The 72,089-nt window shown below is 37.5% G+C and overlaps 2 protein-coding genes across 2 annotated transcripts; one reads left to right on the top strand and one right to left on the bottom strand.

The window, feature by feature from the left end:
* Positions 1-39,438: 39,438 nt before the first annotated feature.
* NMBR (neuromedin B receptor) lies at positions 39,439-59,343 on the bottom strand (the record flags this gene model as incomplete). Its single annotated transcript, XM_082757319.1, has 3 exons — positions 39,439-39,840; positions 42,115-42,463; positions 58,928-59,343. 3 exons carry the CDS (start codon positions 59,341-59,343, stop codon positions 39,439-39,441), a joined length of 1,167 nt encoding a protein of 388 aa, XP_082613445.1.
* A 2,032-nt stretch (positions 59,344-61,375) lies between these two features.
* Positions 61,376-67,212, top strand: GJE1 (gap junction protein epsilon 1; the record flags this gene model as incomplete). Its single annotated transcript, XM_082756168.1, is given in 5 exon segments — positions 61,376-61,410; positions 66,225-66,243; positions 66,247-66,402; positions 66,817-66,951; positions 66,955-67,212. Coding segments are annotated over 5 exon segments (603 nt in total).
* Between the last annotated feature and the right edge of the window lie 4,877 nt (positions 67,213-72,089).

The following is a 72,089-nucleotide window of genomic DNA, read 5'->3' as shown; positions in this document are numbered from 1 at the left end:
CCAGAGAGACATCTGTACCATCATTCCACACGAGGATGAGAGACTATGGCTGCAGAAATCCAAACGATAGCTTTTTCATGCTCTGTTGATGTACCCTGTTTATAAACTTTATAAATAATGCCAATAAAAAATGAATCGGGTTTCTTCTGGTTTTGAATATGCACTTTGAAGAAAACAGGCTTATTTTCTGTCCTATTAATCAAACACACAAACATAATGTAGCATCCCCATCTTCCTCAGATATGTTTCTCCACAAATCAAATTACATTCATTTTTGACTAATTAGAGTTTTAGGCTTGGCACCCTGATAAGACCATTATGTTTTATTCTATTGGCTGTTAACTCTGTCAAGAGCAACAAGTATCAGTTCCTGTAATGGGTGACAAGGACTATAATTAGACCCAGATGCTCAGCTTTAGTTTTCCATCCTGAAGCTATTAGAAACATGCTAATTGTAACACAGCAGGTAAATAATAATCTGAAACTCTATTTCATAGCAATTACAAGGAAGCTGAGAGAAATGTGTGAGTTTCAAATGGATCTAGAAAACATAGTGTTTTTATTAACTGCTAATGCATAATAAAAATCTTGGCTTCATAATAGTCAAACACATTAATCTCAGTCTAAGTTGTACAAAAAAAAAAAAAAAAAAAAAAGCACATTCTGATGAGAAGACAGGAAGATCTATAATGTCTCTGCATCTTTGAGATCCACATATACAAAACTGTATAAGAAATTTTCAAATTTCCATCCTCGGTATTACAAGGATGAAGTGTCTCACTCCTGATATTAGCAGTTCTCTGATTCCAGGCAAGAACAGGCCTCCTCCATTGCAGACAGTCTTTCAGCACAGCAGCAGCTTTAATTCTTTTTCAACAGTGGAGATGTCAAAAAGCCTACCTCATTAAATTTGTAAAGGCGTATAGGAGAGTGTCTGCTATTTTAAGAATATCTGGTCAAGAACCTTTTCCAGTGGAACAAAGGATTAATAAGAAGAGGAGGAAGTGATGGGAACCAAGTCTGATCAGTCACACTAATTGATGAGGGCATGTGAGAATGTGAGAGTGTTTATTCATAGAATCATAGAATGACTTAGTTTGGAAGGCACCTCAAAGATCATCTAGTTCCACCCCCCTGCCATAGGCAGGGATGCCAGGTTGCTCAGGGCCTCATCTAACCCAGTCTTTCCAGCTGGGTTATCTGTTTGAGGACTTCTAATTTGGAAGACAATGGCAGAAAAGCCCAGTGAGTTGTACTAATTGATAGGGAAAGATGGAATATGGGATTGTTAATTCAAGCAAGTGAGAATTCTGAGTGAGAATCCATGGATCAGGATGATAAGAAGTAAAGAAGGGGAAAGAATAACCAAAATGCTGAGACACAGACCTGACAAAGCAAAAATGGAGACAATAACAAGAAACAAACCTCCCAGTCACACTTGGTTAAGGAGCTATCAAGCTATAGGCATCACTTCTAGGAAGATCAGCAGCTGATAATAACAGCTTCACAGTTGATAAGACTTTGAGCCAGGGAGGGGCAGGGCTGAGAGGGTGCAGAGTCCTCCAGACCCCAGGTGGGCACGTAGAAGGGGGCGCAAGAGCAACAAAGAGGGCTGCTAGGTAGAAGAGTGTATAAAAGGGCCAGTCACATGTAAAGCACAACTGGTCAGTATGCTTGTTTGCCTAATCACCACAGTCTGTCCTGTATTCTGTTTTTCTCTCATTAAATATTTTCTTAGCTATCTCTTTGCATATCTGCCCTTTCTCTCCTATGTGTACTTGAGCTGCAAGGATTAAGTGCCAGCTATTGGTGAAATCTGGATGTGGGTGAGTGAACTTTGGTGCCAGCAACTGGAATTGGGTCAGGAAAGGGCCTGAGTTGCCAGCTTCAGGAGCAAGTGTGGGGGTCTCAATCAGTCACTGGTGTGAATGGTGTGAACCTGTGTGAATGGAGTTGCTGCTAACTACGGGGGTAAAGCCAGGGGTGTAGGTGCCTGTGGACTATAACGCCAGCTACTAGAGCAAGTGAGGATCTTAGTGTCAGTAGTGAGGGGGGGAGCCTAGCTCTCTGAATCTAGTAAACATCCTACATATTTTGTGCATGGAAAAACAGCTGCTGGTAAATTGTTGTGTGAACTTGTTGCCAGCTACTGAGTCAGGCTGAGGGTGTAGGCCCCACGGGCTGTGGTGCTAGCTACTGGAGCAAGTGGGAGTCCTAGCATCAGTAGCTGGAGGGAATGTAGCAGTCTGGATCTAAGAAGAGACCTACAGACTTTGAGCCCAGAAAATTAGCTTCTGGAGGTACTGGTGTGAGGGGAATTCTAGTGCAAGCTACTGGAATCGAACAAGGGGTGTAGGCACCCATGCCTGTGGTGTCTGCTGTTGGAGCAAGTGAGGGTCCTAGCATTGGTATCTGAAGGTTCTTCTCTAGACCTACACAGGTTTCCAAAGACTTTATGCCCAGAATGCCAGCTACTGGGTGACAACCAGTGGAGTTAGACCAGGAGGTGTAGGCCCACAGACTGTGGTGTCGCATACTAGAGTGAGTGGGGTCCTAGCATCAGCTCCTTGAGTGAGCAGTGTCTTCTACTTCCATCCACCTGGGATGGGAGCAGTTCAGCTACTTCTGTAGGGGTGAGGCAAGTGACCAGCTCTGAACCAGCAGCTGGAGCAGGGCCATGTGTCATAGCTGATGTGCCTGGCTGAGGAGGGGTGAGTGTATCTTCCTCAACATGGTGTGCACGGGGTGTGTATGTGTATTCACTAGCAAACATTAAGCTGGACTTGCCAGCAAGTAGCAGGGGTTATGGCTCCTGGCCAGAGTATCAGGTGGGTGGTAGGTCTGTGATGGTATGCCCAAGGGGACTTATAAATGTGGTGTGCATGAGGGTCAAGTGTGTGAGTGTGTGCACATTGCAGCAAACTTCAAGCTGGAACGGCCAGGGACTGGGCAGGGGTGCTGGGCTGACAAAGTGGTCACATTGGTACTTTAAAATCCAGGTGAGGGCTGCTGGACAGGCAGAGGGGCCATGCCACGTACTTGAATGATCCGTGGGTATGTGCATGCTTTTGAGCCTAGAGATTGGTGTCTGTGTGTCAGCCAGAGAGGAGGAAGGAGGGTCAACTATCTTTCTATGTTTTATGTGAATCCTGTTGAAGGCAGCCTTTGGCTAGAGCTGCCTGTCTCTAGGACACATGCTCAGCTTTGCTACTGGTTGAGCCTACAAAGGGAAAAGCAGAAGCTGTATCCCCCAGCCTGGTCAGAGACCCACAGTTTGCAGGTACTTGGCTGGGCACCAGCAGCTGAACAGGAGTGGTCTTGGACTAGAGAAGCTGGAGGAGGCAGCTCAAGTCATTGTCCTTTGCCTCACTAAACAAACTTCCTTGTAAAATGCAGGATCAAAAGACAACTCTATCGTAAGTCCTCACTACATATTTTACGAACAAGATGACAAGGAGGCTGGTTGTTCAGGCCCTACACCTTTCTCATACACAATGTTCTTATGCTTAGCCCATACAACCACACACCTTCAGCTGCAAGGATGCCCAGCAAACCCTCAGTGGTGGTCTGCTGCATGTATGCAGTGCACTGCTTCTTCTAGCAGTGGGGGCTCTCTGGGTGCTGGGATGGCCAGGTGGGAAATGAGCTTCAGAAAGATGTTACCCAGAAGTTCTTTGTGGAGGTAGACCTCAGTATATACAAAATAAGAGCCACAACTCTGATGTTGTATGTGTCCAAGAGTGAATCACCCAATGTGTTGAACACTTACAAGAATTAGTTTGTGTTTGTGATGCAAGTTGCACATGTATTTATCATTTCTTCTTTAACAGTTACAAACTGGAACATTTGCCTTACGAGTCAAATTCTGTAAAGCTCATTTCTTTTGGCTTCTTGAAAAAGTGTCTTGATAAATAAAATGTTCGCATAACAACAATGTAAAACATTATACAAACTACTTGCAGTTACATAGGATTGTCAGCATTATAAAACATTGTTACAATGGTTGTACTAAAACTAAATATGATCTCATCCTTGATGGCTCAACACATTTTTCCATGTGTGAGCAGTTAAAATGCAACTGGAGTTCTGGCGTTAAGACTTCTATGGCTGCTCAGTTTCAATCAGCTGTCTGCACACTGGTACATTCAGTCAGGGTGCCTGACTTAATATATCCTTCATCACCATCACTTTTGTCAGGGTCAGCTCCAAAGCACCGCTGTAGCAGAAATTGGGAATGGGTAAGGGGAAATACATTAAACTCTCCCCCTACTCATTCTTCTGCAGTAGTGTTTTTAGTGAGAAACAAGTACAGGTCATTGTTACAGATTTTATTGTGAGGATGTTGCCCTCAATCTGACCCTTTTGTTAGAAAGTACGTTTGAAGACCAGATCCTGGTTGTTAAGCCTGTTACTTCACTAGTAAAAGGATTACATTGCAATAAATCTGTTCTTTTAAGAAAAAAATATTGAAATGACACTTATAACATTTATATCAATTAAATTCTGATAGAAATATCATGAACCTCTGATGAGGCAGGAGATGCACAAAGGTAACAGGACAGAGATAATGAAATAAAAGTATATAAGAACAAGAGAGCTTTTTTTTTTTTTTTCCCCTTCTTCCCCTGCAAATGACAAAGAAACTAGAAGGAAGAAACAGAGCCTGAAAATGACAGAACAAGCATATAAAAAATTGAAACAGACAAAGGAAATTAATAATTTCCTGTACAATCAAGACAATGTTTTCAAGATACACAATATGTTTACAAATGAAAACAGTAAAGAAATATAAAGTTTTTAAAAATCATTGTTACCCTTTGAAATACCGAACATCACAAATTTGTTGTATATTCTAAAATCATCTTGAGAAAAATCTGTGTGATTGATCTAAATTTAGGAAATATATTTCATTGCCCTTTTTTTTACAAGTGGCTCTGAAATATATAACAAAATTTAGCCTGAAATACTTATCGTAGTAACAGCTTTTCATGTGGATACTAATAGCCAGCTAGAGTGTTCTTTGCATAAAATTATGTCTGCTGCTTTATGATGGTTACATTATTTGCATTAAATAGCCAGTGCTGCAAGTTAAGGATCCATTATATTAAATTATCTAGGACAATATTATCATATAAATAAAACATGCCTTTAGTAATGTAGAGTATAACAACACTACTTGGGGGTGAGACTCCCTAAAAATTAATGTAGAGAAAAATACACTCTAAGGAGCAGAACACAGCATGGGCCAGCACATACTGGTGCAGCTCTATTCATATCGGTGACACTGATTTCCATCAAGTGAGGATTAGGAATTAAACACTCCTTTTTCCCGTTAGCAGTCACCAAGGAAAGTAGATGAAGATATGAGTTAGGGCAACCGATTGATACGGTGCAGTACAGCTGCTCTGTGGCCCTTTAATATCCTGTGGCTCACGAATAGCTCACGAGCAGCTCCCAGCCCAGGGCAAAGTCACGCAACTAGCAATGAGATCTGTTGACAGCAGGTTGCCAAGTTGTTCATATCAGCAGCTGTGGTAGCTGTTGAACCAGGCACAGGCTAATGAGTCTGATATCAGTGACTGTCTTGACGTCCAAAGGGACCTCCAGGCATGCTCTGCAGAATCCATGAAAACCCATGCAAAACAGATGTCACAGTTCTCAGTTACAAATTGTAGATAGACATAATACTGAATTTTCATTTATCATAGATTTTCTTTTTAAAAAGAAATTGAAAATATTTTCCATTTAAAAGCCAATATAGAGCATATTAAAAAAATAAATAAAAATAATAATTTAACAAAAAAAAAAGATGAAAAGAACACATGGATGACACTTTTCTGTTTGCTTGGGACGTAGAGGATATCATATAGAGCTGCATTGTATCCTTTGGGCCTCACACCTCCATAGCAAGAAACAATACACTTTTGTGGTGTAATAGGGGCCTTTCTATTTTCAGTGGCTTGTAATATAAGTCAACAGTCATTTACTAGTCTTGACAGGTAGGCCGAAGTCTAAGATTTTATACAAGTCATGATTTTCCTTTCCCTACTCATATATTGAATAACCAATATAAGTACGAGATATATAGAAGTGCTCTAGCATCATCCATGTGGCATGGTTTTATAATTCTATTTTGCTCTACAAATTTGAAAAATGACCTAGTATTGTTACAAGTATGTTTCATGTGGATTATGTTATATACTATCTTATGCAATAAAATTAAAAATAAAATTTAAATGAGCAATCTATGGCTTCGTTGTATTATCTGCATTCATCTTGCAGAAAAGTCCTAACTACTGAATTATAACTTGTGAGCAGTAATTTATACACAGTTGCTTTATATTTAAAAAGCAAAATTGAACCTCTTGTTACTTCGATCACATAAATTGTCTGAAAGCACAGAATTTAACACTCTAAGAGACAATTTGTTCAGCAGTATTAACACTCAATAAGAGCTCTGTGGTACTGTCCTGGAAGATAAATCTTTCATCTACAAAGTGTTTTAAATCACAGCTCTGCCTTACCTGCAATGCTGCAGTCAGAAAATAAAAGCAAGAGATGTCAGAATAGTATTAATTACAAAAAAGTCTTCATAACATGATAAACTAATTTTAGTTTGGAAAATGTTTAATAAAACCATTTCTTATTCTGAATAACTTTTAATATTCTTTGAGAATGTAAAAAAAATAATCTGTCTCTTTTTACTCTTTTCATAGATGCAATAAGAATCTTAAGCAACAAAACAGAGTTCACATTGTTTTGCCTACAGAAAGTACATACATGTATACACTGCTCTAATAGAAACCTGACAGAAACAGAATATGCCACAAGGGGGGCTCATGTTTCACGTGTATATTATTACTTCATATTAACAGCTGCCAAGGATGAATGACTCTTTGCATGTATCAAATGGATAATTCCTTTTTGCTTTCATTTTCAGATTTTGGTTTAATTTTGTTTTCATTTTCACTCATAGTATCTCTATTTTCGGAACAAGTAAGATGAATCCACAAAAAGCAGTTTCCTGAAGTAAGGAAGCTGTAGGACACTACAGCTATTTCACACTATAAATAAAGATATGAGACATTAGAAGGGAAAGCATACAAGTAGTAAGAGGAAAATTAACACCACAAAAGTTGTGTCAACAAATAAGGTGTAAAAGCATAAACAGGAGAAGATGAGTGTAAGCTTAATACAAATATTTTTTCCATGCATAAATTTGCACCCCACAATCAGCATTTGAAAAGGACAAGGTCATGACTTTAGAAGGTCATGTAGTGGTCCATAGTAATGAGAATAAAATATATTTTCATTAGGATTGGTAGAAAAATTAGCTTCATAGGTGATTTTGAATAAAGTTCAAAAGGAAATGATACAAAAATGGAAACAGTCAAGAAATTTAGGAAACCTTAAAGATATTCAGAGTTTAATGTTTTGTTCATAATATTATAAGTAGGTATATATAGTATATATTATTCATCCTATATTTTTACATACAAAGTGCACACATAATATACACATGCATGCACATATGTTTGTATGCACGTATATATATAATTTAATTATGTTATATGCTATATAACATTGCAAACAAATAATATACAATAACATAATATATGTGATATACAAATGGGGAGGAGGGAAGAGAGGAGAGAGTCATGTATATACTCATATGTATAGGTAACACATTTCTAATATTTTACTTCTTGACTATTTTTGTTTTGAGCATCTATGAAATTCTTTTTAAAAAACTTTTGTTTGGAAAAGACTTGACTCTGTTTAGAATCCCATATCCTAGGGATTTTGTAATGTTGGTTCAGACCTTTATAATTTTATAACTTGTATGCACATTGTCTTTGACCAATAACGATTATTTTTGGCATAGTTTTTAAGAATAATCATAATTCACATTATCACTGGTGATAATCTTTAGTTACTTGGCACACCGGCAAGGACTAAATTGGCATATACTTTGCCAAGGCAGAAGTGAGAGACACCAGGCAGACTATCAGTCTCAAAAGCTTTCCAAATGAAGAGCAGTTACAGTAATTTTAACTGTTTCCAAGAGGCTAAAATTAGAGTCACTGAATCCAAAATAATGAGCTTCCTGCTAAGCCCTAATGGTTTGGATTTTGAGACATTTGATTTATTAAAATGAACATAAAGTAAGAAAAAAAAAGGGGGGGGGCAGGGGGATGGAAGGGTGTTGCTATAATTCAAATGCTTTCTGTGAATGAAGCATACAAATGCTTCATTCCTGAATTTCCATGCCAATTGTTGCCAGTACCAGCTTGTTGCCATTGACAGAACACAGTAAAGGACAAGATGGTGAACCAGGTGACAGAGTGAGCTCTGTACATCTGTTCATCTCTGGAGACTGGGTTGCTTGTATCAGCTAGGGACAAATGAAAGTGAATATACTTATCCAATGCTAGTGTCTGCCAAAACCCAACACAATTTGGCTAATTCTTTCCTCCTGATATAATTATCTGTTTAGCTCAAGAGTTACCATATTCATTATAATTCTGGACATCTCCTCAATCTATATTAATTATACGGATAATATCATTTAAAACACAGAGCTCATGGAGTCACATAGCCAGTCAGGGAAACACATTATCCTTATGCTAATTGTTCAAGCAAGTTGTGCTTCTGTTTGTTTCATTTAGATACTAATTCTGTTCACAACATAAATACTCACTAACTTTGCCTAAGACATCCTTTCTGTAGAAGTTCCAATGCATTCTTAGAAGAGGGACGATTCTCCGTGTGCATAAAGAAAAAGGTTTTATTTACCTTCAGGTACATGTATGTATAGTTTACACAGTAGTCCTCCCAGCACTGTCTGTGCCCTTTTGTTATGAGATGGAGACGTGATGAGAAAGAAAGGAAATCAGTATGCACATACTCTTAGTGGGATCTTGCTTCATAAATCGTTTGTAGATCTAAGTTGAGACTGCATAAGACAGGATGAATGGCAAATGATAAAGAAAGTACAAGGCAAAATGTGCAAAGCTACTTATATCAATCATAAAAGATAAATCAATAATCAAAAGAGAAATGTGGATAAATCTAGCTGGTTTTGTTGACAATCAACAAAAGCCCCTATTTTCATGAATTTTAGCCTTGCAGAGAGGATTGATCTGGATGTATTTTGCAGAGCACAGTGAGAGAGCATCTTCCCTTGCATGAGAAAAAACGTGTTATATCTGGATATTCCAACAATGCATAAAGCAGGTAGACATAAACAGCCATCATTCTTTGCATAGTAAAATAAAAAATAATAGTAGTAATAATAAATTAAGCCTGTTTTGTCAATGTTTCCTTCAATTCCAGATATGACAGTCAGAACCTCTACCAGCAAAGCATTATTTAAGACATCATTTCTGTCTCACACTGATTTATAAAATAGGTCATTGGTAAACAGAAGTGTTTAGTGTCTGCTTTGGAAATCAGTCAGGCTGTATGTGGGAAAGTGTGGGACTCTGGAACAAACAAATTAACACTAGCAGATTCACTTAAATCAAATCAAATCAGACTTAATTCAGGATATGGTATCAGTGCAAACAGGTGCTGGGAACAAAATGTATAGCCATTTCCACCAGCAGGTTTTTAATTGTATAAACTGGTCTTGGCTTGTCACCAGTCAAGAAAATGTCTTCTATGTTCTCAAGACTACTCAATGCCATACTAAGCATGCCTCCCCAAACATGACGGGTGATCTGAACTAATGAGATACTCTGTTCAGAAGAGCTGTCCTTTTCTGTGGAGTATGACAGAGCCTGGAGCTGTCAGCTTGTATTTCCTATGCTACTGATTAAATGATCCTTCAACACAGGAGAGGGCTCATGTTAAAATGTTCTTAAAAACACATTCAGGTTCCTTTGAAGTTTACAGTAGTCTTTCTACTGACTTCATACAGCTTAGAATTGGCTCTGCTATGGAAAAACAGAGAGGAAAAAAAGAAAGAAAGGAAGGAAAACACACTTAAAAAATAATGTTGGTACTGATCTGAAAAGAAACAACATTTATATTATAAAGCATGCGATAAAGGCAAGGAGCTTTCATGTAAAAGCCGCATTATAAATAACACATTTTATGTACATGCACATTTAGGAAGTTAATTTCACCATAATTATCAAGATTGTAGGTGGTATAGCACTGATTCTGATGCTTCAATATAGTATACTGTTGAGGTAAAATTTTCCAGAAAACTTTCATGTCAACAGAACCACCAGACTATTGCTACCATACTCCAGTCCACCAAAGCTATTCCTAAAAGACGTATTCACCTAAGCCTGCCTTGCCCTGCCTAAGAGACATCACCTCATGACTATTTCTGGATCTGAACTGCTATACCACAAAGAATTTCTGTTGTAACTTGTTAGCTTGGTATCCATTGTTAAATTAGGGACTCTCTGCCTTGGTCTACATTTGTAGTGCAAGCATGTTCTCAGGCATCTTAAGCATTAATTTTCCATGATATCCACTGATAATAATGATATTAAGATAATCAAGTGTTTCATCACAATCATAGAAACATGTGAGGTATCCATGGTTGAGGTATCCCAGTATGAGTCTGGGATGAGACATTGCAAAATGATTGCCCTCCTTCATGTACAAAACTTTCAGAAACTAAAGGAATTCATAAATGATTAGAATACTGAAACTTTGTCTGGAAAAAAAAAAAAAAAAAAAAAGAGAGAGAGAGAATAAATAAAAGCCCAAGGTTGCTCTAAAAGTATTTTCTGGGGGGAATAAATACTAACTGCATTGCACACATTCTACTTAGCAAGCCACGGTCACACAATTTCCCATGGCTTGATCTTTACATCATCTACAGTGTTGTTCTGAACTGTTGCTCAGTTCTTCTGAAGCTCATCTGTTTATTTCATCTCTCTGAACTGTTTTTCAGGTCATTTTTTGGTTCTGAAAGTTACATTTTACTACGTGTTGGAACAGAAATTAGGAAAGGTAGGTTTTACTACCAATCTCCAGATTTTATTAGATATCACAGCCAGTTTTGAACGATTATGTGGAACAACCTCCCCCCTGCCTCCTCCAATGCACTCTGTGGATTTATCAGTTGAACTGGAAAGTGCAATTGAGACATAAAAGCATTTTGCTAAGTATTATCTCTATAGAGCTTTCTTATCCTTCTAAGATAAATCCTTCTTTATACAACCTCAGTATCAGGAAACAACCCTGATAGTTTTAAAGAAAGGGAGAAAAGGAAAGAAAAAGGCATTGCAGGAGATGTACAGAAACAGATTTCCTATTCCATTACTACTTCTTTATACACATCCCTTATGCTTGTTTCATGCATTGTTACTACATATACAGTATTTTTTTTAAAAAGAAGATAGACATAGAAATGTTGATAGAAAACCTGCAAAACCTGAAGGCCAGGAAGAACTGTTATATTATTTGATTGAGAGTACATCTTGAATTTCTCATAGTTATTCTAATATTAAGCCAAATGTTTTCATATAAAGTATTTAATTCCAATCAAAAGACCTTAATCAATAATAGTTCTGATTATAAAAATACTGTTCTTGCTTATATTTCTTTGTTTCTTGTTAATGTTTATATTTAATGTATCTTGGTAATTTGTATAATTGATTATGTCTTTCATCAAAATGTATTTATTTTCTCATCTAAATTATTCAGCTTTGATTCCAGATCATTGACTTTCTTCACATTTTCTGTTTTACTGAGCTGGAAATAATTTTAATAATCCCAGTCCTTTCACCTTCTGAAGGATAAAAACTTCCAGCTGAATCATGCCAGTTCTCACTCTTCCTTTTGATATACTACACTTCCTTTTGATATACTAAACAAAGTGAACTCCTCCATTCTTTAAAAGAAAGCCATATGTTACAGACCGTTCATCACTTCTAGTCTTGTGCAATTTTTCAACATCCTTCTGAAAGCGTGGATAACCACAGCATAAAGTACACCCATACTGTAGGAACAAAGCCCTTTATAGAGGTGAAGCCATGCTTCTACTCAATAATTCCATTTTCATGGCACTAAGGGTGACACTAGACTTTCTGTTACACCATAACATTGTAATTTTATCCTCAGTTATTTATCTTTTTAGAAAATACATTTTGCCATGAAAGAATCACGGTGGTAACTTCTGTATTTGCAATTGGTATTGCTTATGCATCTTTTTCTTTGGATGGCTACTATTTAACAAAACTTGTAAGTATGACTGTCTAGCTATCATTATTTACCACTCAGAATCAGCCTTGTGTAATATGTACATTGTTTTTTCTTTTCTGTTTTGTTGTTGTATTTTAAATCTGGTTCTTGATTACTGATGAAAATACTGTGTCGTACTATGCTAAAAAGTGCTCCTTGAAAATCCTCAGTGGAAATTCCAGCACTACAAACTCCATTTGCTTATTTCTTATTAATGACAGGGTTTGAGAACTGCATGTCAGCTCTCATCTAATTATCACAAACATAAGTGTCACTTTTCAATCTGAAGGTCATAAATACAATTGAAACTGATTACCTAAGGCTTTATGTTTTACAGATTATTTTTTCCTTAATCAGACAAAATTATTATCTCAAGTTAAGAAGATGATATATATCATATATATATATATTGCAAAAATTGATATACTCCAGTACTCTGTTTTGTTTGTTTGTTTGTTTTGTTTATTTTTTCCAACTTCTTTGTTTGTTTTGTGTGTGTTTGTTGGTTGTGTTTTCTTTGTTTCCTCACCACTACCACCCTACTGGAAGCTACAATGGCTGCCATTGATAATATTCTCTCCCATTAAGTCTTTATGGATTGAATCTAGGCCAAATTTTTCTCTTATTATCCGCAGGCAGACCATGCCTGCGGATAATAAAATATCCAAATAAAGTGTCATCTGGTCTGCAGGAGGTGTAAAACAGTAGTTTTACACTGATGCTGGTGCTGGTGTCATGACACCCTGTCTATAGGAAAAAAACAGGATTGTTAGTTAGAAATGTAATATAAGCAATAATAGCCAGCATGGGAGATTTTCTTTCTAATTCATTGAACCTCCAGAAGTTAGGAAAGTTATCACCAAATATCCTGCACTCTGCAAGAAGTCTTGTATTTCACAACACACCCTTCTAGTTGTTAAGTCTGCTGTAAAGTAGACATAAATCCCAGGGATTTCGAATGTACTTATCTGTGATCCTTATCCCTGAATTTTTGTGAAGTCTGAATCCAAACCTTGACGTAACATCACATTTTTTGCTTGCAAACTTTGAACACTAGTGATTTTGGTCTTTAATTTTGTCTCAACCCTACTGGTCAATTACAGCTTTTGAAACAACAAGAATGTCTATGCTTACTTATGTTGCTATGGCTTCCTTTGTTATGCTAAGCACAACCCCATGAAAAGAATTTACCTTTTGCAAAGAGAAATCGGTCTTTTGCTTTTGCTTATCAGGAGATTATTCTTTGTGATATTTCGGTCTCTTGCTGAGAACATTGTCTTAAAATCACAGAGGATTATGGCATTACATGAGAGGACAATAACAAAGAAAAAAAAATAAAAGGTTGTTCTTCAAACAAGTACAATTCTTTATAAAAGTGTTGTAGTGAAATGTAATAAATATATCACCAAATTAACAAAATCAAGAAGAATCAAACAAAGCACAGCATACTATTTAACAGTTTATAAAGGTGTATTAAAACCTTAAATATAGTTTTCTCTCCACCATGTTTTAACTTCTACAGAAACAAGAAGGAAAGAACTAAGGCATTAGAGTAGGTGTGATGTAATACATGAGCTTTCCAATTGTTTTTGTTTCCACATTTCACTATTTGAAAAAAATCACCCAGATGTCAAGGAAAAACCTTCAAATATTTCAGGTTCTCACCTGAAATTGACCATTTCAAAGCTTCAAAATGCAAAAATAGGCTATTGTTGCTATGCAATATTTTGTAGATCAACACTTTACATCAACATCTGATATACTTAACATTAATAAGATCAGATATAACTAAAGTGTTTAATTTGTGGACTAAAGAATAACATTTGTGAAATGTCTACATGTCTACATCTCATGAACTGACCGAATTTATGATCAAACAACAATAAAAACAACAAAACAACAATAAAAACAACAAAACAACAACAAGAAACAGAACAATGTTGCAATTGCAAAAAAAATGTGGTGCTTGTTACTCTGTTGAAATTACTGGGGTATGATTTTGCTATAGAGAAGTTCTTCAACCTAGAATTAAAAGGCTGCAACCCAGAAATCTAAATTATGTTCATTCCAGGATCCAGGTGAGGATGCAAAGTCATCTACATGTATATATATATATATGTAGACATATAAGTAGTATATGTAGACAGAGAGATGACCTCAACAAATGATGACCAGATTTGGAACTGGAGCTCATAGGACACTGGATTTTCTGTGCATACTGCCACACATACTGGGATGCTGTTGCTGGCATAACTTAAGGCATTTTACAAACACAGATTAACAGCAAATGTCATCTTGATAAGCTAATAATTCTGGTAGTGCAAACAATGCAAAAGGCACTAAAACTATGTCCTTGAGCTGCATCAAGGTTGAGCTTCACATTGCTCATTCCAGGTAATCAATGGGCATCCTTCTAGTTATCTGCAGTAATGATTGTATAGTTCTATTTTCACTTCAAGTTGTTGTTGTTGGTGGTGGTTTGTTTGTGTTTGTTTGTTTGTTACAACAAATAAGAACTTAGTCATAAATAGGAAATAACAAGGTGTGTATATATTTTGAACAGAAGGACAGCTTCTCCTTTTTATGTCATCTACAGCAGGAGGCAGCAACAGATGTCCAGGTATACAGAAAAGGAAGGGAAATAATTGAATGATACTCTAAGGAATTTCATTCACTTTTTGATGCTTAATACTTGCAAATTAATGCTACTGCACTCTAGCAAGTATTAGGTTCAGTTTGTAATAAGTTACTTTTGGTGAAGGAATTGCTCATGTTGAAAACCATATTGTAGAGAAAATGTTACTGCTGCATTAGCTGAGAATATTGACCCCACAAATTAATCACATTTTTACAACCACATATTTCAAGCCACACCCACCTATTCCATTCACACATTAATATCTCAAACATGCTAGCACTTATTGTAGTTGCACCTAAAAATGGTCAGAATAACAGTATGAGGAAGAAAACACAAGGTAACCATTTTCTTCTGCTTTTTCAAAGCATAAAGCCCTTTTCTTCTGCTTTTTTCAAAGCATAAAGGAGCATTTTGAGTCCCGTGCCTTAACAAAAAAAAAAACTTTTGAGTGACTGGGTCCCACTTCCGCTGCCCTTGTCTTCCCTCTGCCTTTCTCCTTTGGAGATGGGGAAGCAAGGACCGGCTGATCACAGGGTAAAATGCAAGCACTGCTCCTGATTTTAATAGGTCCTAATGCTAGTATGTGGAGTTGCAACCTTTATCTAGAGGTGAGATAAATGTTGTTTCGAATAGACAGTCATGCAAAAGAAGTTAGACAGGATGAAGGTAGAAGGTATCTCCAGAAAAGGAAAAGCTGTATTACTGACTGGCATTTTGATTGTTAAGTAGAAAAGCAAAAAATCTAAATGTAATTTGGGAGGTATTACTGCATTCCAAAATGTTTAAAATCATTCTTCATAGTGTCTTCTTAGTAGCTTATGAATCTTCTTATTATTCCATGCTATCAGAAAGAGATGCTGTCTTCAGAGTCATAACAAGAAAAGCTGATAACTAAATTGTCCATGTGAGTTATTGAAATTAATTTCCAGTGCTAGACTTAGACTCATAACACCTGCAAGCCCCACAGTATTAGAAAGCATTGCTAGAGCATTTGTTCCTAAGACCAGTTCCTTTGTCAGAAAGCAAATCAGAGAGCACTTGTTCATGAGCTGAACTTTGCATGATCATCAATAAGAGCCAACATCCACCTGAGCTTCATGTACAAGAGTATTCTTCTTTAAAAGCTCAGTCAAATGCTTGATCACAACCAGCAATTATTATTATAGATAAGTCAAGATTTTATCATTTTTGTAGAGAGTAATGAAACAGCAGTGATTAATGTAATTAAGTGTAATCCAGAATTCAGACTTGTAGTCTGATTTGGCATTAGGTATTATTCACAGTTTAATTTTGTAAGAAAAATCTCCACTTACTCAGTTCCTCAAACTCCACACAAACGTGTTCAGAAAAAAAGATTAAAAGGTATTTTGCTGCTGGAGATACCGCCTCCTATGGGGATTATAATAATAATAATAATAATAATAATTTCTTTATCAAGACAAATACAAATGCTGAGTCTATTGGAGTGAGGAAAGCTAGAGATGAGTCTATTTTCTTTGGCATCCCTGTCATATTTCAACATAAGTATCTCTGGAAGTCACAGGTTTTATGATCAGAGCAGAAAGAGCACCCACATGATTTGTTTTGTCTTTGTATTTAACATAATCATATGAGTAAAGCTTTCCTAAAAAAAAAAAAAAAAAAAAAAAAAAAAAATAGAAAAGTACTAAATAACAAGAGAAGATAAGACATATCCTTTAAAATCATGGTTAAAACTTTACATCTTTCCTGTTACTGTGTGTTGTGGTTTTACTTGGGTGGGCAGCCAAGCTGCTCTCTCATTCCCCCTCCTCAGAAGGGAAGGGAGAGAAAATACAATGAAAAGAACTCAAGGTTAAACACAAGCAAAGGCTGCACAGAAGCAAAGAGAAATAAAATTACTCTACTTCCCATCAACAAGCGATGTTCAGCCATGTCCTGGGAAGCAGGGCCTCAATACATGTAGTGGTTGTTTGGGAGGACAAACATTTTCATAATGAGATCCCAACCTTCTCTTTCCCCTTTTCCACATTTTATTGCTGAGTGTGACATAATATGGTATGGAATATCCCTTTAGTCGGTTTAGGTCAGCTGCCCTGGTGATGTCCCCTCCCCATCTCTTGCTCACACTCAGCCTGCTGGCTCTTGGCAGGGTTGGAGGGAGTCCTGATGTGGTGTCAATATTGTGCAGCAGCAGACACAACACTGCTGTGATACCAGTGCTGTTCTAGGTACAAGTGCGGAGCACAGCACTATATGGGCTGCTACAGGGAAAATTAACTCTGTCCCAGCCAGACCCAGCACACTGGATGGGAATACTCATATATTACTTAAATATAATCTAATCTCTTGAATAAGAGTACAGCGACCTTCATTTCTCACCTTACTTAGGTGGTGGTAGATGCATGGAAATGCATCCATCATGGAAACCAGGCTGGCCTGTGTCACAATACAGCATGCTTCCCTCTGCAGTTACTGTTTTGGATCCTCACAAATGCTTTTTAGCTCTAACATGAGATGCCAAATGCATGTTAAGTCCATGCTGACTTCCATTTCACTGTCTGAGAAACAGAAAATAATGATTAATTCAGATAATCTCTCATGCCTTAATATTCTTTTCTTCCATACATGCAGTTCCTTGGAATTCCATTTTCATGTATTCATGATGCAAAAAGCTATCAGCAGATTTGTACAAGGAAATACATAGTTGTAGGAGCTGTGAGCATATCTGCAACTACAGTGAAAGAAACCCTTAAGAATTGAAGGGCATTTAATAGGACAGTCCTTTTTCAGCAGTGTTTCCAGTTTTTGGTTTTTTTTTCTTTCTTAAGGTACATCTCCTTTGAGAAGGCTATGTGAGGCTGTGGGATGGGGTGACATTGTAGAAATGCTTAATGGCACTTAGACTGCGTCCTAATCCTTGGCTACTCATAAAAGGGACTTCTAGAAAAACAACATGAAAACCACTTTTGGATCTTCCAGCATGAAAACTAAGCTAAATCATGATAAGATTTTTTGTTTTGTTTTGTTTTGCTTTGTTTTAATTTCCTCTAAATCATCTCCTTTTTTCAATTAAATTCAAGAATATAGAAGAGGAATGTAAGCTGATGTTTTAATGAATATAATTCAGAAAGCTAACAATGTCTTCCTAAGGAGTGATAAATAAATCAAAGAGTTTTACAGTGACACTTCTTTGATTTATTTCTTTATTCAGAGACAAAAGAATGGAGACTAATCTGACAAAGGTCATGTGATTCAGTGCTTGAGATAGAACAGACACCAGTTTTTCTATTTACTTTAGAGACTAAAATAAGTTACTTTCCTCTTCATACAAGGAAGAAATAGGCTAAATATCAAAAGAAAAGTTCAATAATGGCAGTGTATCAACCATCAGGTCAATGGTGCTCATTGGCAAAGCAGATCATGAAATCATAGTGAGTGGATTCATCCTTTTATTTCAAGCTAGACTTCGTATCTCCTTATCAGAGATAAAATATCAGTGGTTAAACTTGCTGCTAGAGATAATAGACTAAGAAGTCCTTTAAAGTTCGTTTTAATTTTTGTTATTTCAGATTTCTCCTATATGTCTCTCTTCTCACCCCAAGACATAAACAGTATTATTTCAGCCTCTGCATTAGAGATTTCCTGACTACACAAATCATTCAGGAAGTTAAAAGGTTCATTAAATGTATTTAAGCAAATCATTCTTGCTCATGATTTACCCTTATGCCCAAATTCTCATAAGATGATATAGCTCAATTGTTTCTGAAGTAGCTACGATGATTACCTCCAGCCAAAGAACAGAGAAAAGAGATAAAACAGATTTTTAAAATCAATTTTATTTTCATTCCCTTAGGATGATTCTCTAATTCATTCTCTTCCCTTTTTCTGATAATTCTTCCCCTTTCCTTCATCTTTTTCTATTCACTATTGGCTACAATAACTGTAGTGAGTAATAGAAACTCATGCTCTCTGAAAAAAAACCATGTGGTATCCTTGTGGTTAATAATGTAATTAAGAAAATGATTGCTGCAGCCATTTTAGGGCCTGTATAGAATAAAATAATATTCATTGTAGAGGACATTGTGCTGGATTAACAATACATATAAATGACTAGACAGTGCAGAAATGTTGTTATATAAATATCTGAGAGAGGAAAAAAAAAAAAAAAAAAAGAAAAAAAAAAAGCAGAGAAAGGGATTAGAGCAAATTTATTGTGCCTGTGATTAGGATTGGCTTTCTTCCCAGTCAAAGAAATCAAATCCCTTTAATATTATTATGAACAAATATTGTGCTGAAAAGGCAATACATTTTGTTAACTCATCAAAGCAGATCTACATATTCAGATCTAAATTAAAGATATTTCGTTTATAATCATCTCCTCTTTTCTCTAATTGTATATCCATTAATTTAGTTCTTTCTTATCACATTACTGAAAATGAGTTTTCCCATCTTTCTGTCATCATTTGCAAGCAATCTGGTGAGGAATGAACACCTAAGTTCTCATTTGAGTTAGTAGTTCCTTGAGCCTTGCTTTGATCAGGAGAAAAAGGCATTTTCACGGTTTTCACAGCTGAAACATGACTAATCCTTGTGAAGGAAAAGTGGTTTTGTAGCTGTCATATGAATCATCAGTAAAGAATGATAGGAAACCAAGCATATACCTTGTGCAGATATGCTGACAGGAGCTTGTTACTATGTAACTAAGTATGTTACTACTTGCTTCATGGGTTGTTGTCAGAATATGCCATGTATTTTAGTAAAAATTACATGGCTTTCTTTAACATTTAGAGGTTTTGTCCTTGGCCCCAACTCAGTGTCCACAACAGAAAATAAATAAATAAATAAAGTAGCTAGAGTGAAATAGAGCAAGGAAATGTATTTCCTGTTATTAAGAGATGAAGTTTGTCTTCCATGAAGGCAGAAAGACTTCCCTGCAAAATCATTAATTCATTTCTAAGTAAATAATTGGCCTGATTTAGTTCTGTCAAACAACTACCTGTCTTCATTTCCAGTCATTTCTCTAAGGTTTGATAACATGACTTTTTTTTTCATTGAAACCTCTGTCTGAGGTGTTAAAACGTCAAAACTGGAATAATGAAGACTGAAATATCAGCATCGATGCACGGAATTAAAATAACTTGTTAGATAATTTTTATCCACTTATTATTTTATGAGTCTCATGGTCACAGATGACAGCACCAGCTTTGGAGTGAATGAATTCAACACAGCAGATACACAGAAAATAATTTTTTAACGGCACTCCCAAACGCTCATTTCAAATGAATTGTTCTATTAAATAATTGAGCCAGTCCACTGATGACACCACATCCTTTGTTTTGCATACTTTTTTCTGCTAAAAGCTCACTTTTCTCTGTTCAACAATGTTTATATTTTTTTCACACTGACATTAGATTGATAACTAGAAAATTTCATTACTACAGTATTAATACCATAATTATCATAGCCTGGTATTTAATTAGTCAAATGAATTTTGCTGAACCTTAAAAATAATTTATATAAGCTGGTATTTAATTAGTGTGCTGATTTTTGCTGAACCTTAGAAATAATTCTGTGTTTATAATACTCTTTTCTTAAGTAAAAGGAAACAACTGTTGCTGGGTTGCTGCCAGAATATACTATGTATTATTTTAGTAAAAATAATCTCCTGACACTTATGCTTAGAAGAATTTTTTCCTCTTGCACAGAGAAGTGTTTACTCAGGGATTGATGACTAGAAGCTATAAGGTGTCATTTATGGTTCCTGGCTGCTGTGAGCTGATGTCAGTTGGCCTTAAGGCTGTATCAGGTAGGAACTCCTAGGGCACAACACACTTGTCTCCTGTGCTGGAACCTTCTTTCAATGCAGTGGCAGAGATGTTACATAGACTGGGTTTAAACTAATTTTCATTTGAAGCTTCTTTCTTCTAATTTGTACTGCTTCAACAAATGAGCTGAAATGGAAAAGAGATCCTGCAAAGCATCCAAAGATTATGAGCTAGCTATTAGCTAGATGCTTGGCAGGCCTTTTTTAGACAGATGAGTACAAGGCCAACCAATTTATGCTATTTAAATGACTTTGCAACTTGCTAGTACAGGAACAAAAGGCAATGTGAAACTTCAAGGTTAAGTCCTAGACGGGACATGGGAACCCAAATTTGCCACTTAAATTACCTACAGTTTTGGTCCCAGGATCACAAAGTTCAGATCACCATTCAACTCCAAAGTATCTACACTTCTTCTGTGAAGTGTGTCTGGGACCTTCCAACAGTAAATGCCTTGGCAACAATAAAATGATCAGGATCTAAACATCTGAAAGGTTTGCCAGTTGGCTATTTTTGTTCTTCTCAATGGAGCCTCATCCAAGAGACTTTCTCTGAACACATCCTTCCTCTTGCAGGGGAAATGAGTAGGAGGCACTAATAGTGAGAAGTTGCCAGTGAGTCAGGATTTAAAGCATATACCAAAGGCATACAAGATTTCTGTCCAATTTGTTATTTGAACCTTCTTCTCTGAGGATTATTGTCTGACACACTTTCCTCTGTCTCCACCATGGAAGCTGCTGTGGAAAATACCTGGATGCTACCTGGAGCATGGATCCCAGAGCGTTTGGACTTGCTGATTAATGTATATATATAACATAAATATATATTTTTATATGTTTCTATATTAGTGTTTCCCACTTATACTTAAGTTTTATTAGAGCAGGAAACATTAGCGCTGCAAAAAAAAATACTTCTTCATACAGAGAAAATCTCAGATCAAAGGTCAGGTGAAGCAAATTAAAACTAGTTGCGTGAAAGCAAACGTCTTCTGTTCCCACAGAACAGAAAGGACAGGATATTTTAAAGGACAGGATATTTTCATCAGAAGCTGCCATTATTTCATTCTGTTCCCTTGAATTTCCTTCTCTCTGTCACTTATATGTCTGCCCTCTGCTGTAAGAGCTCCTCTCACTCCTTATTTTCTAGCTGCAGTCTGCTTTTCTGACCCACACAGATTTTCTTTCCTGGCATTGCCCAGTTTCTTTCAAGAGAGTTTGAAAGAAAAGTTTCTTTCTACACCATAGAGTGGTGTAGGAGTCAGACAGCATCACCTAGAAATAAGCAACCTTGCTCCTTGTTTCCCAGCTAGACCTTTTTCACAGAACGCAATATACAGTAAATTGAAAACAAATCAAGCTGTTACAGCAGCTGCCAGAAGTCCCACAGGTGCTACACAGTTTAGCACTGAGCCATGATCTCTTAGTAGAGCTGTCTTCCTTGAAGAGAGCTTCTGCATGGCCAAAAGACACGAGACTGCAGCCTACTGACAAATATACTGAGTAGCTTCAGCATTCCTTAGCCTGTTTCCCAGCTCACTGCTGCCTCTTCCCTCTGAGGTACCTTATTTCCAAGCCAACAGATGATAAGTCACTGCTTGGTTTGTCTGTCCAGCCCAGGGTTTCCTGTGTGCTTTTTCCTCATTACTGTATGACAGACTCCTGGCATCTCCTCAATCTCCGCAGTTTTCCTGTCTTCTAAACCCTACTCTACTCCATTTTAGGTAGCTGCTGGCAAACAGATTAATCAATTGCTCACTCTCCTTCTCATCCCATTTTCTCTTGTCATTTTCTCAAAGGTCAAGATGATCATGAACACACTGTTGGCTTTATTCTAGCAGATGTCTTGTTTCCAATTTTGGATACACTGTTTAGTACATTGCATGGAAACTGCTGGTGGTCCACACTCTGCTTGGATTACTGACTTCTCTGGCAGACTTTGTGAAACACACACTTTTAAAAAGCTAAATTAAATTCAGCAGATGGAAGATAAAATGAGAGCATACGCTATGCACATTAAGCAGGAATATAACAGCAGAATTACCATACTTAAATTCATTGTGAATCCCAGAGAAAGTGGTGGGTTGGTAGGGTATATCAGTGAGTAAGATTTAGATGTTGAAACTCAGCTCATAGGTTTCAACTTCTTGTCTACTTACCTAATTGATACTTGTTCTTATGTTTTCCTGATTTTCAAAATGCCAAATATGTCATTCAGAGAATACTTTCTTTCAAGTGAGACAGTCCTTTTGTGTGTGGCTTGAAGAATTGCAGCCACTTCATTTCACGAGTGCTGCATTGAGCCATTGCTACTTTAAGTCAATCACATTGTTGTAGACATACCTAAAGAGCACATATTTATCCAAGAAGGATAATTTTTCTCTTTTAGCAAGGGTTATCATTCAACCATTCAACCTCACTTTTTTTTTTTTCTCCCAATAAGCTTAAGCCTTCTCTGCGTTTATATTAAAGTGACATCATTTGCATAACAAGATAGCTGGTCTTAGACAAACAGCTAGAGGAAGAACTACTTGCGAGAGAAATACATATTTGGATACCTATTTGGTCAGTTTCTAGTGTAAGAATCCTTTGGACATCCTGTATCTCAGGAGATTCTGCAGAACAGGAATATCTGCTAAGAACCAGTTCAAAGTAACAACCCTGCCTAAAAGTACTTCTATGTTGAAAATACCTGGAAAAAGTGAGGTTTGAAATTGTGTATCATGAAATATTATTCTAGGGAAGTTAACTGGCAAAAGTTTGAGAGGCCAGTCATTAGGGGATTTAAAGTAACCTCACATTCTGTTCAGCTGTGTCACCAAAGAGCCCAATCCATTATGGTTTACAACCAAAATATGAAATTCAAAATCTTGGCGAGAAAAGCCTTCATTAGAACAGCTACTACAGTATGTACTACTTAATCCTCTTCTTGGCAGTCATTACAGATAAGTCAACAGCTGAATGAACATGAAGTCTGAGAACCAGGCAGCTGCTAACAATTTGGGGATATGCATATTGTAAAGTACACCAGAGACAAATGCTTTTCTATATGTATTAGGTATTGAATATTGTCATTAGGGGAGAAGTATAGTATTCGCCTAAGGCTAATAAAACAAAACTAGTGATTAGGCTTCTGATTTATCCCCTTCTTTTTCCCATAATAATCATCTTTGTACACACTGTTCTTACCCTTTTTTAACAGACATATTAAATGGTTTTAGAGAGAATTGGGGAATCAAGCACCACATATTGTGTCAGCTTTATCAAAAATATTTTCAAAAGATAGCTAAGCTGCATAGTTTGGCCAACATTATTTCTTCCAATTAAGATTGTATTTATCATGATAAGGTAGGGGAAAAAAAATGAAATGTCCCAGAAAAGAAATGTAAACCAATGTCTATACAACTTAATGATACATCTACTTGTCTGTTTAGTACAAGAGACAGTAAGTCTGAGTTTATTAAATGTTCTTTCAGAAATAAACCACAAGACAAGAAAAATTCAGCCTCTCAATCCTCAATGTTATTGGCCCAAATGGGGCCACTGTGTCACAGACAAGAAACACAGTTCTCAGAAGAGAGAAACAGCAATATGGTTTATTTATTTGAAGTATTGATTTAGTAAAGCTTACATGAGTTCACAAAGATTCAATGATGGGAAGGTGCACATTTGATAATTTACTGCATAGAGGATAGGGATAGATAAGATTGTTAGGGAAGCCCTCCCATTAAGCCACAAGGTTCAGAATGTCTGTGTGTGTTGTTCGTCCCCCACCCCCTGCTCCTCTCCTCCCCCCGTTGGCCCTTGATTCCTAAACTCCTTGAGACAAGGAGGTAAGGAGCATAAGTGTGGCTGAATCCAGTCTCAGTCCCAGACTTGGTCAACAGTTTATGTCTAAAGGATTCTATATATGCAGTCCTCTATGTTGCTTAGCTAAGATCTCCCTATAAAGCATGCACAGGAAATTACTCTCTGTATGAGCAAGGCCTCAAGCATAACTAGTACTCTATCTACTAGTCACTATCTGCTTGAGCAAGGCCAGTATTTGAGCAAAGCAATGGCCAGATCAATGTCAGGGAGGAGCACATCATCACACATCAAGGGTCACAGAGTACACAAAAAGCAGCCATTTTATACATCAGCATTTGCAGATATGAAAAGAGTTGTGAAGAGGTATTTTAAGTAGGATGTAACAAAAACATTCCTCTAGCATTATACCCAGAGTTCAGAAATAGATAACACAGCATTATTTTTATTAACAGAGGTTTCATAGTGCTACTTAAAATGCCAACAAAGAGTGGGCACCTTCAAAAACACTATTTATACACACATATTTGCAGGATAAATATGAAAGCCAATGAAAGAAGAGGAAATGAAATGGAGGACCACTTAAAACACGTCAAGGCCAGGAAAAAACTGCACTGCTGTGATTGTCATGTCCATGTTCGTGCTGGAACACGGACATGGGGGGGGGGGAGCCTGAGGATCTTTAACTTTTTGTGGTGCCTCAAGTACCAGTCAGTTTTCAGATGTAAAGACTGGAGAAAAAAAAAAAAAAAAAAAAAAAAAAAAAAAAAAAAGAGAGAGAGAGAGAGAGAAAGAGAGAGAGAGAGAAAAGAGATAGCTTTTTTTTCTCAGCAATAGTTTCAGAGTTATTCCAGACATGCAATCTGCCCTTGAAATTTTCTTTATCTGCTCAGGCTGAGATTGCTTTGTCTTATTTCAGCAAGGTTTTAAAACAAATATAAGATCTCTTCTGTTGATACAAGATGCTAGGATTTACTTTCAAAACTAAGTAAGAGTATTTTATGATTCTTTTACCATGACTCTATTTTATGATTCCTTTCAGCTACTTTTCTCTCCTTCTGTCATACTTACAATAAAGTTCTCATCCAAATTACAGTAAGGGTCCTACCACAAATACCTACCATTCCTTTCTAACATGATCACAAAACAAGAGAATTTCCCTCTTTATATATATATAAATATATATATATATATTATATATATATAATATATATAATATATATATTATATATATATATATATATATATATATATATATATATATATATAAGTCTTAGTGTTTTAGAGACCAGCCTCAATGGCATTGTATTATTTCTTCCTGAAATAATAAATACCAAAATACCAGTGCTGTAAGAGTATGTTTGTATTACCTGACATATTCCAGCTTCCAGGTCAGGGTGAATGCCCTACACTTATCCCAACTTTATAACAGCACAAGACCCTGGCATATATTACACTCTCCGGTCGCCACATAGGGCATATCACAGAGGGTTGTAAGCACAGATGTATGTAAGCACCAGCTTAAGTTGCCTTCCTAAGCACCATAAACTTTCTGTAGGTAAAGTTAGTACTGCATAGCCTGTGAAGTCTCATATATTACTTCTTAAGACTTGAGGCTGGTCTCAAAAGTCTCCTTTCCCCATCCCAGAAAACTATAATCTTATGAGGACCATTGATTTTTCAAGTTAATGTTCTATGTTCAGCTCACAACATGGAGAAAGTGGTTTTATCTTGTTATTTGTACCATGGAGTTTTTCCAGAAGGAACAACGCTAGCACTGCCACAGTAATGGGGAAGAGAAGAAAAGCAAAATGTTATTTATCACCATACCCTGCGGCTGTAACAACAGACTGAGAAAATCATATTCCTCATTTTTTCTTTTAAGGCATTTCTATCACACTACTATATGAAATATTAATTTCTGGTGGTTTTTTTTTTTTTTTTTCCTTCTTTCTTGGAACTGAAAAACTCACTGAATTTAAATAGGAAGAAAAAAAAAAATCTCTCAACCGCTATAGAACATACTGCGGTATACAAAATTGTCTAGATATTTCTTACGGTATGGAATATCAGAATATCCAATAAAATGAAAAAATCCATCTGTGGAGCATGACATTGAAGTGATCACTGAAAGAGAGCACTTCAATACACCTACCAGGAAGATGTATGCCTACCTTCATAGCATTAACCTTTTATAGTCCACCATACCCCAAAAAATACACTGAGGTACACTGAGGTCCTTGATGAGGTACATGACAACTTCCTTCTGAACTGTAACTTCAAGGATGAAACCAAGTCAGGTTTCCAGAGTATTATTTACTGTTTTGGGAATCCTTAGGAGTTTCTTCTCTGATACCTTCCCACTGTCTTCTCCTAGATTATTTCCCCATCCCATGTCAGAGAAAATTCTCTTTCTGGAAAATGAATCAGTCATCATGGTCATGTTACAGTATTCTCTGAGAAATCCCACCACTTCTAATTTCAGCACTGGTCTTATAGAGGCTGCACCTTCCTCTACTAAAAAAGAAAAAAAAAAAAAAAGAAAGAAAAAAAAAAGAAAAAAAGAAAAGAAAAAAAACACACCACTATTATTTGTAGGTCAGGTCATAGAATTCCTCTGTTATTGGGTTTTGATAAGCAAAAAGGGTTTATTTTATTTTATTTTATTTTATTTTATTTTATTTTATTTTATTTTATTTTATTTTATTTTATATTTATTATTTCATTTCATTTCATTTTTTACAATAGAGAGTTATGTTTATGATGATGACAAAGGAGCACTGAGTACAGAAACCAGTGTTCACTTGTGACTGCCCAGCAAGTACCTACTTTCTAGTTGCAGTACTATATAACCAACCAGACATTCAGGCTCTGCGTTATTCTAATGAGGGCAAAAACATCTACAGTGGAACACATTCCATAGAAGGTGAATTAAACATCTGTGCTAGGAGGAGAGGTTAGGATTTAAAAGGAGCACCAGTGCAGGAAGATGTGTCTAGACTATATTTGAATGAATACTTACAGCCAGATGAAGTATTCTGATATTTCTATCAACATAATTAACATATATTGGATATTAACTTAATTTTAATATAAATGTTAATTTACTACATCATCTGAAGACTGATACTTGTCTGATTTCATGGGGTTTTGTCAAGTCCATGCCCAGGTGGCCAAGAAGGCCAGCAACATCCTGGCCAGTTTCAGGAATAGTGTAGCCAGCAGGACCAGGGAGGTGATCGTCCCCCTCTACCCCTAAGGATTCTCTGTTGCAGGATTCTCGAGACTGCAGCTCAAGTACTGTGTTCAGATTTGGGTCCCTCACTACAAGAAGGACATTGAGGCCCTGGAACAGGTCCAGAGAAGGGCTACAAAGTGTCTGGAACACAAGTCCTGTGAGGAGTGGCTGAGAGAAATGGGGTTGTTTAGTCTTGAAAAGAGGAGGCTCAGGGGAGACCTTATTGCTCTCTACAACTACCTGAAAGGAAGTTGTGGGGATTTGGGGTCGGCCTCTTCTCACAGATAACTAGCAATAAGACTAGAGGGAATGGTTTCAAGTTACTCCACGGGAGGTTTAGGTTGGAAATTAGGAGACATTTATTCTCAGAAAGAGCAGTCAGGCATTGGAACAGGTTGCCCAGGAAGGTGGTGGAGTCACCATCCCTAGGGTTGTTTAAGGAAAGGTTGGACCTGGTGCTTAGAGACATGTTTTAGTGGGCAATATTGGTGGTAGGGGGATGGTTGGACCAGATGATCTTGGAAGTCTTTTCCAACCTTAATGATTCTATGATTTTGACAAGTCTTGTGTTGTTAGCTGTTCCCACTTCTGAGCAGTCCCCTAAGATAACACACTTTTTGAAGAATATTGAAGACCTCAGCAGGACTATGTGTGTGTCTACTCAGCTGTATCAGCTACATGACTTATTCTGGTCTTCTATGTGTTTACAAATCGTGAGGGTTTTTTATCCATCTAGACATGTTTGCCACTAAGCAAAGTATATAATAAATACACTACAAAATCAGCATTGTCCCATTGTTCACACCACCTACAATATTTTGTATGTTCTTTATGAGCAATCTGCACAGTCATTGAACCAACAAAATTTCATTAAAGACGATTTACAAAACAGGAAAACTTTCAATATATTTAATAGGAATGGAAGAGTCTCTATCTGTTGTGTAAATTTTTGTCACAGCAAGAAGGGAAAATGTTTTTTCATTTAAAATTTTCTTTTTGTTCTGCCATTATACAAGCTCTGGGAAAAAGATTAAGTGTTATGGTCTACCCTGTCTTCAGCTGAGCAGTGTCTGATACAAGAATTTGTCAGAAAATATCTTTATTTTCACCTTACACACTGATGGAATCAACATTCTAACTTTCTGCACTTTTCATCAAATTGCTATATTGTGCTTGTTCATATCAATATCTTTCACATGAAAGAAAAGACGTGTAATTTTCTTAAATATCAAGGGGATTTTCTAGTAAAAATTCTCTATAGACAGGACAGACCCTTTAAAATTTGATTTTTTATTTAGCTTGCTGCACATCACGGCTGCATGGGAACTGTCAGTCGCTTCCTTAGATTTAAAACCAACACCAGAGAGTATGAATTGGGCATTTTGTTCTTCTCCTCAAAAACAAAGACTCTCTGAAGTTAAATCTCATTTTTCTCTGCTTCTTGGTTAAATTCAAACAAGTTTGTCATTTACTTTAATGGACTTTCTATTACCTTATTATCACACAAAATTGTGACATTTTCAAGAAAAAAAAATGTTTTGTTTTGTTTTTGTATGATTTGTTTTCTTGGGAAGGATTTTATTTTTTTTATTTTTTTTTTCAGACAATCCTATTGAAAATCATAGCTCAGGACACCTGGGTTTGGTTTTTAGATGTTCTTCATTGTTTGTTTTTTTTTTTTACTTCCATGGGAATTATAGAGGCCAAGTCAGATAAATAAACGGATTTTTAACAGGCTTATTACAGTGAACACTTGCCAACATGCTCTCAGCTTGAAAAATAAAGCTCTTAAGATTTAATTTTTAGCAGCCTTTCTCCAAAAGTAAAATTTAATTAGAACCCAATTATACTGAAATTGAGGTAACTGCTGAGGTAGTGCAACAAATACTCAATCCCATATGGTCTGATTTATAGTCCACTGGCATTTGAAGAACCACTTTATTGTCCTTTCTGTATTCACATGCACTTCCTATTAATATCAATGATAACTGTACAGAACAACTTTGCATTTATTTGAAAGATTTTTAAATAAAGTCATGTTAGAATCTCAACTTTCTTAAATATTTATCATTGCTTTACACTGCCAAAAATAAGCTTGCATAAGTTTATGTTAAATTTCCAAACCTTATAAACCATGTGAGAAAGGTAAAGACAGTAAGTGTATATTTGATCAACAGTATCACCTTTCTTCTTTAGTAGAGTAAAGTCTTCCTAAAAAATGCAGCGTAAGGTTTCCTATTTTGTACCCATGTACACTAATGTAAGACCAAAATAATGTTTCCAAACTCATCATTTCCAGTTATTCCAAAGCTATAATTTTGTCTAACATCTCTAAAGCTATATGGCTAACAATATGATCCTTACAGGACCAAAGCAAAAGTCTATAAAAATAGTATCTCCTGCAGTGGTCAAAAGAGTATGCCAAGGGAATAGTATAAGAAGAGGGTACATCCAAGTTGTAACTTCCATGAGCACCTTCTGTACTGGGTCTGGCTGGGATGTTAACTTTCCCTGCAGCAGCACGTAATCCCGGCTATGTGTGTTGAGGCCCTGCTTCAATGACGTGGTCAAGCATCGCTCATTTGTGGGAAGTAGAGAGTAATTTCTTTCCTCTGCACTTCCACATAGCCTTTTTTTTTTCCCTCCCTTTTCCCCCTTTCCCCCTTTTTTTTTTCCTTTAGTTAAATTGTTTAGTTCATAATAATCTTTCCTTCATAATTATTATTATTTTTCTCTTTAATTAAATTATCCTTATCTCAGCCCGTGGGTTGTTCTTTACTTTACTGCTTCCCTCCTCATCTAAGGAGAGGGAGTGAGAGAGCGGTTTTGGTGTTTAGCTGCCTAGCATGGTAAGACCACCACACCTTCTAAGCATCTGGACTTTTGCAGCTCTGAGATCTCCATGGTTTTGCAACTAGCAATGCCAGTAAGATACAGACATATGAGGATCTAGGACTGATCAAGGTAACTCTGAGGATCAGAACTTGCAGAGGTTCATGTAATTTATAAGAACAGCCATAAAGCATCAAACCATCTGCCCAGGTTCCCTGTCTCTTTCTGGGCCAGTAACAAACACCCAGAGGTATTTTGCCAGACCACTTTCTCACCCTCTTTCATGTTTATCTCAGAGAATTCCTAACACTTTTAAAGGACTTGTATCTGAGACTGTTAGTTAATTTCTTAACCAAAACATAGAGCAGAAAGCTGTCTTAGTACTCACTCTACATCAGGGACAATAAGAGGTACGAGGCAATGGAAAATGAGCAAGGTTAAAAATGGTAAAGTTGGTCTGGAGAAATTACCTTTTTTGACTCATGCTCGAAATGACTTTCAGCAAAACTTCAGAAGTAGCAATTGCTAATTTTTTTAAGTCTAATAGGAAATGTTAATAGTCAAATGGTAATTAGTTACTTACAGCTTAACATTTCCAGTGAGATAACTCTGAAGTGGACTTGGGCTATCTAGTTACATTCAAACTATTTCTCCAGATGACGTTTTGTATTTTCAAAATTTCTGTAAGATAACAACCTACATCTAAAAAAAATAATAAAAAAAAAAAAAAAAACTGATTTTGCAGGCTAGCTAAATGGCAGTAATATACCACATTAGTCTACTAAATAACTCTAAATAACAGTTTTGTAAAGATAAGACCTAAAAAAAAATAATAATTTCACTGGATGTTGACAGGGCACATCAGCTTGTAACTTCTTAGATCACACCTGTATATACAACCCAAACACTGCCAGAAAAAGGTAACAGGGAATACTAAGAGGAGGCTGGACTCTATGATCTCCCATGCAAACAACCATTACTCTACAGCATTCAATATTAGATTATACTCTATTGAAAAGTAGAAAACACTACAGCAGTGTATTCTTCCTATTAGCCCAGTTCAGGCTGAATTGCCCTTATAAAACCATCATAAAACACCTTTACAGTCAGTTCAGAATTGAAAAGGAGTTGTGAAATTGGTTAATTGCAGAGCACATATTTACCCATTCAGGAATCTTGCAGTGTGTGATCATTGGCATGCTGGCCTTCTTGTATCTGTGGTGCAAAAGTACCATTTTTGTCCTCTGCATGTATTCTCTCCTATCTATTTCACTTGTGGGTAAAAGAGCCACACTGAATTTGCTTCTGCTCAGGTTCTAATAATATTATTTGGACATGCATCTTTATCAGTTGCTTTTATGGTCAGGCACTTCTGAATACTGCCTAAGTACAGGCTGGCTTGAAGCTTTGATGTTTAATTGAATTATGTTTTTGAGCTTGTTAGTATTGGCCATTGTGCTGGAAAATGCAGCCTGACTTCTTATGATACAAGCTGTTAGAGTGATTGGGACACTTCATTTCAATAAAGGATAAACCCCCACACACAGAGACAAACATACTGTTCCCCTGTAAACATCACACAGAACATTCCAGAAAATCATAGTAAAAGGTCATTAGAAAAGTTAAGCACTCTAAAATTAGGAAATGTTGGATGTAGAGTGATCCTTGCTATCTTCAGGACCTGTGTTGTGCAATCAGTAAAGAGAAATCCCATTGGAATGAAGAATCTCTGGTCCTAGAAGTAACAACTACCTGAATGAAATCTCACACACACAAAAAAAAAAAAAAAAAAAAAAAAAGAGGCATTGGTGATTTTAGCTTTCCCTTCTTTGTCAGTGCTCAGCCAGAATCTGAGCCAGACTATTAGAGCATCCATCGATAGATATCATGTCAAATTGAAGCACGGGAACCTACACAAATCCTGAGGGCAAAAAGGTGGTTTAAAACAGACTTGTTCCTTCACTGAGTGAAATGCTGCTATGAAAACCATGTGTTTTCTTTGCTGAATCTGTAGGAAAGTGATAACAATAAAATATGGTGAATACATCTGTCTTTGTCTGGAGGAAATGAAAGCACACAGTGTCTAGACATGGAAGAAGCATTTAACTGCAGCAGGTGCCCAGCAGAATTTATAATGTTTGCCACTGCTGGCATTCTCTCTTACAGATATTTCCTCTGCTACAAGATCAACTCAGAGAAGTTGCTGTAGACTCCTAAGCCCAAAGATGTGCTGAGCTCTGCTGAAATGGCTGCTCTGTTACAGAAATCAGGTAACGGCTCTCAGACTGGCAAAGCTGAAGGAGGCTTGGCAGTATTTAGTTTCAAGCATTAGGATGCTTGAAGATAAGGATACTTTGTCATTTTGTAACTGGCAGTGCTTTCTATCTTATTGATTTTATTTTGTTGTCTTCAGCTCATCTACCCTGAGTATTACTCAACTCTCACAAATCTAAAAATATATACAGTCAAAAGCTATGCGTAATTGAACACTGGAATGCAATTTGCAGATCCACCTGGGCAGTGGGCCGTGTACAGCTGTGGGCAGTGCTGCAGCAATGCCAAAAGACAGTACCATCACTGTGAATAGCAGGACCCCAAAAGCAACAGCCCTGGCACTCAGGCAAGGACTAGTTTTACATGCCAGCTTTTGCAAAGATTTTCAACACCATTAGACAAATCTTTGGATAAGCTTATAGGTTTCATATCAGTCTGGGGTTTGCAGTGTGAGGAGTGACAGTCACAATGCATGGAGAGAGGACACAAACAACTCTCACGCATTCACCCTTTATGCCTATTATATACATACAAGAATTTCTTTAGTAGTTCAGATGTAACAGAGTTAGTGACATCAAGCATAGCTAGCTTTCCAAAGATGTTCACCCATGTTGGAACTTGTTTTCCTGTATGAGTATAGGAAGTGGACAAACATGTATAAGATACAGCTGGAGCACTGCTCTCTCATCCTTTCTCTGCTCTCTCCTTCAAGTCCCCAGCTACTGTGAGAAGCTGGCTGCTGCATGCCTTGGCCATGAAATGGGAGGATGGTGAGAGGACTGTAATGGGAGGGACGTTATGTGACCGGCAGATAAGTATTACATGGCACAAATGCTAGAGGGGCTGCCTGCTATAGAGCCAGGGCTTGCAAAATTGCTAATGTCCACCAGGATATCTTGTCTCTGATGTTGTGTGGAAATAATTGTTCTACTCTATAGCAGTCTCCAGTTTTTGATGCAGATGGGGCCCTCCAGCTTTACGAGAACTAGGGCAGAATGTTGTGGCACAGCAATTCTGCTGGAGGTGGATGGCTGGAGATGCATGGCACTGGCAGTCTGTAGGCATGGGGCAGTAGTAATACAGACAGCCCTCCACACTGGTTCATACAGCAGCTCAAAAGTGGGAAGTGTTGAAAACTGTTATGCTATGCTCTCATGGGAGTGAGGCATTATCAAGACCTTTTTGTGTTCACTCCAAAACATTTTTTTTTCTGAATAAAATACCATGATGAGGTAACTTTGTAGTGCATTGACCCAGTAATGACACAGAGCTTCTGACTTACACATGATTCCCCTTGTTTAAAGAATGAAGTAATAAAATCCCTCTCCTGACTGATAGATTAAAAACAGTTCAACATATTAGTTGAGTAAGGGCATAGATTTTACCTTTTCTATTCAAAACCAATGCTACGGAAATTTACTAAGTGTATCAGCATAATATAAAACCCAAACTTCTCTAATTTACTTTCTTCAATGACAATCCCCCAACTGTACATCCTAAAAGACAAAAAGAAGAGTAAAAAACAAACAAACAAACAAACAAACAAACAAACATTTTCAGCTCCAGTATATTTTTATTTTCCTTTTGACTTAGGTCATAAAGGTCATTAATGGATGTTTTTTAAAAGCAAAAAAAATTCTTTTGCATTACTGCTATTTGCCAAGATAGAAGTAGTACTTGGAGACAGAAATAAGTCAGAAACAACCAGAAATCAAGGTAACCTGCCCAAAATTAATTAGACTGTTGTCTAAATTAAAAATATCTGACTAAATCATGTTTTTGGTGTCATGCTGCCAGTTTAGCAGCTACAAAACACACTGTTATGTATAGTATGGACTCAAGTTCTTTGCTCAGACTTCTCCCTTCACAGATTTGACTTATTGCTGTGATGTCAGTTTGCTTTTTAAAGATCCCCTCTCCACTGGACCAAGACCAGCTGTAGAAGTGTCTGAATGAACTAGTGAATTGTAGTTAGTTCTACCTTCATTGTGTATTTCCACAACTTGAAATATAAAACTTTCATTCTCTTTTGGAAAGATACATCTCTTGAGCTATAGCAGCCACATTTTTAGATGTCTTTCTTTCTGTTCATAATTCCTAGATCCCAAGGGTCCCCTAACTATTAAAAGTTTCTATGCTTTCAAACTGTGTCTGCCAAGATGTGGTCATGCTGGCAGTCTTAGAACCAGTAAAGGCCACTTGAAGGCTTATTTTTGGTCTATCCTTGTTCTCATTCTTTCCTCTTCCCATACTGTCTTTTGGCCTGGCAGATAGGGTCCCTTTAGTCTTTCTCAGGGAGGCGAATGTGAAGACTCATCATGGCACCAGAAAGAGGGAAGAAAGCAGTAGCAGGTAATACTTAGCATCAGTGTAGAGCCCTGTGTTTGTTGCAAGTACTAAAAGCATTCAGGTGGATTTTTGAATTATTTTTTTAGGCTTCAACTGCAATGTCTTTGAAAGGCTAACTTATATGTGACAGACTCTTATTTTAGAAATAAGTGACAAAACAAATGGTACTGGAAATCAACACTGCAAGTCTTCAACTTAATATGAGTCTATTTAGATTATGAGAAAATATCTTTTCTCTCCTACTCCCAAATTTACTCTTTTTGTGCCTATGTTTCTGTTAATCTGTTTTCAATGAGAGAAAAAAAAAATATATATATATAAATGGGTCAGGTGTCTTATGAAACAGAAATACATTGTTCTGTATTATAACTAAAGTGGTTCTGTTGAAGACAGTTTCACTTCACAACATACCTGAGGTTTGTCAGGTCTCAGGTCTATTGAGAATTTAACCATACTGCCATCCTCAGAATTCAGCATTGTGGTGTTCCTATTACAAGTTGGTGGGGTGAAAACATGCTGTCAGACTTACCTTGAACTAGTTCTAGTCTGGGAAAAAAAAAAAAAAGTCTTACACAGAGGAAAGAGTAATTACTTCTATTGTCTTATTTTTCAGAGACTGTGTGGTAGTTTTGTCAAAAATTGAAAACAATATTAGTGAAAGATGCTAGCAAAACTCAGGAGAGAGACAAAAAGAGAACTGATGTTTCTGAAATAAGGAAAAATATCACAGTGGAAGAAGAATAAGATAGCCTTTTAATCACTATTTTGGCATAGATCTCAATGTAACACCTGAAAAATTGCCATTAACTGATTGACAGATTTCCTTTGTTTGACTTCAAAATTAGAAGAAAATACTCCTTTTAGTACTCCATTCTACAACCATCTCTTTCATTATTAGGAAACAGTGTTTTCTGGAAGTATAATAGCAACATATATACAGCTGTATTTGTACTCAATGTGTATGAAAGCACAGTAACAGTAACTTCCAAAATATTCAAGTTGTATTAGCAATATGCCTAGCAAAGCTCCAGACAGATCAAATAATTCTCTCACATTGTGCTACAGGAATTTGAGAAGAGACATATACAATTTAGATTACTTAATCAAAACCAGCTTTGAATATTAGCCTTAGGAAATAATGAAGCAAAATTATGTTCTGATTTCCTGACAAGAAGGAGTTACAGTCTACCTGGGAGTACCTTTCCCACACAATTAAAAAGAACAGGTTGCACCTTGCAGTTCTGCCAGAAGGCACAGTCACACTGTCCATACCACACATAACAATTTAAGGTGCTGAGTGAAAGGAATATCAATCAAACATAAACATCAGATCTACTGTAAATTAGTTGGTTTTTTTTTTTGGTAGGGTATCTATCTGTATCATCTGGGAATGTCTATATCAGATAAATGCCTTTAGGAAATTAAATACATAAATAAATAAATAAAGCCACAGTGGATTTAAAAGTCCTATGAAATGTTATATTGTGCAGAGATTGCCAAATAAAATGACAGGCAGAGAACCAGAAAAATAAAATTCAGAAATAAAAGGGAAACTTAATCACAGTCAATGGCAACCATTGAAAAATGAGAAAGGAAGGCTTCAAGCTTTTGTGTTTTGTGGGTGGAAAATATCTGGAGCTAAAAATTTATTCAAGACTGACCATAATAGGGGAACTGAAAACTCTGGCTGACATCCAGGAATTAGTGCAGTAAAGACAAGTCCTGAAAACGTGTTAGCTCATGCAGAGTTAAGGCATAGAGGGAGAGAAGAGGAGAAATGGAGATATCGGGAGGATGAAACAGTATCACACAATTATGGATGGCAGTTTCCTTAACTATTCCAGATAGAGTTACAAGATTTTGTCAATCTGCATCTTCATGTAAAGTCTCCCATGGATCCACTGTAGTTATTGAGATACTGCAGTCAGGTAGGGCAAGCAGTATAGAGCTTGTCTACTAAGGGCACAATTTTGGCTACAGCTGTTACATACTACAGGTTTTGCCAGCTCAAACCATGTGAAGGTTATAACAATATTCTTCTTGTTATTTTAAAAATAGCAGTTGGATGATGACTATCCTTAAAGGTATGGGATCTAGTAAAGAAATTTTGAACTTCAGCTCATTCCACAGAGTTACAGATGGAAGTAACAGCAAGTGCACTATTAAGGACAAAAGGAAATGTAAGCTACTACACTGCATTAACACTTCAGCTTTCGAATTTATAAGGTTTTTGAAACCAAGTTTTGAAACCAATCAAAACTTCTGGTGTCATTTCTACCATTCAATTTAAAGTTGCTGCAGAAGTGCAGGTTAAAACGTTGCAACAGAAGATCTGTGATGGAGCAGTTCTGTCCAATTTGAAAGGAAGTGCTAAAATCACCTTTGCCTCATGAACTAGCCACAAAATACAAAAAAAAAAAAAAAAAAAAAACCAACAACAACAACAACAAAAAAAAAAAACACTTCCAGAAAGTGCCTTTGTTTGCCACTACAGACTCCTCTTGTAAGAAGAACATTGTAAGTGTCTCCTTAACCTTTTATGTGGGATGGAGAATGATAGTACATAGCTGTGTAAGGGGAGAATCAACTCCTACCCCATCATCTATTTGAACAAGATTTCGTGCAGTCATGTTACAGTTTAGAAACGTTCATATAGATGCCCTTACATGACTTGTTGCAGCAACAAACTTCAGTCATTGTGTCTATTTTGCTACTTGTCATGACCTGTGAGGTGATTTTCAGAATACTAACAAAGAACAGCTTTCCCTAACCACAAAATGGTATGCATTGTTCATGGCACTGGGAAATGATTCTCCAAAATAATCATCATCATCATCATCATCATCATCATCATCATCATCTTTATTATAGGTCACCCAGCTAGAATTTTCAGAAGTGCATTGGCTATTTATACACAAGGGTCTTCAGGAAAATAAATGCCTTTTAAAGGTGAGATTTATAACTGTATTTACATTTTGTTTAGACTGGTAAACACCTTGTGCAAGATGACTGAGCATCAAATGCTGGCTGTTTATGTTTCACTTGGGCATTATTTCATATTAGAGCTTGTCTGGTCCCATGGGCTGGATGACCATTAATGGTCAGAGAATGTAGGTGTGTTTCTGCAGGCCATCCTTTAATTTGGTTTTGCCTGGATGTGATCTGGTTTCTACATAATGAGACCACTCTGAGATGTAAACTGAAAACCAGAAATAAATGATGACCGGGAAATTTGCTTTAAAGGAGTTTCTCTTGTTTCAGCTCAAACACAGACATGCATGTGAGTACCTAACTTCCTGGTTATAACTGTCCTAAATTAGACTTGGTCCTCAGGCCAATTAATTTCAGAACAATCTTATTATTGCTTTTTAATTTTAATATTGGTTTAAGTTTATAGTAGTTGTAGGAAGCCTTGCCACAGACCCTTTGAAAAAGCCACTCTGAACTTTACGTTTCTGAATGTTCCATTCCATTTAGTGTCCTTCTTAGCTGTGTAGTGATATCAGAATGATCTGTAGCTTGTAGCAAATATAAAGCACGTAATTACTCTAAGCCAAGGTTGTTGTAGAATTGACAAATTAGAGAAATGAGGATTCAGACAATGAGTTCTGCATGTCACACACAACATTTTTCTTCTGAGTTGTTATTCTTGACAAGAATGAAATTTTAGCAGATAAACTTATGACCACTACAGAAAACGGTAAACAAATACCCCAAAAAGTAAATTCTCATCTTTATATCTGCCAAAATGAATAAACAAGGCAGATTTAAATAAAGCACAGATCTGGCAGTTGATGCTTTAATATTTTTTATCTGAAACTAGAATCTATGCCTTCAAATGGCTCCTTAATGCCTAATGCTCCCAAAATGCCTAAAAGTCTTCAATGAGAAATGCTTGTATAAACAACACAGCTAAAATCATGCAACAGTCTATTGGGGTAAGACATAAGCCTGGATGAATATTTGCTTAAAAATACATATTTTTTAGATCATAAAATCTATACTTTTCCAAGCATTTAATAAGCTATACTAATATTCACACCATTATTTTTTTTTTCTTATATGTTAATTCTATACTGTCATCTCCTTTAACATACAAAATGGAGCCAGTCAGCTTTGTCTTCTCTTCACTTCTGTCTAAAAGTAAAACAAAATGTGAAACAACCTTGTATTGGACAGACTTCAGTAGATCCTCTGTTTAGACCATCTAAGCATATGCGAGCCAAAATTGAGCTACAAGCCACAAACAAAAAGTTCAGATTTGTTCCACAGTCAAAGATCACACCTATTAAATCATAATGACATTTCTTGTTTCGAGTTGTGCCCATTCAGTTGTGTCACACTAGTCACTGTGTTCCTGGTATTACTTTTCAGGGAAGTCATCTGAACAGCAGAAGAGTTGTGCGAGTAACTGGCAGATCTCTCTTGCTGAGATTTCTTCCTGCAGCGAAGCTGGTTGTTGAAATGTCTTCTAAAACTCTCACTGAGAAAATACAGTGCAAATGGGTTGACACAAGAGTTGCAGAAGCTTAGTACTCGGGCGACTAAGGTAACAACCATATGACCTATTGATGAATCAATCTCATTGTAATTAAAAGACCGGTACATGTATAACACATGGTTAGGAAACCAACAGATAGCAAAGAAGCCAACAAAAACTAGAACTATTTTTGCCAGGCGTTTCCGAGTTTCCATCTAAAAAGATGAAGAGAACCCAAATGAACAACAAGGAATAGAACTACTATTGCATATAACAGACAATTAAAACATGTAGCATTTCCCTTTATATTAACTTTAACAATTATCATAAGTAAAAATACTTCCTTCCAGGGCTCAGTTATTTTTCTATATTATTTACTTTCCTTCCCCATTTTCAGTTTATTTACAGAGAAATATCCTAGATGTCTGCAGTTACATAAGTTTGGTTTTACTCAACAAGAGCAATTCATGACCCAAGTATGCATTGGTGTATAGCCTGAAAGCACGCACCGAAGGGTGCCATAAAATATAACATTTTCTGATGAGATGTCAGTACTTGGCTTGAAACTTAGCTTTAATTAGAAAGCTATTTAGAAACTGTTGGTTTTGAAATGTAGAGACATTGCAAGTCTGACACCTAGGGTTTTAGCTATAAGGTGCATCCCATTATTTTGCTTGAAATGACTCAGCTTGCACCTGTCTCCTAGGGAAATGAGTAAAATTTTGCATCATACACACTGAAGCATCTTAATTCCAGGGTAAGTTGAAAAGCTTGACCAATCTTCAATAATGACTTGAAAGAAATGTACCTTAATTGCAATGCTAAAATATAATTGGATTACAATGTAAATATTTAGAGTGGTTGAAGAGCTGAAAGGAAATGAGCTACACAGTGGTTCCAAAACTGAAAGAGAGAAATGGGCCAGGTAGAAGGTACAAAAGGGAAGCAGGACCTTTCTATATATTCCTCCAAAATATTTACTATGTATGTCAGGTACCAAACTTTCCCAGAAAGGAAATTTTTCTGACTTTCCTCAATTTTCTGTCAAATGTGACCTGAACAATATCAAGTGATTTTTTTAATAGGTTTTCAAAATCTGTGAAATAGAAAAATAAAAAAGTACAGTTTTCTCTGCTCCACATAAAAAAAAAAAAAAAAAAAAAAAAAAAAAAAGTGAAGAGTTCTCAAAGGATGGAAAAACATTTCAATTCTGTAGGATTTGCACTGTATATCAGATGGCAACAGCAGACTAAAAGGTATAGAGGTATTTTGTGAATATTAAACTTCTGTGCCTAAAGAAACTTGAGTTGAAAACAATAGTCTGAATTTACTTTTTCTTACTGAGAGATGTGGAAGTACACTGGAATTTTCTACTCTCCTGAGTCTCATAGATTAAATAAATGCATAAATAAATAAATAAACCTAAGTTGAATGATAAAAAAATTTGAAAATACATTTCAGAATGTGAGTTCAGAAAGGTGATATAAATTAAATATTTTTTCTAACCTGAGGGTTCAGCCAAAATTCTCTCTATATCTCACAGGAAAATAAAATAGTACATGAAGTGCTAATATGCTTGCATTTTGACAAGAACCAGGCTAGAGTAGAAATGAAATGTTGAACAAAAAGGGCATGAGGGAATGTGTTTTTTTTTTTTTCAAAGAATGTGTATGTTCTATATATGCAAAGAAGTCTCAGTGAGTAAAAAGGTGTTTTCTACAATATTGTCAGAGAAAACTCTTCCAAATTGTTTTAATGGACATAAGTATTTTTCTCTTTCAATACCAATGTGTTTGTAAACTGTTTGAGGTACTTTACTGCAAAAGCTGTGGTTCATATACAAATGTTCCTGCTAATGAACAGCCTGTTGAGATCTTACTGCCTGATACTCATTACACGGAAGCTGGCTGTTAAAATGCTCTGTCTCAAAGATGTACAGAATCTATACTGAAAGTTCTATAGCAAATATAATAGGCTATTAAGAAAAGTTCAGTTGTTAGCTCAGGATTGTATCTAGGAAAGATCTACTCAGAAAGATAAAAAATAATCATTTCATGCTCTGTGTTGATATTTTCAGCAGTCCTTGGTCTGGGAAGAACCTCAGAGACCCGAAGAAAATATTTACTTTCCTATGTCATTTTTTTTAAATTTCCAAGTACAAATAAAAGATGAATTCAGTAAGAACACAAGCAACAGTTACACTAGCAGCACATACATATACATACACCAATCCTATTTCTTTTTAGGAATATGCTTTGATGGCATTGAATTTATGTTTTTCCTCATATTCATTTACATACTGGTCCTAATATTAATTAATTGTGAAAACAAGGAGATTTCTCAGCTAATCCTGAGCTTAGCTCATACATGTGGAGACTGAATTAATCCTCTGCAAAAACCAACAATTTGGATGTTTAAGTTTTTTTGCTTTTTATAAGTGTACACAGCAGATAAATCTTTCATTGGAAAGTAAATAGAAAACTGCTTACCTGTCTTTTGGAATGCTCGCTGTATTCTCCAGGGATGTTGTGGGCACTTTTTATTAAACTCTTTGCAATGTGACAATAGTAGATACTAATAATGGTCAGAGGGATAAGAAAATAAACTAGAAAAATCAGCACAGAATGGATCTTCGGGTGCATGTCATCCTTCATGGGGTATGGTATGCATGCTTTGAAAGTGGCATTATCTGTGTTATTGATATGGGCCAGCTCAGAGAACACTGCTTCAGGAACTGCCAGGAGCATGGAGATTATCCAGATGGTAATGGCTTTAACACAGGTCCATAGCACTGCACTGGAGGTCTGGATGTCCATGGGATTTACAATTGCTTTGTACCTGAAAGTGATAAAAATGCAGATGTAAATTAATAGGTATATTTTTGTATGATGCATAAGGCCACTTCATACCTTTGGTTAAAAAAAGGTCATTTTTTGTTCCTCTTTGAAACATCAAGGCATGTGTAATCTTTAACAAATTTACATTTTCTAAATCTCTAAGCTTCCAGTTCATATATACCCATTTTAGAAGTGCCAAATGAAGCCCTGGTTGCAATCTGTGGCTGTAGGAGCCCATTCTGTGCCAGCCTTGTGAAAACACAGAAGCAGGCACCACTCCATTTTTCCTTTCCTGTGACTGTCCCAGCAAATCCCCAAATGCACAGCCTACCTCCATACTTACAACTGAGTCTCCTACCAGCACATTCGTGACAGGGTTTGTTTTCTTCATCAGCTCCTCCAGCCCAGGACTCCTGCCTGACACCACCTCGTTTCCACTCACAATATCAGTGCCACTGCACTAGCCCCCTCCTTGTTTTTTCACCTCAGGACCTTTGTATACGTGGATATACTGTCCTGACTGCAACACTCAGAATATAAGCCTCTTCAGGCAGGAATGACTCCCAAAAGCCTGGGCAGAAATATTAAACTCTTAAATAAAGTAAACATTTTCACATAAATAGTTGGAAACTGCTGCCTCCACATTTTGGGAAACTGTCCCATAATATATGATTACACATAAACTTTGGGAGTATTGATAATTTCATGACCATTACAATGAAAACAGGAAACATTGCATAGGAAGGAAATATCACACTACAGTAAAGCAAAATAATAGAAGTAGATACATGTTAGGAATTCTATTAAAAAAAAAATGTTGCAGAAGTTGACACAGAGGGATACTTTCCACAAGAAAAGGTCTGTTTTAAAAGGCTAGATGTATTTTGAGAGAAATGTTTCAAAACTAACTTAATGTTTTGCTTATTTTTTTAATTCTGATTTTGAAAATTATTTATTTTCAAAAAGTAAATTAATGTTTTTGCTTCTATTAAAAACTGAACATTTAATAAAACATTTCATTTTAATTGAAAAGTTGTGGAAAATTAGAAGTTTAGAAAATTAGAAAAAAAAATAAAAAATAGAAAATTAAACTCAGGAAAGTGTTTCTGTTAATGCTGTAAATGCTGTTTAGCATTTCTTCTAATACATAGTGAGAAACTCCCTGGACACAAAGGTGTAAAGAAATCCTTTATACTGTCATAGCAAGGATAGAAACTTCTGCACAAAGCACAGTCTCCCCAGCATAAACTGTGACCTTGTTAGTCAATAATTTGCTTCCTATTGCTGTCTGCCTTGATTTCATTACATGAAGGCAGACCTTCTATTTCATTTCATTCAACTTAGGTGACGTCAAGTCCTGCTCATTTCTTTTAAACTTTATATTGATGGAGAAGAGCTGATTTGGGAACTTAGAGGGGAAGGACATTGGATTAAAAATATATATACATGTATACTATTTTGTACTAGAATATTTTTCTCTCTTTTTGCAATGTAGTGATTCATAGAATCAGAGAATCATTGAATATCCTGAGTTGGAAAGGACCCACAAGGATCATCAAGTCTAGCTCCACACACAACGCCCCAAAAATCAGACATATCTGAGAGCATTGTCCAACACTTCTTGAACTCTGATTCAGGCTCGGTACAATGACCACTTCCCTGGGGATCCCGTTCCAGTGCTCAACCACCCTCTCAGTGACGAACCTTTTCCTAACACCCAGTCTGACCCTCCCCTGTCACAGCTCCATGCCATTCGCTTGAGTCCTGTCACTGTCACCAGAGAGCAGAGATCACTGCCTGCCTCTCCATTCTCCTCATAAACTGTAGGCCACCGTGAGGCCTCCCCTCAGCCTCCTCTTCTCTCAGCTGCACAAACCAAGTGACCAGCCACTTCATGCTATTTTGACCACTTCATGCTCTTTTGTCCTATCACTCAAGATAGTGACCTTGTCACAATTTATTGTTTAAGCAGCATTTTGTCTGGTTAGTGTCTAAATGGGAGACTTTTCAGAAGCCTTTATAATACCAAAAAAGGTGGCATATATCTGTGCTTTCGTAGATACTGCTGTTTCAGCAAATATAAAATAAAAGTAAAATAAATAAATAAAAACAGTTCAGTCCAAAAAATTTCAAAATTGTACTTTAGTTGACCAGCCAACTGCAAGACAGCACTCTTCTTCTAAGGTTTTGGTAGTCTGTGTCAATGGGAATAGAAAGGCACTAAGCACTTTACAAAATCTGCCGTGTTGTTTATATCTCTGAAAAGATGTAGAGTAGAGACAGGCAACAGATGAAATCAAATATAAACTGGGTGAACTTAGAAGTGTTCCCAGAATGAATACCAAGCCTCTTTCTTTGTATAAAAACAACATAAAGCTAAAGCTTGTCACCTACTGTTGAAATTAGAAAGTGTGTATTTTCTATAAATGATAAAACCAAGCAAGCCAGAGTAAGGAGCAAATTATTTAGTCAGATTAGTAAGCAAAATCCATCTTTTTCTTTACTTCGCTGATGAAAAAATAAAATTATAGGTTGTCATGAGGATCAGGAAATAATTATAAGTATGCATTTGGTTTTAATTAAATGCTTTCATGTAAATTCTGTCTTCCTACATCCTCTGTTATTATTGCTGCCGACAAAGGCATCCCAATTCAGGAAACATTTTTATAGTGAGTTTCCTTTCTTTGGAGCTATGGTTTCTGCCAATGGACACCAGCAAAAATTTGCCCATTCTGCAAATACTATTTTTATTTGTATAGTGTTTTTTCACTCCAAAGCAATCTCTTCCCATACACACCCAAAAAAAAAAAAAAAAAAATCATGAATCATGAAAGAAAGAATATCTTCTTCCTACAGAGTTATAACTTGTTGCTACCTTATAAACTATATAGGTATAGGTATATATGTATAGGTTATCTATTCCTCCCTATCTGTATATTCAAAGACCTTCATAAATGTATGTCTCAGTTCCCAATTAGCATGTAAAGCTAACTGGGAAAAGCACTTGTCTGTACTGAGTCCATAATGCTATTCCCCTCTCCTAAGAAGTTGCTTCATGGTTCATCCTCAGCCATCTCTCCATTACACTGTGACCTCTTTCTCTAGAGTGCTTTGCTGTGATGTCCTTCAAAAACACATTAATAATAACAATAAATTAATTAATTAATTAATAACAGACAATACTTAAGAAGCCACTGGACTATAATTACTACTTACCATAATAACCTGGGTTGCCTCAATATTTCTTTGTCCTCTTGTTTATGTATCTTTTTTTCTCTTACTCAAAAAAAAAAACCTTTTTGGTCAGCGACTTTCTTCTTCTTGTTCATAAAACCATGAGAACAAATGTGGAAGGTAATATATTATCAATCAGATAATATAAGTAAATCTGAATACAAAACAACATCTATTTCTCTTCCTCCTAATTGTTTTCAACTCTTTACCAAGCAACAGTTTCTAACTGGCTGAAGATAAAGCAGAAAGGGAATATATTCCTTCAAAAACTGCCATTTTCAAATGTTTGGTTCAACGATTGCAGCCACCTTCTACATAAGGGTCTGTCTCCTCTCCTAGTAGTGCACTCATGCCTTGCTTGTGCCCTAGGCTGCTCTGAGTATTCTCATATACAAAGATATATAGTAGATCTTGTTATGGAGCTGGTTTACATGCTTCACTTCCATTTCTTAACTGCTGGATTAGACTGTTTATTCATAAAGCCCTCAAGCATACTAACCTCAAGCTTTCCAATGTTCTTCAGTCATCTGGAGTGTCCTGTTTCAACACAGAAGAACAAACTGAAAATATCACTCTATCTGTCTGTGATGTTTCTTTTCATTCTTGTTTCCCAGCTATATCTGCTTCATGTAGCAACAGCCTAAGGAAATATTTGTCACAAAAATGCAATGCCAAAATTTTCCTAGTATTTCTATCATTGACACAATTGGCATGTGTAGGTCTTGAATTCATACCACTGAAGACTGAGGGAGTAACTGAATACACAAGTAGAACCTTAAAACCATCTTATCTAATTGTACAAGAAAACAATTGCAATACTCACCAAGAACAGTGATTTTCATATTAATCTCTAAGAAATGTCGTTTTAAGTTTCACATTCTGCAAAGTCCATCAGTCTGACAGAATGAAAACCCCCAGTTCTGCAGTTTTCCATAAACCTCAGCCTTCAAGTTATGTCCAGTAGTTGTCCACTCCACTAAAGTAGAATGAAGTTTTGCATGGGGTCAAATCCCTTTCCCTAGTATTAGCAGTTCTGTTGACTAAATAGTTGATCATTAAAGAGCAGAACAATATAACTAGTTGAGAAAAAGATGGAACCATTTGGTGTCCAGAGTTGTGGGAACATCTTTGATAACATACAAGAAGTCTGAGATTATCAAGTATTCTCTTTTATTCTTTTTACATTTTTGCAATTTAAAGTGCATATATATGTATATATAATTAGTGCTAACATTTTTGTTCTTTGTTTATCTCTTAAGTGCAGAGAATTGCATTCACCAGGAATAAGGTCTGATAGCTTAGTATAATAAACAGTGCTTGAAGTGAAGACTAGCAGACCATATATAAACACAATTCAAATGAATCTCAATGGCATGTGCTCTGTATCTCTCAGGGGTAAATTCCTAAGATTTTTTGAAGGGGAAAGATTTTTCCACTCTATAGAAATGCACTCTTTTGAAACAAAAACTGTCAGTAATACTTCAACAAAAAGTCTTATTTAGCCTTTTGAATGATGATTTAGAAAATAATGAAAACAGAAGATTCTCAGGATGTTGGAGGGTTTTTTGTTTGTTTCTGTGTGTTTTTTTTCCACATGAAATATGACTTGCCCTGTCAAATTACCATTTCAGATGAGAGTGTTGATTTTTGTCTGTGTTTTATCTTTATTTTTAATTTTCCCATCTCTTGCTATTTCTTTCTCTTGCTACTCCCCTCACATTAGGTAGCTATATTTATTATGACCTAGTACAAATCCTGCAGTGATAGCTCATTGCCTGCAATCTGGCTTTTTACTTCTACTTGTGTAAGTCCATTTACTTGTAACTGCACTAGTTAAAACCACCATCATTCGTTTGTTCAGTTGTCCTCCTGAGGAGAGTAATAGTAAAGTACTGCATTGACTATTATTCAGAAGGGTTGGTATATATTAGTATTTCTGATAGATTAATATTTAACTTTGATAATGCCCAGAAAGAGTCACTGATGAAAATATTTTTACACATTTTTAAGATAGACAAATTAAATGGAAGGGAAAAAGAAGAGGAGATGGGAGGAGGAGGGGGGCAGGGGAGGGGCAGGGAAGGGAAGGGAAGGGAAGGGAAGGGCAGGGAAGGGAAGGGCAGGGAAGGGCAGGGCAGGGCAGGGCAGGGCAGGGCAGGGCAGGGCAGGGCAGGGAAGGGAAGGGCAGGGAAGGGCAGGGAAGGGAAGGGAAGGGCAGGGAAGGGCAGGGAAGGGAAGGGAAGGGAAGGGAAGGGAAGGGAAGGGAAGGGAAGGGAAGGGAAGGGAAGGGAAGGGAAGGGAAGGGAAGGGAAGGGAAGGGAAGGGAAGGGAAGGGAAGGGAAGGGAAGGGAAGGGAAGGGAAGGGAAGGGAAGGGAAGGGAAGGGAAGGGAAGGGAAGGGAAGCCCACACTGTGGGCTGCTCTAACAGTTTGACAAGGTAGTTGACTTCCAGCACTCAGGTTTATGTTTTGGCACAGCTGAATATGTCTGTATGTGTATATATGTCTATATGCATATATGAGCACATGTACGTACATGCACAACAAAATATATATATTTTCCAGTGCTGGATCCCAAGAAAACCACCCAAAAAACTCACTCAATGGCTGGCCTACCCTCTTCCACTCTGTCCCTCCTTTCTTGAATTTTAAATTAGGCAAGTAGCTGTTATTTCCCCTGCTGTGCATGCACAGAGCTCCCCTGACTCTGATCTACTTAGTTTGCATCTGAACTTTACTGGGACCCTGAAACTAAGCCCAGCGAAGCTGAGGAACCTGAGCTCAATGTAGGGTTTAAATAATGCCTGGAGCCCACCGAAGGCATCAGCTTTCATAAAACAGCTGTGACTGTGACAGAGGCAACTCTGGTACCTGCCTCTCCAAGAAGAAAATGGAGCACTCATTCAGCCAGCATATCCAAGGTTCATTGTCCAGGCCTGCCAGACAGTGGTGTAAAAGTAATATTTCATCAATGACAAGAGAACCTTATTCTTACTAGGCTGTGTCATACAAATCCTAGATTTTGCATTTCCCCCTGGGAAGTATGAAACAACTCAGTATGTATTTTCTCTTGATTTTTGGTGCCTATCTGGAGCCCTTACCTCAGTGAAACACTAATTGGAATTTTGGATTTTGGATTCTGCTTGGGAGGGTTAGGCAGGAAGATCAACGCCTAATTTAGAGGATAGGCATTGCCAAGTTTAGCCTAGACAAGCTCACATACTGTATGGGTTTGTCCCTTAGTGCTGTTTGGATTTGTCTCCCAGTGCTTTGTTCTCTATTTAGATATTTCTTCTACCTTTCTCTAATTCCATTTCTTAAAAAAAATAAAATAAAATAAAATAAAATAAAATAAAATAAAATAAAATAAAATAATAAAATAAAATAAAATAAAATAAAATAAAATAAAATAAAATAAAATAAAATAAAATAAAATAAAATAAAATAAAATAAAATAAAATAAAATAAAATAAATCATAGAAAATCACACCTAACCTTCTCTTGTTCTTTCTGAGTTTATATTCTGGACCTTGAAAGATCAAAGGATTTTCAGGAAAGAAACATTTCCCAAATGAGGCTCAGTCCAAATCCTGTTGATATTTGTGCCTTTAGATTGATGAGACAGATTGATGACAGATTTAGATTGATGATGCATTTATCTGCATATCAACTATGTTTATTGCATGTCTTGCAGCAATGATATCCATAGATACTTGAATGAAAAAGATCATTTCCTATCTCATAAAAGCATGAGTCCTATCTCATAGAATCATTCATGCTGGAGCAGAAGATCAATAAGAAATGTTCTGCCCAGAAGCAGAAATCCCACATGTAAAATATGCTCAGTGCTAGTTTGCCCTTATAAAATTGTTGTTGTTACAAAACCTATTTCCTTGATTAATTCAGTAATATCTCATGACTATGGCAGATAACAGTTGAGGAGAACATTATATTGTCAGGTGATTTTTAGAAATGATACAAGCCATGAAGAATTAAATAACTAAATCTATTAATGGATCTGGAACAGATTTAGAGTTTACCATTTGAAAATCTAGACCCAAAATCTCTGATTTCTAAATTCAAAAAACTACAATTTAATAGATTTGCTCCAGTATTATCATCTAGGAAGCTCCACTCCGGCACTTTAAAGCTTGTTTCCATTTCCATTTAATTTGTAACTTCTGTTGTAAACTGGCATTGAAATCAATGTAGATGGCATTAAACATTAAAAATCATGGGGGAAAAAAAGTTAAAATAGAAATCTCTAAATTACAGTCAAACAAACTTTGAGCCAAAGTACCAACATAACACTAAGTTAAAAAATACTGTGAAAAATAGTTGGGGGAAAAAAAATGGGTTAGACATGTAAAGGACTGAAGAGAATCATACAAGATAGAATGATAACATATTAGAAAAATGATATTAGAATATGATATGATAACATATTAGAATAATCCACTTCTTTCATATTCATACACACACCATAATACTATTTGTAAGTATGCTTGTGCAAAGCTGGAAATATTTGATTAATACTACACACAGCAAAATTAATTGCACCAAGGTGCATACAGGTTATTTGTCTCTGTTACTTTCTCTAACATCTGACAACTTCTATCAACATAATTACAAAACAAACTTCTCTTTAAGGGACAGAAATTTGCTTCTTGCCTTCCACAACTTTTTGTGAACTTGTAAGAACTTGCTATTTGTGATCATGTTGTCAAATTGGGCTCAGGCTTGTCATGGACTACTAAATGTTAATAGTGGAGACACTTAATCGGGCTTAGGAATTGTGGTTGCACATGCTTTTTTTTATTAGTACATACTAAAACGCGCAAAATTTAGCACTAGAATATATAGTCTGGAAGAATGGGCCTACAGCAATAACCTATGTAAGAAATACACCAGTTCTTCTATAATTAAACTATTTAAAACAAGGATTCAATGAAATTGTCCCTTTTGGATAGGACATTTGAGTGATCCATCACTCTGCACATCTATAATAGACAAGTATATTTATTACTCATTCTCTAACAAATTTATCTTCACAGAAAACAAGTGAAAGCTTTTCCCTCAGGGTAGAATTGGTAAAGCATATCTGATCTTCCACATTATTTCTCAGCACCTGATAAATGCAGACTTGAGGATTCCAACAGTCCAATTGAGATAAACACATTGCAACAAAGTATATAAGGGAATCATGTTCACCATGTTGGTGGGAAAGGCAAACAAACAAAATATGGAGATCTATGTTCAGCCCTGCTTAGTAAGAGTTCATCTAGATCTGCTTTTCAGTAGCTATTTTACCCATCAGAGGCATAGGCTCTTACTGAACTGATCAAAGAAACAGGAAACAGACAAAATGGTTTTGTAACAGTTCTCCAGGTTTTAGGCTGCAACCTACAAAAGGCTATCGGACACTGGCATTTACATTAATCAAAGCTAGGTTGGCTGCTGTCAGCACAATAAAGGCATTGCACTGATCACAGACTAGGATAAACAACACAGCCATTTCTCACTTTGCCATGTTGAGGACTAATCTGTTTTTTGAGTTGAAGAGCACACACAAGACACACACACACAGTGAAAATAGTTTAACAGATGCTTCTGTCTGAGAAATTTGAGAATAGGAAAAACATAGTTTGCCTAATGTGGGTAGAAAATGTTATTTTTGAGATATCACTTTCAGCTGTGCAAAGATGAACTTCTCTAACAGATGATCTGAATTGCCTGGCTTAGACTAATTTATCCTAGAATAGGTAATTCCTGAATCTACTTCAAACATAAAATTTCTCCTGCATTTTTCCCATCCTCTTTTTCTTTCTGAAATATTTTCCATTGTATTCACTTTATCTGTATGGAATGGTTACAAACAAATTAGAACATTTTGGAGTGGGAAAAGGTAAGAACAGGTTTCACTGTTAACTTGAAAAAAGTGATTGCTCCTGTTTCTGGGTGAAGTTCAACCTAAGGACATCTTATATGCAAGAAGGCAGAGAAGAGCAAATAGACCAATACATGTAAAAACTGAACTTCCTTTTACAACTGACCATCTATAAAAATTCTCTTGAACTGTAATGCAGGCAAGTGTGAGACTAATATGATAATTGCCCTGCTAAGGGCAAATATCCCACTCCCCTGCTTGCCTTGTGAAACCACAAAGCTGGTCAATTAGTAACATGCTATGTTACTTGGACCACCACTTTCAGCATGCTGGCTACTCATCTTCACAAATATTTGTCTTATATGTATGGTAACAGCAAGGAGAGAAGCTTTCGAAGAGGGTAGGCCCAGCTCTGTCCAATAAGAACCCTCCGGGTTTGTAAACACACAAAGGACATAAAGGTGGTCATAGAGGCAGAGCTCCAGTAATGATAACCACCTTGTACTGATTGGGACTACACTGTCCCATCACTCATCATCTTCATTCTAAGCAGCTGAGCTGGGAGGTAGAGGGTTTTCTCCTGTACACATCCTTTATCCTGTGTGATGGCACTGAGCTATGGATTAAATACAAGAAAAATCTCTTTCAAAACATAGGGAAAATAAATGTTTACTGTTAGGGTGATCAAAAAGGTATTCCCAGGGAGGTTGTGAAGCCTCCATCCTTGGAGAGATTCAAAACTCAGATGCCCATTGTCCTGAGCACCCTGCACTAGATGACTCTGCTCTGAGAAGGGGTTTGGACTAGGCAATTTCCAGAGGATCCTTCCCATTTCACTGGTGCTGTGATTTGATACTTTTATATCATGCCATTGTTCATTGGACCAAAATGCTTGAATTTTATGCAAGGAATTGTTTTACATGACTGCTGCTGCTACATGAGCTTCACACTACCTTCTTCTAATTCATATAGCCTCCCAAGACAGAAGCCACATGAACAGATGGAGTTTCTTTGTATGAAAAGCTGAGAAAAAGTCCAGTCCCAACCCCACGTCTCTCATAAATAAAAGGTTGATAAGGATTGAGGCTGTCCTGATACATTTTGATGCCTACAAAATAAACCAGAGTTTCATGTCTGGAAAGTTTTATTTTGTGAGTCACATTTGCACATATAAATTAAAAGGTGAGCTGAAAAAAAAGTAAAAGCTTGCCCGTTCTTTCTTCAACTTATTTTGCCTTGCTTGTTATCACATAATTATAACCATACTGCTACAGCCTACAGTGAAAAACATCTGGACCATCAATTTTGTTTAATATAAGTCATTCATTCAATATTTTAATTTCAAATGTTAGGGTTTCCAGGATTTACACGTACAGATTTCATAGTTCTCCTAGCTCCACATAATTTTGTTTTGTATCTATTATATATAGGTATTTTTTTTCTCTCTTATACCGATAGACTCTTATACACTCTTATTCTACTTCTGGATACTTTTTTATTTCTTCTTCTTTAATTATTTAAAGTCATTTCCAGGATGTCATTTAATGCTACTTTCCTCGTCAAGGTGTTTTAGTCATTGGATGTTGGCTATTAGAACTCAAAAGGAAATCATATCCACTTTTCTGCTTCACCTATTCCACAACTTGTAATAAGAAATGAGGATTTTAGAGGTCTCTAATCACTATGTTTCAGCTTTAATCAGCACCTGACAAAAGAAGAAACTTTAAATAAGTTCTGAAGAAAAGTAAAAAGAAGACAAGGTGTGCAAATTGAGCCAGACCATTTTTTGTCATCTGCTGCAGTCAGAAGTCAGCACATCGATATTAAACTTGCACAGAATGTTTTTGAATCTCTGTACACTTTTAAAAATGCCAATTGCAATCTTCCAAAATTAAATCAAATAAATAATAATAATCATCATCAAAGAATCAAATACTTCAGCTATTCACATTTATAGCATTTATTTGTAAGCATTTAATTCAGGCACCCTAGTTATATAAGTATGAATTTAAATATTTAAAATACTTTCTTATTAAAATATAGGAAAGGTGTCATACAACTCATAAAATAATTCTGTTACCTGGTTACTCCAGTAAATGTCTCATCAGAGGCCATATTTTGGGGGAAGAATATTAAGAAGATGTTATTTGAATTGCAGTAGGGCCTGTTGCTTCACTGTTCAGCTTCACTGTCTTTATTAGAGTGCAGCAGGACTGTATTTGAGTTAACACATTTAAAACCTTCATTAGAAAGAAAATTAAATCTAGAAAAAGTAGCAGAGTTAAATTTAATCCTAGTTCTATAGTTCACATAAAGGCATAAATGAGGCATAAATGACAGCGAAAGAGAAAGGGACAATTCTAAAGCTGTTGTAAGGGGCTGCCATTTATTCTTTCAAAATTTGTGCACCCTTAGCTCTGAGAGGCATTTTGGAAACACTTATCTGGTGTTTCACTCCCTCACCCTAGAGTACTTCCCAGGCACAACATTGCAAGATCCCTTACCCTGAGAAGAGGGTAAGAGTCCCATGAGAAGAGCCCCATGGCCCCAGTTTACATTCTGAGCTAACTTTGTGTCCTACCATGGATGTGTTTTGGAAAAACACAGTGAACAATTTCATGCCATAGATCAAGACAGGCACAGCTCAGGTCAGGTGAGCTATGACTTCTGTCCTTTTTCAAGCAAGGAGTTGCTGGCACAACTTTTCTTCATGTATGCCATGCTGCAGTCCCTCTGGCTACAATTCTGTCACCTCTTATCCTTAACATCCTCATCCAAGACCACACTGAGTCCTAGGACTTCCTCATCAACACCCATAGGCCCAGTCAAAGACTGGTCCATGGCCCATGGAGAAGAAGCATTGGCAAGGGTCCCGTTTTCATTTTCTCAGACCACCACTCCTCTAGTAAGTGCATCCCTGGACATCATGCACAAGATCTGTATGTATCTTCAGGGTGTGCTGAGTGCTATTGGGGTTGTTTTGCCCCTTGGTTCTCTTGTGTTGTTGTTTTTCTTTTACATTATTTTTTATTTATTTATTTTGCACCTCAGTCTCCTTCCTTTTTTCATTTTTCATCCACTCTACTTATTATTTTTTCTCTTTCTGTAATCCACCTTTGTTTTTTTGTTGTTGGTTTGGTTGGTTGCGTTTGTTGTTGTTGTTGTTTTAAATAGGGAATTGTTAAGTTACCTAGAGCTGGTTTGGTTTCTCTGTGATAGAGAAAAATCAATAGGAGCAATGGCCATGAGAGGAAGGGGTGCTGTCCCTGTACATTTCATCTGTGTCAGTGAGAGGGCTCAGCAATACTGCTCCTTCATCACATTCTGCAGCCCCAGGCCTCTGCCAGAGGTGGAGATTGTGCCCACCTCTTATGCCAACACACTGCACCAACAGTTCCAACACTGTACTGTCTCTGCTGCCACCCTCCCGTGCCCCAAAGTGTGGGGCCACAGCAGGGCACTAGTGCTCACCACAGCATACAGACATGGAGAGACAGCTTGCACAAACCCAAGGCTGACAAAATGTCTCTTTGGAACCCACAGCTAGTCTTCGGATGGGGACGGACAAACTTGAGCACATTTGTTGTGTGCTATTGACTGTAACCTGAAAGCATGCTTTAGGGAAGACTAGGAAGTACTGTTACAAATTTCATATAATGTATGTACACCAAAATAAATAAATAAGCAAACAAATAAACAAATCTCAGTATCAGGTAATGAAGCTTAAAAACAGAAGGTGTCAAACTAAAAGCACTAGTGATGTGCTATTGACTAGAGGCTTCTGTGGCAAAAAGCCATATGAAATTAAGAAAGTTTAGAAAAGAGACATACCTAATGTATGCTATTTTTTTCTTCCTTGTGGCTTCAGTTTGTAGTAAGTGATATATCAAAGGTTATTTCTAATATAGCTCTAACTGCTAAACGTATCACATAGATGTAATTTGCTATGCCAAATTTCCACATAAACAGTAAATGCTAAATTCACTGTGGAAACCAAGATATCCTTTGTTATCCTAATACATGCAGGCAAATTATAAAGAACTGTAAATATTTTTATGTCTCTTCCTTTATGCAATCACTGCCTGCAGTTCTATATATTTCTGTGGTAATACTGAGTAAAAAGTAGGAAACTGCTTGGAATATTAACTGTGAAAGAAGCCACTGTGAAGACAATATAGTCTGCTGGATCAAACTCGTACCAGATTATAACAGAGCCTTTTTAGCCATATCACAGTTACCAAATTGCTAAAATCCTATTTTGCCTATCTGGAGACAATATTGTCCCCACCAGGCCTTGCCTCCTCATCAGCTCTTAGCTGAAGAATGCTTCCAGTGCTTCCCATGTGCCAACATAATTGCCTGTACATAATTTCTCCATAACTGAATCTTGTAGAGATGATGCAGCTTAGGATCTGGCCACAAATTAGCATAACAAAAACCCCTCCACACCAATGCCTAATCTTTTAATACAAGTTTCTGCTGTACTAAAAAAGTAGAACTGAGTCTGTGGTGGTTTTACCGTGCTGGGCAGCTAAACCCCACAACCGCTCTCTCACTCCCCCTCCTTTAGATAAGGAGGGGGAGAAGTAAAGCAAAGAACAACTCACGGGTTGAGATAAGGATAATTTAATTAAAGGGAAATAATTATAATAATTAAATAAAGACTACCATGAACTAAACAATTTAACTAAGGGGAAATAAAAGGGAAAGGGGAAAAAGGGAGGAAAACAAACAAACAAAATAAATGAAAGCTATATGGAAGCGCAGAGGAAAGAAATTACTCTCTACTTCCCACAAATGAGCGATGATTGACCACGTCCTTGAAGCAAGGCCTCAACGCACGCAGCCGGTGTTCGAGAGGAGGACCGACGTCTTCTCAACGAGAGCCCACCCCTCCCCTCTTCTTCCTGTTTCCACCTTTTATTGCTGAGTGTGACACCACATGGTATGGAATATCCCTTTGATTGGTTTAGGTCAGCTGCCCTAGTGATGTTTCTCTCCTCACTTTTTTGCCCACCCCCTAGGAGGGTTAGAGAAAGGCCCAATGCTGTGCCACTGCTGCTCAGCAGTAGACACAACACTGGTGTGATAACACTGCTGTTCCAGCTACAAGTACAGAGTACGGCACTGAATGGGCTGCTGCCGGGAAAGTTAACATTCCAGCCAGACCCAGTACAGAGTCCAATTCAAATTCCATTAAGAGTCAATCCCAGCTTCACTGAGAGATGACCTGGGCCCCCAGGATAAAAGACTGTTTTATGAAGTCAGTGGCTTCTCTTCCTGACTGAAAAATAAGTGATGATTTTTTGTTTTGTTCTGTTTTTTGTTTTGCTTTCTCAAAAACTGAAAATGTATTACAGGGGTTAAAGAAACAGTTGCTGAATTCTTTGTATAACCATTTCTGATAATTGCATATAATGTGCACTTCAAATTGCTGGAGGAATGCATTTATTATGAGCTTATATGGTCACATCACACCATCTATAGCTGTTTGGTAGGATGTGTAATTCTAAATGCATTCAGTGCAAACAGATTAAGCATTATTACTTCTTGAATTTATTCTGATGTTAAAAGAAGAATATAAAATTATATGGGGAAAAAATGTTCCAAAACTATAAAAAGTAAATGAATGAATCCTTAACATTAAACCACCAACATTCCTTCTCATTATATTTCACTAGAGATATCTCTTCTGCAAATAATTTTTTTCCATTTCAAGTAATATGCCACATTCATTCTTTTTAAACGGTGAAAATAGAGCAGAAAGGATAATGAAAGGTCTGCTTGTCTCTCTGAGGAGAGACATATTCCTTAACTGAGCTAATCAGGGAGTTACAGGTGTTCACCTTAAAGTATGTTTTGCATGCTCTTGTTCAAGAACAAGAACATTCCTGAACAAGAACAAGAACATTTTCATAAGTTATAAAGTCTTTATACAGAAGCATTTCAGGTCCTAATTCAAATACCAGTGAAATTGATGGCCACTGAAGAGTATTAAGTGGAATCAAATGATTTACTGAACTGTCTGGGAAAAATAAATAAATTACATTTACAATGAGAAGAAGAGAAGAGAAGAGAAGAGAAGAGAAGAGAAGAGAAGAGAAGAGAAGAGAAGAGAAGAGAAGAGAAGAGAAGAGAAGAGAAGAGAAGAGAAGAGAAGAGAAGAGAAGAGAAGAGAAGAGAAGAGAAGAGAAGAGAAGAGAAGAGAAGAGAAGAGAAGAGAAGAGAAGAGAAGAGAAGAGAAGAGAAGAGAAGAGAAGAGAAGAGAAGAGAAGAGAAGAGAAGAGAGATGAGAAGATTAAAAGTTTTGAGGAAACTTTACTATAAGTTTGCAGATATGTCACTTTACTTCATGCACTAATGTAACACAGATGTTTGGCTTAAAATCCAAAAAAAAAAAAAAAAAAGGGTACTTCCTATGAATAAGGAATTTAACATTTTCATTTCTGTCTGAATAAAAGTGTTTAGATGGGGGGGGATAGGATAATTTAATTCAGTTTAAGGTTGCCAATTATGCTGCCAGATTAGGTCTTTCAGAGCCTGAAGCACAGTTCAACAGCTACCCAGTTTCTATAAATCACTTAAAAATCTGTTTAAACTAATTGTCAGGAAAAGTTTTGGGTCCAGGTCTTTGTTTCTTCCTAAACTGATAATTACTAGAGATGGATTTGTTCCTTGCTAGTTTTGTTGCCCTCCACCCCTTTTTCTTAAGTTTCAAAGAAGACAAAATGGATCGTCTGAATAAAAAGTTTAAGACTGACTATTCCAATAGAACAGTTTGGTGCCTCCAAGTTCCCAGAGGGCTGCACAACTTCTGGCAGTCACCTCAGGTAACCTGGTGTTCTCTTACGGCACAAGCACACAAAGACACACACATGCTCTCACACACACTTTCCCAGCAAGAAGAAATAAATCTATTGAAAATCACCCTGTGCTTTCCTTGATTTAAGCTGCTTGCTGACCATTGACATACCACTGTGGCTTGGCATTTAGGACCTAAATCTTTCCTCTAATACACAGGCTGTATTTCAATACACAGGTTCTGGAATGGCTCTGGGTTATCTCAGAGGTACAGACAACAGGACTAAATTCCAGTTCCTGCTTCCAGCACCCTGGAAGTTGGAGCCACAGGCACACCCATGTCCAGAAACACTTTAACTTCAGTTAGTACCAGACATGCCTTCAGTCAGTGAGGGAAGGAGACCCATGGGTTAAACACAGGTTGGATGGAGGGGATTGAAAACCAAGGATAGCTCATGAGAGGGGTGTCTTACCTTTCGTGCCAGCACTGGCTAGCTTTAGCCCAAGACACAGAGGACTGGGAAGGGCAGCCCAGCTTTCCTACCTGTCAGCACTGAGGGCCGTGAGTGTGAAGACAGAGACACCAACAGAGGTGAGCTGGATGGCAGGGATGATCTTGCAGCCCACCTCTCCAAAGAGCCACTCCTCGGAGAAGTAGCGGGAGGCATCCACTGGCACACAGGTCACCAGCAGCAGCAGGTCACCAGCAGCAAGGCTGGATATGAAGATGTTGGGCACGCTCCTCATGGCACTGTTGGAGATGAATATCTTCATGAGGGTGACATTTCCCAGCAAGCCCACTGTGATGATGAGCAGGTAAAGTGAAGGGATCACGCAGCGGACGGTGAACATGGCTGTGCCCTGCCCCGGGGGCAGCAGGAATGCATCTGGCACCAGCTGGGCACTCCCATTCCCCTCAAGGAACATAGCCGTGAGCTCGGACAGCAGCTCTGCCTCCATCCTTCACCTCCCGGCAGAGTGGAGGTCTCCTGTGTAAAGTGCAGTGGGAGTCACTGAGAATCTTCACCTCTCTGCAAGTCAACTAACTTTATTCCCTTTCCCTTCTGCCTTTCTTCCTCCCCGTTTTTCTCTGTTGGCGTTTGTCTGCTCAGAAATGTGAAGGGCACACCATTTGCCAGCAGAGTAGGGAGGGAAAGAAAGGAGAAAAAAAAAAAAAAAAAAAAAGAGAGAAAAAAAAATGAAAAAGGGGAGGGGGGGAATAGGGAAAAAATGAAAAGAAAAAAAAAAAAAGAGAGAGAGAGAGAGAGAGAGAACTACGCCGCTGCCTTTCAGCTCTGCGGACGAGCCCTTCCCCGGGGGTGCAGGAGGGCGAGATCCTGAGCCTGGGGGTCGGCAGGAGGCATCACGACAGCAGCTTGCCCTCGCCCCTCCGGACTCCCCGGCCCCCCCGCGCGGTGCTGCCGCCCCCCGGGGCCGCGGCGGAGCCTCCGGAGCTGTCCAGTGGCGCCGGTGCTGTTGTCCCCACGGCGGCGGCGGGCGGCTGGCTCCCTAGCGGGGGGCGAGGCGCAGAGCAAGCCCCGCTCCCTATTCCGCCGCCCCGATTTATACCCGGTGCTGGGAGGAGCCTCCCCGCCCTCCCGCCAGCGCTCGTGCCCTCGCCCCAGCCCCGAGACGCCGAGGAGGGCCCTGCGTGGAGGGGAGCCGCGGGGGTCCCCGTCCCCGAGCGATGGGGATGTCCCCGGAGGGGCCGAAGGTGACGGTGCTCCCTGCCGCTGCCATCCCGGAGAGGCGCCGCCTGGGGAAGCCGGAGAGCTGGCCACGGCGTCGGGTGAGAGGTGGGCTCGCCTTCGGGAAACCCGTCTTCCAAGCACGGATCTTCCCAGTTCACGCAGCTGAAACCACAGCACTTTGAAACGCAGGGTACCGAGGAGCAAGGGACTTGGAGATGAAGGGGATTTCTTCCTGTCACCCATATGTGGGTTCTGAACAGCTCCTACTGAAAGACATTAGCTACCTTTAAAGTTTTGGGGTTTACTCTACAAACTGTAACACATATTAGTCTCAGATAGGGACATGGGGAAAGCTGATGAGATAATCTATCACTTTTTATGCAAATTGTATATCTGAATGGATAATAACGTTTTCTTCTATGAAGTGTCTCTTGCTTTTCATTGAGGTAGTATATTTTATTTCCTAGTGCATGTACATATATTGACTTTACAAACAGTTCCATCTATTTCCAGCAGAAGCCATGAATTCAGGTAGCAGTGCAACTATGCTGCAAGACAAACAGTTCTACTGCACTCAAGTTTTCAAGATAAAGAGTTAACACAGAGGAATAACAGCATTTGCCAGTTACATTATCCATGGACTGATTTTGCCCTTCCTCTTCTCAGGAAGGAGGATGTATAAGTTTGCAGTGACCTTGCTTGCTCATATTATTGAAATAGTTCTCTTGAAGCCCTAGAGGTTTATGACAGGTATATGGAAAAATAAAATGAATGCATGGATGGCTTGCTGAAGTGGGAGAATGAGTATGAGCACTGAAATACCGGAAGTGGTGTACCACATATGTGCAGTTACACATGGCCTGCGTATGATTTATCTTCTGGAAAGTCAGTGCTAGTGCTTGGAAATAATCAGGCTAGAGACTTCATGTTTACTAGGCAGGTAATAGGAATTGTCATGGATCTCCCTCATAAGTGATTCCTGGCACTGACAGTGCTTTCCTCCACACTGTATTAAATTCATCTACACTCCCTCTGAGGCAGCCTTCCAATTTGCTTGGAAATTATCACAAAAGCATCCTCTGCTTTTTTGAGTGCACATAGACTTTGCTAGGAACATCAATATTCATGCTTCTGCAAGCAATCTGAACCATTCTTTTTGATTTCCATTGGTTGGATCCAATATTTGTCTTTAACCCTGTAAGACCAGAATATGAGCTGTTGTCCTTCCACTTAATTATTTGAAAATGGGCTTGTATGTGAACAATCAGTGTAACTCCCATATCCCATAGTTCAAAGTCAACATGTATCTGATATCAATTTACCAAAACACCAGAAGGTGAGTCTTTTTACATGAATATCAACAGAAGAACAATTTAAAGCTTCTGTTGGCATAAACTTCACTTGCAGCTTGAATGGAAAAAAGTGAGACCCCTTGGGTTTTGTTGCACTGAAACTACACTCCCACTGCTGTCCTCCAGGATAATTTCTTCTACCCAAGTAAGTTATACCTATCATCCAGACTGAAGTATGGAATTCCTTAGAATTAGGTAGAATTAGGAACATTTTCAGCAGGAATATACCTTACTGATTTTCACCAGCACTTGATTGTATCTACTCTGTGTTTTCAGAACTCTAAACAGCAAGGAAATAACATTTGGAGACTATGAGTGTCTCCAGCTCAAAGGAAACAGAAAGTTAGATTATGTTTCTAATGTCATTCAGCGGATGTCTGTGTAAAGGCAAGAGAATATACTGAAACAGCATGAATATAATTTCCTGCAGAGGCAAAAAGAAGAGGAAAAAGCTCCACAGACCCTGACATAAAACAGCCAGAATTTAGATCCTCACAGGCAAACTGTTCGTCATTCTCTTTTCAAACAAAAAAATCTATCCATCTCTTTGGATTTTGTTTCAGATTATAGTCTAGAGACAACTTCATCTTGCAGCTATGACACAAATTTTAGCACAAGAGCAAAGGAGAGAATGAGCAGTGCAGGTGTGTCTCCCTAGTGGGAAAGAATCTGCGCACAAACTGAAATCAGGCAGCGCAGAGGGAGCATATCTGGGAGTGCAATATCACAGGGCAGGGACTGTGACAACTGGGAAACGTGGGAAGCAAATCTGCCTCATCAGTAATTCCCAAATGTAGGGATGCCAAAAGTCTGTGTAGGAATGAAGAACTCCACGCATCTCACAAACGCCCTCTACTGAGACGTGCTAACAGCAGGGAAAAGGGTTCCCTTCCCATGTATTCAGGCAGTTTGAGGCACTTTATACTCCAAGGGCTAATTGCGGATTTGCACATCAAAACAAACTTTGCATAGTCCCACAAAGATCCAAGTATATCTGCCACTAAAACTACCTACAGTAAGTAGCCTGTAATTAAGTATGCAGGCTTGCAAACTGAGTGAGAGAACTGTGTAGCTGCATTTAAATACAGCCTTGAAAGTGATCATGTTTAAAGCCTGATCATCAGTCACATGAAGAAGAAACAAGACAAAAAAACAAGCAACAACTATTATTTGACTTTAAAACACTGAGCATTAAGGACCAAACCTTTGGGAAAAGTTTCTAGCACCAGACATTAGACCAACAGTTGGGAAAAGTGCATTGTAGTGCAGAGTGAGTTCTCCCAGACAGCTGGATATATAATAACCTTAAGTAAGTCATGTCTTCTTTCTTGTTACATGAGTATAGCCTTTCTTTCTTTTTTGGGAGATTGTTTTGGCAGAGACTTCCATTACCTTCCAGCTTCTTGAGTCAGAGGATCTATTTAAGGAGTAAGAGGACATGATTTAAAGGGTAGAAATAGATCACTTTCTCTCTCCCCAGGTTTCAGAACAGATAACAGGCTTTTCCACTGCTTCTATGTGGGTAGCAGGATCTCAAGGAGCTCAAGCAGTAGCTGGACTTTGAGAGAGGATGGAGACAAAGATCTCCCTGGATATGTAATACTCTATACTGGGGAACCTTGAAGAAGGACAACGTTCAGCTTCTAAGGCTGCATCTCTTAGCATAGAATCCAAACTCTAAGGTTAGACATCTAAACATCAAACTCCTATGACTCTTTTACTAGTAAAACAGCACTGAAAGTTAATCATCTCATAGGCAATGCCAATGGGTTTCCTAGGAGAAATGGATGTGGGAAGAACTACTCTAAAAAGAATTGTTGTGGTTTTGTGTAGGGAACGTCACAAACAGCGTGAGCTAGCAAACTGTTTATGTTCAAAAGAGAAATGCCAAATACAACTATGGCTGCCCAGGGACAAGCTCTAAACAGCAAGCTAATTAATAGAAATGATGTCAGATATGTGTCATGCAGCCCTTTCTTCTCCTGAGACTCCTGATAATGGAAGAAGTAGCCACACTGGATTACTGGACATGAGGACTGTAGAAAAGATAACAAGAGAGTGATTCTTTGTGCCTATTTCTTAACTTTTTAAAATATGCTTTTTCAGTTACAAATTTTGTATTCATAAAAAAAAAAAAAAAAAAAAAAAAAAAAAAAAAAAAAGCTGTGATGGAGAAACTTAACATATGACATGCACCTTCCCAGACTGAGTGCCATGGCTAAGGCCATACCCTTCTGTAATAAACCCAGGCTCTCTTTTGTCCATCCTTCTCAGCTCTCAGCCTTTGCACCCTGACACATCCTGTAAGACGCATGTGGTCTTGCCCAATGCTCTTCATGCTAAACATAAAACAGTCAGGAGGAAATGAGGAAGTAACTGATACCACGAGCCTCCTGGCCTAGCTGAAGGTGAGTCAGCCTCCATCTCAGGTCAGAATTGCAGTGGAGGCACTAATCTGTACCTAGCAGAGGCCTCCACTGGCCCTAAGCTTTGATGCACAGGGAGCTCTGCAAACCAAAGCTGAGAGAAGAGGCTATTTTACAAGGTTTAGCCATGAGAGTTCTCTTTTGGCAGACAAAATCTTATCTTACTAGTTTATTTTCAAAAAGTCTTCTTTCATTGTAATTATTATTTCATAATGTTAATATGTGTCATTACATTTAAACACACTAATAAAGCAATGAACTGGTTGCTTACTGTTAAAGTATTAGTTCATCCCTATCAAACTTCAAGCAAAAGTGCATCTTTATGCGTGCATTTTTTTTAATTAACTGTGATTGTTCAGTAGAACTTAAACTCATTAAAAGGTTAAGGAGCACACTGCTGAGTTGCAACCTCAAGCTACAAGACAGGGTAAAGACACACTTAGAAACAAGGATACCAACATCTTCTGTCTTATCTATGTGAAATAGACAACCAACAGGCAGCCTCTCCTGCAAATTCAAAACAACAACAACAAAAGATTTTCTGTCAAGAAAGTCTCAAAGAACTATTTGAGTTGCCTTAGCAGACAGTATTCAGAAGGCACAATGCCAGTTTACACTACTCCCATCTCAAGTCATCCTCTTAATGCAGTGTTATGAAACACATTATTGAACACACAAGACAAAAGAAAAATCACTGCTTTCCGTTCCTCCTAGTGGGAAGATAATGGGCTTCCTGTACTTTAGCTCATACGACACATGTTTGAACCACTTCTAAGAATCTGACAGATTTATTATGGACCCATTCATCACAGTCAGTGGGGTTCGAGCACAGACACCCATGGGGTTTGTATCAGGCTTATTTGACAGCCTCTCCAAAATTCATTTTTAATTTCAGTTCAGCTGTAGTCATTATGTGCTATCAGAACTAGAGCAGAGCATTGCCAGCTAACTCTTAGCATCTTTATCACAAGACAGATATCCAAGTTTCCGTATTGTTACTGCAGTCATACAAAGAATGATTTGATTGTCTTAGATTAGGTGACTCAGTCAGATAAGTAGTTATCTTATCTCCAACTAACAACAAAAAGCTATAGAGTAACATTTGTATAGTGCAGTTTTTTACCCAGAAAGTGTCCTTAAATATTGCTTCTATCTATAATGAAATCAAAATCATCCTAACCAAATGTAGTGTTTACTGAAGATTCATGTTCATGGATTAACATGAAAATAATGGCTACTATATATAAAGCATAATAAAAAGCATTGCAAGATCTATCTCAGCTTAGAAACTAGTAGATTTCTCCATTACTGCTTTTTTAAACATTGCTTAAAAAGGCAAAAAAAATACCACTACATATATTCTTAAAGTACATTCAACCATAGGTTTTCAATGGCAACTGACATTTTAAAATAATTAAATGATTAAAATATTACTGATATTAAAAATATGTCCAGCATGCTGAGCTAATTTAGTGATTTTATAGTATTGCAGGAACAATAGAAATTGCTTTGGATGCTAATTAAGCTCCACATGTATTATGAGCAGAAGAAAAAGAATGCACAGCAATTGTAATTACTGCATTTTTTAAAATGTAAAGGTTCATCACATACCCTAAGAAGCACAATATTTTATTGCTGATCACATACCACTGTGAGATATTGTTTGTAACTGATGTAATATACACAAGCATTAGCATTTTCTATATGTAGCAGAGCACTTTTAAAAAATTTAAAAACCCAGTCTCACTACTAAAACAACACCTTTTACAGCCCTCCAAGAGATAAATAGACATAAATTAACTGCTTGACAAAGGACGTGTAGTAAATAACACAGTCACAGAAGCATTTTTCATTGTCTTCATAACTGAGCACTCAGCTAATCTTGGACCAACAACTTCCAAGTTTGGCTACATCCCTCTTTTTTATGGGACTTTAAATATAAAATACTTTTAACTTAATAACCCCAGATGCTGCAAACTGAACCTGTCAGCATCCCAGCTGGGGTGGGAAAGTGGTGGTGCCGGGGGACTCCCACAGCTGAGGTGTGACCATCGGTACCTGGCAACTAGGGCTGTGGGTCCCCCCAGCCAGGGGAGAAAGACTTGAGTGGGCTGGGTAGTAAAACTGACAGATTAGTTGATAAAGGTTAGATAAATGAGTGTTTATAGAAAACATGCAGCAAAAATAACTTGTTCTAAGCCATTATTTTTTTAGAGAGCTACCACTGCCTTCACAGGCAAACTCTTTCCTTTTAAAACAGGGAGGATAAAATAAATATTTTGGATAGTGATAAAGAGCAAGTAGGCCTCCAACAATAATTATTGTGCTCATTTTTGTTTTCATGTTGAATAACTCTGTGATGTGCAACTCAGGCCACCGAGGGTAATTGGCTAGTTCCACACCCTTTGCTTTGGCTCAGTCTGTATGTTTCTCCTTGGTGTTTTGGGCTTTGCTGTTTATGGAAATGAGGCCTTGCATTTCAGCTGTGACCCAGATGACAGGGAGGTTAATCTTTTCTGTTACAACCAGTTCAGCCCTAAAATTCCTCAGGTAATTCTCTCTCTCTCTCTCTCTTTTTTTTTTTTTTTTAATTGTAGAGATCCAATACTAAGACAATAAACTCCTAAAAATTAAACATAATTTTTCCATATAAGAAGCACTAACTGATTGGTCTAATTATCACTTAGCTTTTTAATGGATACTTTCCTTTCAATGACCTTGCATTTGTGACTAAATATGGAGTTGTACTTTCTGTCCTTCATAACAACAATCCAGACCTTTCAGAAAGCAAGTGAGCTTTTCCAATTGAAACATAACAGTGATTTTTACCTTTACTGTGTCACCTATGTTCTTATACATTTGATTTTTTTAAAAAACAGGCTTGCAGATTATTCCAGCATGTGCCAACTTTAGCTATCCTAATGCAGTTTTAAATGACCTAACAATGTTTCTGCTACAGATTAGGTATTCTGGGCATTACAGCTGGTGATTGTAATGGCACCCAGAGCGTTTTTTCACCTTTATGCCACATGTAAGAGCATCAAACAGGAAAACATCCTCCAGAAGATGTTTTACACTATCTTTTATATCTTCTCTGTTTAGTTAAGGATTATTCTTGAAGTTGTGGCTTTTAGGCTTCAGACTCAACTTTTTGGTTTTGAAGTGAATGCAATATACATGTGTAATGTGGCAGCACTTGATAAAACATCTAACATTACTTCATGCATGGTGCCAGAGGGCATTGAAAATACAATTTTCCTTCCTGCTATATACACATTCACTGTGATTACATTGGTCTTGTGTGTTGCTGAATTTTTTGAGATCACATTTAGAAGGCTATGTTTCATAAAAAGTCAGTGATGTCAATCATTTTTAGTCATTTATTACCCTGTCCACCTGCATATTTATAAAGATCTAAAGCTATAACAAAAAAAAATCTCCTGTCCTCTATGCAGCATTGCAGAAGAGAATCACACTCATGATTACTGCCAAAGAGAAGTCATCTAACACTTAATTCCAATCTAAAAGACACCTCATTATGTGAATAATTTTTGTTTCTACGTATAGGACAAAGATAATAATAACATTCACACAAGTAATATGTTTATGACCTGCTGCCTACAGTAATTTGTCTTCCAGAGGAATGTCTTTGTGATGAGGAGGTTATTTATATCCATATTTTTATTGACAGCTTCATAGAATATGGTACTTTTCTTAACATATGCAATTGAATTTGCTTGTTACTGGTTAATAAGGTTGTCAGCCTGCCAGGAAAAGCTATTCCAAATCCCTTCCATGTTCATATGGTTTGAGAATTAATCAGTAATATGTGATACTCTCTAAGTATCAGAAACTGTTCAAACATTTTTCCCAAGCAGCACCACTGTTGCAATCCACTGTGGTGACAACACATTCATTGGTATCCGCCTAGGGTGCAGCATTCCAGCTGTAGTCACCCGCTAGTTGTGAATCTCCTTTTAGAAGTGAGAGACTGGCATGGTACTCTTCATGCTGATTTGAATGTCTTGCCTTCATTATCCTTTGAATTTAAAATAAATTTTAGGGTTCCTTTGTTGTTTTTTGTTTGTTTTGTTCTGGTTTTGTTTTTTGTTTTTTTTCTATGTGTGTGTGTAACTTGCTGGAACATATACTTATGGTTTAAGATGCAGTATTAAAGGGAAAAATGGAGCACTTTCACAAAGCATTTACCAATTTTGTACAATTACAATTTGAAGGAGTAAAGGGGTTTTATGACCTCATTTTGCACAAGAAGCTTAAAAGTGTGAAAAAAAAAAAAAAAAAGAAGTCTTTTTTTGGTCCAGTCATGATTTCAGTGAGAGGTTTGCCTGTGTACGACTGCAGAATTAGACCCGTCAAATTTTCTGCAATGACATATCTGACTAGCTATTGTTTTGACTAAGTTGCTAGTGTAACAATTAAAAAGAAGTCTGCATACAGAAATCATTCAATGAAATATGTGTATTTTTCTAGGTTTGGACAAGAACAAGATGTTTTCTTGTGCTACAGTTTCATTTTAAGGACTAATAGGTACCTCAGCTTAGAAGTAATTTCATTCCTTGTGCTGAAGTGAGGTCATGGAAAAAATCAGATTTTAGAAATGGAAAGGAGGAGATAGCTTCCTGCATAAAATATGGACAAATTACAGTCATAACAATCGGCTATTTTTCATTTGTTTTTCAAATACCCTCAATTTCCAAGAGGAAAAAAAAAAAAAAAAAAAAATCTCCTCTTCTTTGCTAATAATTTTCTGCAACTGAACAATTTTGTTCTGAATCTCAATATGCCAAGAGACTCAGACATAGAATCACAGAATGGCTGGTTTTGATGGGACTTTTGGAGGCCTTCTGTTCCAATCCTCTGCTCAAGATGAGATACTCACACTAGGCTGCCCATTGTGCTAGTGTTCAGCCAACTGCACAGTAACGTGCTTCCTGATGTTCATACAGAACCTCCTGTGTTCCAGTTTGTGCTCATTGCCTCTTTTCCTGTCACTGGACAACACTGAGGAGAGCCTGGATCCATCTTCCTTGCATCCTCCCGTCAAGTATTTATACACATTGATAAGATCCCCCCTGAGCCTCCTCTTCTCCAGGCTGAAAAGACCCAGCTCCCTCAGCTTCTCCTCATACGAGAGGGGCTCCAGCCCCCTGATCACCTTGGTGAGTCTGTGTTGAACCCTTTCCAGTACATTCAGGTCTCCCTTGTACTGCATGGGTGGCAGAACTGGATACAGTACTCCAGGTGCAGCCTCAACAATGCTGAGAAGAAAGGAAGGATCACCTCCTTTGACCTGCTGACAATACTTTGCCTAATACAGCCAAGAATACTGTTAGCCTTCTTAGCAGCAAGGGCACTTAAGTTCAACTTGATATTTGCCAGGACTCCAAGGTCCTTTTTTGCAAAGCTGCTGTCCAGCTGAGTGGTCCCCAATGTGTACTGGTGCCTGGGATTGTTACTCACCCAGGGGCATTCCTCCCCCAGATGCACTGAGCAGTGACTCTGTCACTACTTAACAAAGATTTGGGAACTGTTATAAATTAGACCACACAATTTTCTGGTCTATTGAAATTATTTTATTAATCAAGTAAGCAGACACAAGCAAAACAGCACTGGGCAGCTGGGGAGTCTCCGCTCCGCAACAGCACGCAACTTCCCTTTCCAGGGTTGCTGTTTTACAGCAGTCGAGTTCCAGCTTATCGGGACTTGTCGAACTGGCTGAGGCTGCGCAGTCTATTGTTGAGAGGGGGGTCGACAGGATGTCTTGTGGTAAGGGATTTCACAGAGTCTTGTTTCACTCAAGGATGTTTACCCAACACCCCCTCCTGCTATCTGTTCGCTTAATCCTCCCCCTTACCAAGGCCGTTAAATTGTGCAACCTTATCCCCTCAGCAGATTCTCCAAATTCCTCAAAGACAATGAACAAACCCCCACTAATTTATCACAGGAACCAGCAAAGTCAAACAGAATCCATTAGTGTCTTTCAGCACAGTCTGAGGCCTGTAACACTGAAGGAAATAAGAACAGCATTACTTCTTGAATTAAGTGTAGCTTTGGGAAGGGAGGGGGAGGGAAAGGAAAGGGAAAGAGAAGGAAAAGGGAAAGGGAATGGAAAGGGAAAGGTAAAAGGGAAAAGGAAACTAAAATGTGAAATGGAAATGGAAAGAAGCATTTAAGATGCTTTCATCCAGTAGAAAAGCAGATGAAGTTGAGATCCTGCTGAGAGGAAGGGTCCTTTTAGGAATATTTGAAAAATTCTGGAAAATTTACAAGAAAACCTTTTAGCACCAGCTGTTAGTTAAGCAGTCTCAAATAAGGCTGGGTTATAAATGCTTTGTAATCCTCATCCACAAAAGTAGTCCTCCTTATGTAAACGGAATTGCATGATTTAGATTTCTAGGAATTGATTGCTTCTGTGCCATGGACATTGAAGTAGCTCACAACTAGCTCTGTCTTTTTTTAATATGTTTGTCAAGAACAAGATACTTTCACTGTATTAGGGCATTAATGTTGTGACATTTTTCCCTGTGGAAATAAGTTATATGTTGTCTTAAATATATGTGCAGACAACACTATCAAATCTGTGCAATGATAAACTAGTTATTTGATATTTATAAGCATTGCAAGTGGAATAACAATCACTGTGCTAACTTCTTATTTGCATAATATGTCATGTGCTTTGGTCAATACATTTAATTTTTTGTTGTATGCATTGGTATCCATCTGGAGTTACTTTTTGCAATTTAAACTTTTAATTTCAGTTAAAAAAAAAAAAAAAACAAAACAAAACAAAAAAAACTTTATACTTATAGATAAAACACCATGTATACATATAACATATGTATACATATACATATATAACACCATCTACTAAAAAGAATTACTTCTATGTTTTAAGTACTGTGGCAAAATATTGTACTCAAATCACACTTAATCAGACTTTCATTCAATAAGAAAGTAGCTTTATCACCACCCCATCATTATTTTTCCTAGTACTTCATATTTCCATTGCTTGTTGTTCTTCTGCAGATTTCAAAATACTTCAGAAAGGTTAGAAGAGTGTCAAAGTCCCCAGCCCCTCAGGGAACTTTCCTATTACCTCCAGGAGCATTGCAGAGCCAGGACTGGCACAGGACTGCCTGAGGTCCCTTTGGGCGTGTGTAGGAGCTGGACTACCCATCACCATGCCCTTTCCTTTAGTGGTCAAAGTCTGGAAATTTTCAAAACCTGTTCTTGTTCAAAATCAGACCAGATGTAGATTTTTTTCTACATTTCCAGTAAAATGAAAATTCCTCAGTTTCAGTTTTTCACTGGCAAACAAAATGTGCATTGTTGCCTTTTAGTGCAAATGTTTTTCTGTTACCAATTCCATCATTAGTTTCTTGAACAAACAGATTGTGATTTTACATCCATGTAAAGAAACCTTTTCCCCATGGCTGTCAAAACTTCTTTTTCCTATATTTGTCATCTGTTTTCCTAACATCTAACGTATCCTTAAGTGCCTCTCAACTTTTCTTTCTTCCGTTCTTCCCAATTCCCATCACTTTTGTCATCATTTATGTTGCTTTCTATCAGCTTCCCTCCACCCTCACACCCTCTGAGATTTATAGCATGCCTGTGCTTGTTTCTCAATGTTGTGCTGATTTTACTTCAAATACTTAGCAATTATTTGAGATGATCTTGGAGGCTTTTATTCTCATTATGAAAGGAATTACATAATAAACTTGGGGATTCTTTGATTCAGTTCTACTTTTTTACAGAATTAACATACAGTCCTGCCTCCCGGAACACAATACAAAGTATTTTTGTGGCTTACATCAAGCACACATTTTAAGTGCTTCTTTGACTTTTTCATTGCTTTCCACCCTACTCTAGCTGCCTGTTTTCTCAGACAGCGCTCAAAGCAATCCCCAGCTCATGCGTTTGCAAGTCAGATTCGTCTCTAGCCAGACATCACACCCATTTCAGTTCTCTCTTAACAAACAGCCGTAATTGTTCCCTCCATGATCTTCAGCGAAACAAGCTCAATACACCCATCAAGTGACGTGGCTGCCTTTACATCAAAGGCATAGCTGCTTTGGGCCAGCTGGCTTCTACACCACCACAACATCCCAGTCCTATAACCACTCGTTGTTCTCTTGGTTTCTTTGTCTTCCTTTCTTCTGCTCAGCCATCGTTTCCCTTCCAGTCTCCTCTCCGCACTCTCCCAGGACAGCCAT

Source organism: Aythya marila (genome assembly GCF_965140915.1).
Source record: "Aythya marila genome assembly, chromosome: 3".
NCBI lineage: Eukaryota > Metazoa > Chordata > Aves > Anseriformes > Anatidae > Aythya > Aythya marila.
Note: the sequence above shows the minus strand (reverse complement) of the source record. Positions and strands in the feature narration are given on the sequence as shown.